This window comes from Triticum dicoccoides, chromosome 3B (assembly GCF_002162155.2).
Source record: "Triticum dicoccoides isolate Atlit2015 ecotype Zavitan chromosome 3B, WEW_v2.0, whole genome shotgun sequence".
In the NCBI taxonomy this organism is placed as follows: Eukaryota; Viridiplantae; Streptophyta; class Magnoliopsida; order Poales; family Poaceae; genus Triticum; species Triticum dicoccoides.
The window spans coordinates 689,274,183-689,334,818 of NC_041385.1; the positions used below are offsets into that span (position 1 = coordinate 689,274,183).

The window sequence follows — 60,636 nt, forward strand, 5'->3', positions numbered from 1 at the left end:
GCGCCGATACGTCGACGTCACGGTTTGTCGTGGGGACGCAGGGTGATCCTCTCGCTCCCACAGTACGCTCTCGTAGACTGTCGTCCTATAGTCGCGCCGCCACCGCTGGCGACGTTCTTGTGGAAGCGCATGACGGTCAGCGCCGCCACCACTGGCGGCGTTTGTGTGGAGACGCACGGCGGTCAGCTTCTCCCACAGTACACGCATTCTAGACTGAGGCCCCGTGCATGTCGGTGTAGCACTGAATGTTAGCTAATAGACGTTGTTAATCTCACTGTTTGCCGAAGTAGTTTACAGTTAATATGCTCTGCTTAAGAAGCTTCCTTGCCCTGTTTTGCACTCAATCTGCTTAGCTAAGATGGCATGCCAAGGCCGATTAGTTTTTAAATATCCAACCATATATTTATTGTGACGTAGATTGCCATGGTCTAGTAGCCAATCTGTTAGGTGAAATAGCTCTACACCGTTTTATACTCGATCTTTGTTGCTGTGATGGCCTTCGATAGTTTGATGGCTGTGTGCTCGGCCTCATTGACTATTGAAACAGCCTGTCATAATTTAGCACTCAAATCTGTTTGCTGAATTAGCTTTACATATATTTTGTTACTTAGATCTGCTCATCCAAATATCTTGCCATAGCTTTAGACATCGACCTAGGTGTTTTTTCCTGGACTTCATAAAAAGCATATATGTTTTTCCTGCAATATCTAGTAGAAGAACTAATTTGTATGTCTAACAAATGGAGAGGGCTTGGATAACTTCTGCTCAAAGATTCTCCGCTGCATATGTCGAGGGGGTTGAAAACTTCATGAACTTTATCAGAACTAAGTACGATGGTCTGAAATCAGATGTGCTCTGCCCGTGTAGCAGTTTTATGAATTCAGTTACAAGAACCCAGTCAACTGTGCAAAATCATCTATACTTGTATGGGATGTCGTTCACATATACTAGGTGGGTTCATCATGGTGAAACTGTGAACGTCAATGTTATTGACTATGTGGAAGCAGCAGATGACCATCTTGATCTGCCTGATGCTCAGGTGGAAGAGGAGGAGGAGGTGGTGGTGGCGGAGCCAGTGAGTTTGACCAACATTGAAACAATGCTACGAAATGCTCGTGCATTCCGTGAACTTTCACCTGCAGAACAAAAATGGTGGGCCCGCATGTTGGAACAATGCAACGTAGCTGTCACCCCATGAAATAAGCTGTCAGTATTCTTAGCTATAGTCACCTTTCTTCAGGTGAAGACATCTGAGCGGATGACCAACAAATCATTCAATGCGATGTTGGTTGCTTTCCGCAAATCTTTCCCAGACGCGTCTGAGCTGCCACACACCTACAGTAAAATGAAGAATTTCCTTCGTGATATTGGAATTGGATATGATATGATACATGTTTGTAAGAATAATTATGTTCTGTTCCGGAAGGATTATGCCAACTTAAGTGAATGCCCGAAATGCAAATCATCAAGATGGAAAGATGGTGATGCTGTGAAGAGGATTCCTCATAATGTTCTGAGACATTTTCCAATTATACCAAGATTGCAGAGGTTGTTCATGATGCTGAAACAAGAGAGGATGTACTGTGGCATTCTAGGAACCAGGAGTACAGAGATCAGAATGTAATGAGCCATCCATCTGTGAGGCTCCCGATTCAATCGTACACTAATCATACACGCAAACGTGTACGATCAAGATCAGAGACTCATGGGAAGATATCACAACACAACTCTACAAATAAAATAAGTCATACAAGCATCATAATACAAGCCAGGGGCCTTGAGGGCTCGAATACAAGTGCTCGATCATGGACGAGTCAGCGGAAGCAACAATATCTGAGTACAGACATAAGTTAAACAAGTTGCCATAAGATGGCTAGCACAAATTGGGATACAGATCGAAAGAGGCACAGGCCTCTTGCCTGGGATCCTCCTAACTACTCCTGGTCGTCGTGTCAGCGGCCTGCACGTAGTAGTAGGCACCTCCAGTGTAGTAGGAGTCGTCGTCGACGGTGGCGTCTGGCTCCTAGGCTCCGACATCTGGTTGCGACAACCAGGTAGAAGAGGGAAAAGGGGGGAAAGAGGGAGCAAAGCAACCGTGAGTACTCATCCAAAGTACTCGCAAGCAAGGAGCTACACTACATATGCATGGGTATATGTGTAAGGAGGCAATATCAGTGGACTGAACTACAGAATGCCAGAATAAGAGGGGGATAGCTAGTCCTATCGAAGACTACGCTTCTGGCAGCCTCCGTCTTGCAGCATGTAGAAGAGAGTAGATTGAAGTCCTCCAAGTAGCATCGCATAGCATAATCCTACCCGGCAAAATCCTCCCCTCGTCGCCCTGTGGAAAAGCGATCACCGGGTTGTCTGTGGAACTTGTCTGGGTGTGTTTTATTAAGTAACGGTTCTAGTTGTCATAAGGTCAAGGTACAACTCCGGGTCGTCCTTTTACCGAGGGACATGGCTATTCGAATAGATAAACTTCCCTGCAAGGGTGCACCACATAACCCAACACGCTCGATCCCATTTGGCCAGACACACTTTCCTGGGTCATGCCCGACCTCGGAAGATCAACACGTCGCAGCCCCACCTAGGCACAACAGGGAGGTCAGCACGCTGGTCTAAATCCTATGCGCGCAGGGGTCTGGGCCCATCGCCCATTGCACACCTGCATGTTGGGAACGCGGTCGGAAGAAGACCTAGCCCCCTTAATACAAGTGTAGGCTTACGGTCCAACCCGGCACGCGCCGCTCAGTCGCTGACGTCAAGAAGGCTTCGGCTGATACCACGACATCGAGTGCCCATATCTTTCCCGCGTAGTTGGTTAGTGCGTATAGGCTAGTGGCCAGACTTAGATCAAATACCAAGATCTCGTTAAGCGTGTTATTTTGAAGTAACCGCGAACACTGACCAAGGCGAGGCACACCTCTCTCCTAGGTGGTCTCAACCTGCCCTGTCGCTCCGCCACATAGTAACAGTCGGGGGCCGTCAGGAACCCAGGCCCACCTCTACCGGGATGGAGCCACCTGTCCTTCCAGCCCCCACATCGGAATCACTTGCGGGTACTCAATGAGCTGACCCGACTTTAGTCATCATCTGTATAGTATATGTATAGTATATACCCGTGATCACCTCCCGAGTGATCACGGCCTAATAGTATAGCATGGCAGACTGACAAGAATGTAGGCCACTAATGGTAAACTAGCATCCTATACTAAGCATTTAGGATTGCAGGTAAGGTATCAACAGATGTAGCAACAATGACAGGCTATGCAACAGAATAGGATTAATCGACACAGTAACATGCTACACTACTCTAATGCAAGCAGTAGAGAGAAGAATAGGCGATATCTGGTGATCAAGGGGGGGTCTTGCCTGGTTGCTCTGGAAAGAAGGAGGGGTCGTCAACACCGTAGTCGAACTGGGCAGCAGCAGCGTCGGTATCGTAGTCTAACAGAGAGAAGAGGGGGAAGAAACAGTAAATACAATGCAAACATAAGCATGACGATGCATGACATGACAATGAGCGGTGTTAGGTGTGCCCTAACGCGGTAGTAGGTGATACCGGCGAAAGGGGAAACATCCGGGGAAGTATCCCCGGTGTTTCGCGTTTTCGGACAAATCAACTGGAGGGGGAAAGTTTCTTGTTTGCTATGCTAGGGATGTGTGGCGGACGAACGAGCTGCGTATCCGGATTCGCCTCATTGTTTTGAGCAACTTTCATGTACAAAGTATTTTCATCCGAGTTACGGTTTATTTTCTATGATTTATCAAAGTTTTATGCATTTTTGAAATTTATTTTATTATATAAATCAAACATTATCCAGAACAGTGAAAGGTGATGTCAACATGACATCACCATGATATCAGCAGGTCAAACCCAGCTGACCAGAGTCAAACCTGGACTGTGGGTCCAGTGGGACCCACCTGTCGTAGACTAACATGTAAATTGGGGCTTAATTAAGCAGGATTAATTAAGTTTAATTAATTGATTAGGTTAACTAAACACAATTAATTAAGTCAATTAATTAATATATGTATTTATTGTTATTTTTAATTCTTTTTTAATCTTCTAGGGGCTGGGCCCCACATGTCAATGGCCCAGGGGGCCTTAACGGGCGCAGGGCTAGCGGATGATGGGCGGGCACAAACGGGTGAACCTGAGCGGGGCGTCGCCCGAACGGACGCGCACAGGGGGCTTGCAGTGGCCGGCGGCGAGGCCAGCAACGGCGCAGGGCAGCAGGCACTAGGTGCGGCCGTGGCCGGAGAGAGCAGTAGCAGGGGAGCTAGGGCGCGGCACGGAGCGAGCGCGCGGGAGCGAGACGGCATGAGGGGCCGAGCAGGGTCACGGCGGCGACGGCGTTCGGCCGGCCGGCCGCGGTAGGCGTAGGTGGGCACCGAAGCTGGGAAGGCCGGCGCGTGCGGTGATGGGCACGGCTTCGAGCAGGGCGAATGCGAGCTCGGTCGCGGGGGTTCGACGGAGCGGTGAGTGCGTGCGTTCGGTGACAGGGGAAAGAGAAGAGGCCGGAGGCCTCACCGAGCAGCATAGGGCATGGGGCAGTGGGGGGTCGAGGAGGAGGATGGGGACGGTGTTCCGGCGACGATTGAGGAGCTCCGGCGAATGGCGCTCGGCGATGGCGGTTCGTGGTGACGTCGAGGTCGATGGACCGCATCAGGGAGGAGGACGACGAAGACGGCGGTGGTGGAGGCACTCCGGGTGGCGCGGTCCTCGTGGGGCGGCGGTGGCCGACGCGGCGAGGGGCGCCGTCGAGTGCCCGATCCAATCTGGATCGAGGGGAAGCAGAGAGCGAGTGAGGGAGGAGTGTGGGGTGGTTGGGCTAGGGTTTCGGGGTAGGGGATATGGGGAGTGCGGGGTGGGCCTCCTGGTGGCCTGGGTGGCCAGTTGAGCTGTTTGGCTGGGCCACTTGGCCTAGTTGGCCAGGGGGGTCTCTCTCCTTATTTTAATTTTTTGTGTTCTTTTCTTTTTATTTTTCAATTTCTTTTCTGTTTATTTAATCTTTCAAAATGTTTTAGTTTTGTAAATCATATTAGCACCAAAATTAGTAATAGTAGTTATACCACTGCCATAATTATTTTTGTAGTTATAAAAATAGGTTTTCAATAATTTAATCATTTAAGAGATGTTTAAATAATTTTTTCAACTACTGTTTTACTTATCTTAGAACATTTAGTTACTTTATAAAAATGTGGTTTCTTCACCAAAATAATGTATGGATTATTTGTCGCAAAGCGAACACTTTAGTTTTCATGTTTTGAAACTTTTGTTGTTTAACTTGATTTCGAATTTGAATTTGAATCTTTTTGAACTAACGCGAGAGTAACAACAGTAATCGAATTGACGTGGCATCATTAGCAGAGGGTTACTGTAGCTTAATTATCCGGGCGTCACAATTCTCCTCCACTACAAGAAATCTCGTCCCGAGATTTAGGAGCGGGAGTAAGGGGAAGGGATTTGGTTACGAAATTCTAACGAATCTTCTCGTTCTTGGTTGCTCTTCTCGAAGAGGTCGATCCATTGCATTGATGTCTTCATTTCTCTGCTTCAGGTCATCATGATGAAGTTATCATTTTCTTCGGGAACTCCAACTTACCTACGAATAGGTAAGGGACAACTCGGCTACGACAGAATGCTTATGAGGGAAACAATCTGGGGTTAACCCATGAATGAGCATAAGATTATCTCTCAAGTTCAACATATAAAATACATCGAGAGTAAGGTACGAAGGTACAATAAGAGGTTCCAAGAGGATAGGTAGTTGCCCGAAGTCTGAACCAGAGTGAGAAAGGGGTTCAGAGCAATGAGAGTAAGTATTGCGTCTGATACCAGAATGGAGCACTATGAAGGTGGCCCGTGAATTAAATACGAAGCCAAGAGCGAGGAATAAGTTTGGAAACAGGGGGTATAGGAGAGTCAGGTTTCGATCCTGTGGAACTTTGGGTTATGGGCCCACCATGTGGGTTAAAAGTAGGAAGGGCGGAGACATCTTGCATGATCATGCAAGCAAGGCATGTCAGAGGGTAGCCTGTCAGTTAGCTCGGCAACAATATCAGTACCAAGGGCGAGGGACGAAGAGAACCATTTTCCTGCTCATTGAACGAGGCGGACCAATAGGCAAAGTTCTCGTCCATCGGTGGCTGTCGGAATGTCATCAACAACAGTAACAGGGTCGTGCTGACAGAATTGTACACTGAGGTCTTTACATAAGCAGGAGAATATTTCTGCTTGGATCATGTAAATCACAAGAAAGGTTAAACCAAACCATGGAAAGGAAATGTGATTATCAGATTAAAGAGAACAATGGAAAGGAAAACTATGTTAAACACATATTTCAGGGATATATCCTCCCCAAGGACAAGCGGAGCATGATATCCATGACAGGATAGAAAGTAGAAAACCACTTAGGTAAGGGGGGGAAGTAATTTCATGACATTACCCATACAACAGTGTTTTGGATATTTGATAAATAAAGGTGGCATTGCTTCAACTGTTCTTATTGAAGATCGGAGTACCACCGACATGCTTCGAGATAGCATTAACATGGTTTTCAATCAAATGTCGGACTTTGGATACACAATGGAAGAATGGATAACCTCGCAGAAAAGGAAACTATAACAATAGGTCCTCCAGTCAGGTGTGCTAGGCATGACATCATCTTACCGGGTCATATAAAGACCAATGTTATAACTCTTGGAAATATGTTCCAACCATCATATCTGTCCGAGATTCAGATCTAATTGGTATCAGGATACCTCAGACTCGGGATGTCTGAGAAGAAAAGGTGCAACACAAACTGACGGGGTGACATTGTAAGATTCTTGGGAAATGAACTATAGATGCGAGTTCCAAAACAAGAGTTCATTAGTAAACCAAGGAGAGGATGAGGAGGTGGCGGATGGACTTGGCGACAACTCATCGGAATTTCCAAAAGATGGATCTCCTCAATAATGTAAACAAGGAGGTAACATTTTTCAGATCAATTGATATAATGATGTATGTTCGAGGAAAACATACACTATTAAACATTGTTTGAAAGGTGCACCCGAAATATGGGTTGGGTTGCACGACCAATGTCAGAATGGTGATTCAATAATCAATAGTCTAAGGGTGAACGGCCGACCATTAACTTCAAGGCAATATGGTTACTAGAAGGGCAGAATCCAAACAGCACTAATCGAATCAACACGAGGACCAAGAAAGAATGGTGATGGTGAGAAGTATCACTATACCAAGGAACTCTTAAGAGGTGGAGCAATTCTCACAACATCCTTGATATAAAAGATGATAATAATCCAAGGTGGAACATAACATAAGCTGGATAGCAAGGAGCTCCATAACATGATCAAGTTTGTGTCGGAGGGGAGGCAATGATGTCGGTGATGATAATACAAATCAACGAGGTGCAAGGATGGTATTTATCAACATGAATTCGATCCATATCCTTGAAGAGCTTAGAATTTTGATGATGATTACGACAAATTTTTGCCGAGAGGTTTCATGAAGATGTAATCGATCAGCGATGACATCAAGCAAAAGCAATGGTGAATCGAAGGGTTATTGGAACCACGGACACGACACAAACTTGGAATCAAGCTTGATGTTCGATATGAAATGATCAGACAAGGAACATCAACGTAAGCTTAGCTCATCGTCGAAAATTGTGCTCCGGGAAGAAGGACCAGGTAGCACAGTTATAATTAGCACGATAATGATGTAGCCGATCAGGCTAGGAATGACGTGATGGAGTATTAAACTTCTCAACAACAAAGTACTGGAAGTACTGAATCACAGTGTTGATTTGATTCACAAATCGGTGTTCTCGGTTGACGACAACCTAGAACCTGTGGAGTGACTATGACGGGGAAAGGTACTACTTCATCAGAAATTCATAAGATGTAGTGTAATGGCTTGATATCCTCGAGATACCGGGGGGTAATACTCGACGAAAGATCAAAGTAAAGGTTGGACTGGTGGATTGATCCATAGAGGACAAGTGCTTAAACTTGCCCGAGAAATGGGATATAAGAAGAACATATGGTCGAAACCACGATTGCAAAGGATCAATTCACTGATACCAAAGGATATTATATCAAGGAAATAGTTATTACTACAAGAAGCTCCATGATAAGTTCCACATCAGGTCCATGGGCATGAACACAAAGTTCAAGGTCGACTCTCACTTCTTCAATGCACAAATTTTCATTCACTTCTCGCTTTCGAGGAAGTTGTAGTGTTGAAATTTTATCTGACAAAAAGTTAGTAGAGTATAACTTGCATAACTTACGAGCTTACACATATTAGGGAAGGCATAGGTCCAACCCATCAGGGCATCTTAGGAACATATAACACAGACTTCAGGAGTAATTTATACCAGCTCGACAATAGAGCATGGTTGATAAAGTAGAGGATATGATTTAGCAAAGGCATTATGTATCCGAGGAAAGGCCCACAAGAATTTTGAATGTGAAAGACACCGTCGGATAATTATCCAACAAGGGGTCTTGTGGTCTACAACGGAGTTGACGTGAGTATCGGTACTCAATCAGAGGAAGAAGAATGCAGAGGCATCAGATTCAAGAATCACCTGATTAGTCTGATGCTTAAATAGAAAGAAATTATGGTTTCCAAAATGAAGGATGACAAGCAGACGCTCTGATCAAGGATACATAAGTTGAAAACACTTAGTTGGGCAACCAATAAAGGTTTGAATTGCCGAGAACCAACTCATGTCCGGAACGACGCCTGAGCCGGAAAGATAATTTTAAAAAGGATAACCTGATGACTGCGTGCGTACGCACACATTGAATCAATAGGCTCAAAATGACTAAGACAAGGGATGTTAACAAGCACTACTAGTCATATGGAATTAACTATAATGCAAGCAGGCAAGAGTTTCAAGAGTAACATGTTGCAGAGGATTTTTGAAAGATCGAAAAGTATTCCGAAGAATTTTGTGAGACACGTGAACAATTGAGAAGAACGGATCCTTGATAAATGTGAGGAAAAAACATTGGGGTTTTCATGCAAAATAAAACTATTAGACAGTAAACTCAAAGGATTCTTTAGACAATGGAGAATATTTTGAGGCATCTTGTAACAACAAGAGCGACGAGGAATGATCATGAGAATGACAAGTGCATGCAAACATCCATAGGGATATATCGATGGCAGTGAATTGCAAAGGCGATGAGCACAAGGGTCTCTGGAAAATATCGAGGGACATCCTCGGAATCTTCTGACGAAGCAGGTGATCTTTTGGAATGAGGGCGATCCGGGAGAAATAGTTACGAGAACCTAGAGTTAGAGTTAGCAAAATCATTTACCCCGAATAGAAGAGAGATCAGAGTCCTAGAGTATAGACGAGGAGTAAAAGATCCTAATACCACCCAATGGCGACGTGGGCCCGTAAGCCACACAGCCAGGTTAGTAAAAGTTTTTCGATGACTAGACTCAACTTCGGCCAAGGAGTTGGAAAGGGGATTCCTACAGGCAGTCGGATCTGATACCAACTTGTGACGCCCACGATTCAATCGTACACTAATCATACACACAAACGTGTACGATCAAGATCAGAGACTCGCGAGAAGATATCACCACATGACTCTACAAATAAAATAAGTCATACAAGCATCATAATACAAGATAGGGGCCTCGAGGGCTCGAATACAAGTGCTCGATCATGGACGAGTCAGCGGAAGCAACAATATTTGAGTACAGAAATAAGTTAAACAAGTTGCCATAAGATGGCTAGCACAAACTGGGATACAGATCGAAAGAGGCACATGCCTCCTGCCTGGGATCCTCCTAACTACTCCTGGTCGTTGTCAGCGGCCTGCACGTAGTAGTAGGCACCTCCAGTGTAGTAGGAGTCGTCGTCGATGATGGTGTCTGGCTCCTGGGCTCCGACATCTGGTTGCGACAACCAGGTAGAAGAGGGAAAAGGGGGAACAGAGGGAGCAAAGTAACCATGAGTACTCATCCAAAGTACTCGCAAGCAAGGAGCTACACTACATATGCATGGGTATATGTGTAAGGAGGCAATATCAGTGGACTGAACTGCAGAATGCCAGAATAAGAGGGGGATAGCTAGTCCTATCGAAGACTACGCTTCTGGCAGCCTCCGTCTTGCAGCATATAGAAGAGAGTAGATTGAAGTCCTCCAAGTAGCATTGCATAGCATAATCCTACCCGGCAATCCTCCCCTCGTCGCCCTGTGGAAAAGCGATCACCGGGTTGTCTGTGGAACTTGTCTGGGTGTGTTTTATTAAGTATCTGGTTCTAGTTGTCATAAGGTCAAGGTACAACTCCGAGTCGTCCTTTTACCGAGGGACACGGCTATTTGAATAGATAAACTTCCATGCAAGGGTGCACCACATAACCAACACGCTCGATCCTATTTGGCTGGACACACTTTCCAGGGTCATGCCCGGCCTCGGAAGATCAACACGTCGCAGCCCCACCTAGGCACAACAGAGAGGTCAACACGCCGGTCTAAATCCTATGCGTGCAGGGGTCTGGGCCCATCGCCCATTGCACACCTGCATGTTGTGAACGTGGCCGGAAGCAGACCTAGCCCCCTTAATACAAGTGCACGCTTATGGTCCAATCCGGCGCGCGCCGCTTAGTCGCTGACGTCAAGAAGGCTTCGGCTGATACGACGACGTCGAGTGCCCATATCTTTCCCGCGCAGTTGGTTAGTGCGTATAGGCCAGTGGCCAGACTCAGATCAAATACCAAGATCTCGTTAAGCGTGTTATTTTGAAGTAACCACGGACGCTGACCAGGGCCAGGCCCACCTCTCTCCTAGGTGGTCTCAACCTGCCCTATCGCTCCGCCACGTAGTAACAGTCGAGGGCCGTCGGGAACCTAGGCCCACCTCTACCGGGATGGAGCCACCTTTCCTTCCAGCCCCCAAATTGGAATCACTTGCGGGTACTCAACGATCTGACACAATTTGAATCATCATCTGTATAGTATATGTATAGTATATACCCGTGATCACCTCCCGAGTGATCACGGCCTGATAGTATAGCATGGCAGACTGACAAGAATGTAGACCACTAATGGTAAACTAGCATCCTATACTAAGCATTTAGGATTGCAGGTAAGGTATCAACAGATGTAGCAACAATGACAGGCTATGCAACAAAATAGGATTAATCGACACAGTAACATGCTACACTACTCTAATGCAAGCAGTAGAGAGAAGAATAGGCCATATCTGGTGATCAAGGGGGGCTTGCCTGGTTGCTCTGGAAAGAAGGAGGGGTCGTCAACACCGTAGTCGAACTGGGCAGCAGCAGCGTCGTTATCATAGTCTACCGGAGAGAAGAGGGGGAAGCAACAGTAAATACAATGCAAACATAAGCATGACGATGCATGACATGAGAATGAGCGGTGTTAGGTGTGCCCTAATGCGGTAGTAGGTGATACCGGCGAAAGGGGAAACAACCAGGAAAGTATCCCCGGTGTTTCGCGTTTTCGGACAAATCAACCGGAGGGGGAAAGTTGCTTGTTTGCTATGCTAGGGATGTGTGGCGGACAAACGAGCTGCGTATCCGGATTCGTCTCATCATTCTGAGCAATTTTCATGTATAAAGTATTTTCATCCGAGTTACGGTTTATTTTCTACGATTTATCAAAGTTTTATGCATTTTTGAAATTTATTTTATTATATAAATCAAACATTATCCAGAACAATGAAGGTGATGTCAGCATGACATCACCATAACATCAGCAGGTCAAACCCAGCTGACCAGAGTCAAACCTGGACTGTGGGTCCAGTGGGACCCACCTGTCATAGACTAACATGTAAATTGGGGCTTAATTAAGCAGGATTAATTAAGTTTAATTAATTGATTAGGTTAACTAAACACAATTAATTAAGTCAATTAATTAATAGATGTATTTATTGTTATTTTTAATTCTTTTTTAATCTTCTAGGGGCTGGGCCCCACATGTCAATGGCCCAGGGGGGCCTTAACAGGCGCAGGGCTAGCGGACGATGGGCGGGCACAAACGGGCGAACCCGAGCGCGGCATCGCTCGAATGGACGCGCAGAGGGGGCTCGCGGTGGCCGGTGGCGAGGCCAGCAACGGCACGGGGCAGCAGGCACTAGGTGAGGCCGTGGCCGGAGAGAGCAGCAGCAGGGGAGCTGGGACGGCGCAAGGGGCTGAGCAGGGTCACGGCGGCGACGGCGTTCGGTCGGCCGGCCACGATAGGCGTATGCGGGCATCGGAGCTGGGAAGGCCGGCGCGTGCGGTGATGGGCACAACTTCGGGCAGGGCGAACGCGAGCTCGATCGCGGGGGTTCAGCGGAGTGGTGAGTGCGCGCGTTCGGTGACGGGGGAAAGAGAAAAGGCCGGGGGCCTCACCGAGGAGCGTAGGGCACAGGGCAGTGGGGGTCGAGGAGGAGGACGGGCAGGCGTTCCGGCGACGACTAAGGAGCTCCGGCGAATGGCGCTCGGTGACGGTTGTTCGTGGCAACGTCGAGGTCGGTGGACCACATCGGGGAGGAGGACGACGAAGACGGCGGTGGTGGAGGCACTCCGGGTGGCGCGGTCCTCATGGGGCGGCAGTGGCCGACGCGGTGAGGGGCGCCGTCGAGTGCCCGATCCAATCTGGATCGGGGGGAAGCAGAGAGCGAGTGGGGGAGGAGTGTGGGATGGTTGGGCTAGGGTTTTGGGGTAGGGGATATGGGGAGTGCGGGGTGGGCCTCCTGGTGGCCTGGGTGGCCAGTTGGGCTGTTCGGCTGAGCCACTTGGCCCAGTTGGCCAGGGGGTCTCTCTCCTTATTTTAATTTTTTCTGTGTTCTTTTCTTTTTATTTTTCAATTTCTTTTCTGTTTATTTAATCTTTCAAATTGTTTTAGTTTTGTAAAGCATATAGTTAGCACCAAAATTAGTAGTAGTAGTTATACCACTGCCACAATTATTTTTGTAGTTATAAAAATAGGTTTTCAATAATTTAATCATTTAAGAGATGATTAAATAATTGTTTCAGCTACTGTTTTACTTATCTTAGAACATTTGGTTACTTTATAAAAATGTGGTTTCTTCACCAAAATAATGTATGGATTATTTGTCGCAAACCGAACATTTTAGTTTTAATGTTTCGAAACTTTTGTTGTTTCACTTGATTTCGAATTTGAATTTGAATCTTTTTGAACTAATGCGAGAGTAACAACAGTAATCGAAGTGACGTGGCATCATTAGCAGAGGGTTACTGTAGCTTAATTATCCAGGCCACCATCTCATGGTAGTTAGTAGAAAAGCTTCAATCATAAACACAAAAAGTTTGCTGCTGACCCGAGAAACATTAGACTTGGCTTAGCTTTAGATGCATTTAACCCATTTGGCCACCAGAGCGCCACATATAGCATGTGGCCAGTGCTTGTTATCCCTTACAACATGCCTCCAGATGTATGCACCAAAGAATCAAACTACATGATGGCCTTGCTCATCCCAGGTCCAAAAAGTCCTGGAAAGGATTTTGATTTGTTCATGGAGTCTCTTGTGGAAGAACTTCAACAGCTATGGAGGGGTGTTATCACTCGAGACCTATATAGCAGCCCACCAGCTGATTTCTTTCTGCATGCTGTTATAATTTGGTGCATCCATGATTATCCGGCTTTGGGCACTATGTCAGGGCGAACGACACATGGTTACAATGCATGTGTTCGTTGTGACAAGAATCCGCTGTCATACGCAATACTTAGCAAGATCTGTTAAATTGGACACCGTTGTTTCCTTGCCAATGACAAGCCGCATCCTAGAAAATACCGAAGACATGTGTTCAATACAAAGATGCGCCAAAGAGGCTCACCGCCGATGAGTGGCAAGTGGAATTAGAGAAGGTCAGGCATATTACACCAGGAAACCATCCTAGTAATGGTAGCGGGAAAAGGAAGCATGGCAGGGCAGAAGAGAGATTATTATTTACCCACAGGTCCACTTTGTGGGACTTGGAGTATTGGAAAGATTTGGATCTGCGGCATAATGTTGATGTGATGCACATCGAGAAAAATATATGTAACAACATTATTGGCACACTTCTTAATATTGAAGGCAAGATGAAAGATACCTTAAAATCTAGGATTGATTTGACACACCTGGGTATCAGACAGGATTTGCAGGTGCAAGATGAAGGTAAACCACGGGATATGGCACCAGTTGTGTACGTCCTGGACAAGGTAAAAAGAAAAGAATTCTGCGAGGTCCTGTCACGTGTGAGATTCCCATATGGATTTGCTTCCAACCCTGAAAGGAGAGTCAGTGCAGACGGAAACAAGGTACAAGGGTTGAAAACTCATGACTGCCACGTCCTACTTCAAAGGGTTTTACTTGTTATCCTTAAAGGATTGGGCCACCCTGACTTATACAGAGCAGTTGCAGAGTTGGGACAATTCTTCAGGGAACTCTGCAGCAGAAATATCAGGATAGATGCTTTGGAGCGTCTTAGAGACAAGATACCAACTATCCTATGCAACCTTGAGAAGATATATCCTCCAGCCTTCTTTGATGTGATGGTGCATTTGGCTGTTCATCTACCTGATGAGGCACTACTTAGAGGTCCAGTACAGTATGGCTGGATGTACCCTATTGAAAGGCGGCTAGGCACTTTCAAGGGCTATGTTAGGAATAGAGCTAGACCCGAGGGTTCCATTGCAGAGGCCTACATTGCTACAGAAGCGTTGACATTCTGCGCAAAATACATTGAAACAACTGATCAGCTTAGCAAAGAGGTGGGTGAAGACAATCCCGGGCTCAATGTTTTCAATTATTCTGTTCGAGTTACAGGGAAGAGTCGACAAGAGGACAAACCTAAAGATTTGGACAAAATGGTTTGGTATGTGTTGAATAACTGTCCTGAGATACTACCTTATATCAAGTAAGTGCTAAGTACTGCAGCTTATACATCGTAATCTACTAAACTTGAAGCACATTCTTATATATTTAGATGTTTGATGCGATCACTATGTTATGCAGCATCTACAAAAAGGAGTTACTGTCGCAAAATCCAAGAAACATTGACAAACTGGTTATGGCAGGATTTGCGAAATGGTTCAAGAGCCATGTAAGCTTTTGAATTGCATTGATAGTTTTTTTAATATATTGAGTACATAAGAAGATCAGCTTGTCTATTTTCTAACCATAGGTTAAGAAGATGCGGGAGGATGGGCAGGCAGTTGATGATGCCCTTTACTCACTAGCAATGGGTCCTGAGACTCGGGTAAGACATTATGAATCTTGCATTGTTGGAGATGTGCGCTACAACACCCTTGCATGAGACGAAGGCAGGAAGACACAAAACAGTGCCATCATGAGCATGGATACGTATGACAAAGAGACAACTGAAATGTATGCTAACATAACAGACATTGTTCAGTTGCAGTATATCTCCAGTTTCGAGGATCATTGGTGTGTGGTTCTGTTGTGCTATCGTTGGTATAACCTGTTTTCCAGGATCGCAAAACCCAAAGCTGATGATTATTTCAAATCCATCAATGGCAAGGCGGCGTACCAGACCAACGAGCCTTTTATTTTGGCAAATCAAGCAACACATATTTTTTTCTTGGAAGACACATTTGCATGTAGCGATGACTGGAGAGTATTGCAAAGGTTTGAGCAGAGGAATTTGTTTAATGAAGTTGCACAACAAGATGATGCTTACACTGCTCCTGATGTACAAGATAACACAGATGTTCGTAATATCTTTGAGAACCATCATGTCAATGACACCGACGAAAAGATTGCCTGTCGTCTATGGACATACAAGAGTTGATCAAGAAGAAGCCAACGTTCGAGGACGTTGAGGACGAAGAAGAAGATGACACCGTGGGGAATTACGATTCAGACTGATACACATGGCGAAGATGTTGACGCTGCTGCTGCGGATGATGATTACATTGCTTTTGTCGTATTTACCTGTCAGAAGACATTTTTTTATCTACTATGTGAAATTGTGTTTGTTGTGACAATTAAAACCTGATGAACATGTTGTTTAGTATTTTGTTGTGAGAACATCACTTGTTATGTATGCTGATTTGTGTTTGGTGATTGTATGACGACTAAAACATGATGACATTGTTGTTTAGTTGTACTCATATTTGGCTATGAAACTTGAATTTGATGACATGTTTCCTGTTGGACTGCAATTTGCTTGACGTCTTCGAATGAGAACAAAGATGACCCGACAGGGCCTCTGCTAATTTATTTATTTATCACCAAAAGGGCCTCTGCTATTTATTTATTTATGAGCAAAAGGGGATACCCACTGATTTATGTTAATAGAAATCATTAGATGTTCACAACACTATGCCCAGCTTGCTACACAGGTTTCATTCATTACTAGTTTCAGCAAACTGCTCATGTCATAGCCATTGAATACATCACAAGTGCTACATACACTACAAATAAAGAGACACTCATCCTACAGAGCACATCGATTTTGCTCATTATCTTCACAAGCTCTTTCATCTCCTCATTGCTGTCAAGGCCGTTCACTAGCTATTGCTTGGCCATGATCAGAGGAACTACATCTTTAACCTTTTGCTCTGCATCTTCCTCTTCTGTTGTTCCTTCAGTTACTTGTCCAACACCCCAACCTGCTGGTATTGGGATTCCTTGGCTAACCAAATAATCAGCATAGTTGCATTCCCCCACATCAGCAACTTCCCAGAAATACAAATCACATGAATCTTCCCTTTTTTGCATGAATCAAATTGGAAGATCATCAACCAAACTATTAAACAAATCAGCAACTGAAAGCAGTAGAACAACACTTAAACATATTATTACCCCATGATTCGGGCATTTGTAGAAGACTTGGCCAGGGTTGAGGATTGTGGTTGAGACGCGATGGATGACTCTGCGTGATTTGCAGCAGTGGCACCACACCAACGGCAGTGGGTTGCGGTGAGCAATCGGCTGCGGTGCGCGTGCCGGCGGGGGTGTGATGAGACCCACAAGCGATGGTACGGGTGGCGACTTGGCGCATATCTGGTTGTTGCATGCTGAAGAGCAGGTGGACGAGCAGCCATCAGACATCGTTGCTGCGGCCAGAGCTTCTGATGCTAGGTAGAGTAAGTAGAGAAGAGGAGAAGCGAACCTTGGATATGTCAGTTTCATTACTTGCAGAGTAGCATAGCACCATATATAGTCATAGTCTAGGTTTGGATTCGAACCAGCTACAGGAGCACGTCTCTCTTTTTTCGAAAACTCAGCAACGTCTCTTTACTGGTACACTAGCTTGTTATGTACGCCTTCTCAAGTCTTTATTTTCTTCCCCTTTCTTTGCAAGGAAGGAAGGAGGACAAAATTGAGACTTCCTGGGACTCGAACCCAACACCTCTCGGTTGAAAACCAAGGGTGCTAGTCACCTATGTGGCGAACGTTCCCTGGGAACGCATTTTCCTTGCAGTTTTAGTTGCGACACAAGATCGAACGGTCGCAGTTTCGGGAATGTTATGAGGCGAACGAGCCCATTTTTTCTTTTCTTCCTATATATAAAAAAGTATGCTACTTGGTGTCGGCTTAGTCAACAAACGATTGTGCCAACCTTGACCGTTGGATTGACATTCAACGTCTGTCGTGTTTCTTCAGTCTCTTCTTCCTCAAGCCGCCAAAGCCAAACCAGCGCCGGCGGGACCGCCTGCTCCCGCCTCCCATGGCTGGTTGTGTTGCCGCGCACGCATCGTGGCCATATCGCACCCTAAAACTCTATGCATCTTCCCCGACTCCTATTCGTTCCCATTCATCGTCCTCTGCCTTGGTTCGCTCGCCGCGGCGCCGCCCTCCGGTGTTGTCAACATGGTCAACAACTGAGAGGAATAAGGAGATGATTGTACATGGTGAGGATGACAGTAGGGACCCAGCAGCGCGCGCGGTAATTTTGTTTTTTCTGGATGGAGAAGGGTATCAACTGGGTTGTGTGGGACATGTGGCCCATCTATCCCAGGCTTTTATTTCATATGTTTAGCACATGACCAACCCAGTTTGTTTTTTTCCTTTCTGAAAATGGCTAGCCAGCTATTTTGTTTTTTGCAGAATAACCAACGTAGGCCTACTTGCTTTTCTACGCCCTGTTGGGCCGGAAATCTTTCAAGACGAGGAGGGATGCATTTTGCCCAGAAAATGGGCTATAAGTAATAATAAATGGGTTGTAAAATGAAAAAATATAGCAAATAGGCAATTAGTTCCAAAATACTTTTTTCTTTCGGATTTTGATATTTTAAATTTCATTGTTTTTGTGCGGGTAAAATTTCATTGAATTTAAATTAAGGTATATTTAGTTTTAAAATTAATTTGAATCTGGCTAGAAATTTCGGGCTGTATGCTGTTTGAGACAGATTTGGAGGCTGACTTGTGGGTCTACTAGGTTGACGTGTACGAAAGGCTTTGTCAACTTAGTCCACAAATGATTCTAGCAGCAATGACCGTTGGATGTTAATCCAACGGCCGTGTTGCTTCTTCAATATCTGATCTTCTTGCTCCAGCCGCCCAAATCAGCGCTGGTGGGGCTGCCTGCTCCCGCCTCCCGTGGTCGGCTGTGCTGCCGCACAGGCCGCACCGCCCCACCCTACTTCATTGTTGGCCAGGCCATTCCTCTACTCACCCACACCTCCTGTTATTTTCCGGCGACGGTAGCCGGACCAGTAAACCCTCATACTCCCCACCGCGTGGGCAACCATTGTCGAGTCTTCCCAGGCTCCGTGTCGTTCCCTTCCTACGCCTCGCCGTCGGCCATCGCCATGGTGCTCTCGGCGCGGCCTGGTCAATGTGGTCAACGAACGACATCCATCAGACGTGCATTGTACGTGGAGAGGCTGACAGCTGGGTCCACGGTCGCACACAAGGAAATGCCTCCTTATTACACACAAAATAACGATTCCTCCACCTGACAGCTGGGACCCACCGGAAGGGCCTCTGTATTTCACGAAAAAAATGTTTCCCTTGCTGACAGGTCGCACCCACCAGCTATATCTTCGCACGCAAGGAAGTGCCTCCTTATTACGCACAAAAAAATGAATACCCCCCTGCTAGCTGGGACCCACCATAGTGGGAGGCTGACTTGTGGGCCAACTAAGTTGCCGGGGACGGAGGGCTTTGTCAACTTAGTCAATATGAACGATTCTAGCTCCAGTGACCGTACGATGTCCATCCAACGGTCGTAGTGCTTCTTCAACCTTTGGTCTTCTTGCTCCAGCCGCCCAAACCAGCGCCGGTTGTGTCGCGTGCTCCTGCCTCCCGTGGCTGGCTGTGATGCCGCGGAGGCCTCACCGCCCCCTACTACTCCCACCGCTGGCCAGGCCATCCCTCTACTCACCCACACCCCCTGTTATTCTGCGGCGACGACAGCCTCACACCGCAGCCGAACCAGTGAACCCTCATACTCCTCTACGCGTGGGCATCCACTGCCGCGTCTTCCCCGGCTCCGCGTCGTCCCCTTCCTAGGCCTCGCCATCGTACACCGCCATGGTTCTCTCGGTGCGGCGTGGTCAATTTGGTCAACGACCGACTTCCATCGGAAGAGTACTATGCGTGGAGAGGCTGACAGCTGGGTCCAGGGCGGCCGCAAGGAAGTGCCTCCTTATTACGCGAAAAATAATGATTCCTCCACCTGACAGCGGGGACCCACCGGATGGGCCACCATATTTCGTGAAAAAAACATTTCCCCCCTGACTGCTGGGACCCACCAGCTACATCTTTGCACGCAAGGAAGTGCGTCCGCGCAAAAAAAAAACTGATTCACCCCCCTGACCGCTGGAGCCACCAGCTACATCTTTACACGCAAGGAAGTGCCTGGCAGCCGGGACCCACCTGGTCAAAGTGTACGTAGCGTTGTCATTCTGGTCGCGAACGTGTACATACATACTGGTCAATATAGAGGCGTGCACGTGTTGTAGTAGAGGTGTGCATGTATCATGTACACGTACGTACAGCAGCCAGTGTGCAAGAAAGAAAAAACGGCCACGTACGTATATACGGGCGGGGTCTCGAACGTCTACTCGCGCATACATACGGCCAAGGCTCGTGTACATGGTTGGGTCGGAACGGAGAAACTGCATTGTCGTCGTGTTCATAGGGAGGCAACGGAATGTGTCGTGTTCATGGGGAGGCAACCGAATGCGTCGTGTTCATCGAGAGGCAATGGAACGCATGGGAGCCAACCGGCTTGGATGGAACAGGCGATGGAAACGAGGCCTGGTGTACCGCAGAACGGAGAAAACGGCCTTGTGTTCGACCGGCCACATTCGAAACGGGATCCTGTTCATCGGGAGGGGTATCGCGTACCACAAAACAGAGGAAACGGATTTGTGTTGGACCTCCTATGATCGAAACGGGGTCCTGTTGATCGGGAGGGGTGTGGCGTACCGCAAAACGGAGGAAACAGACTTGTGTTGGAGCGCTACGGTCGAAACGGGGGTCCTATTCATTGGGAGGGGTGTGGCGTACCGCAAAACGAGACTCCACGGGATACTGTTCATCTCCAACATCGACCTCCTCCAGTATCCACAGGCTACTGTTCATCCACCTTTGACCTCCTCCAGCCTCCACCTGTGATTGTTCATCCACGGACTCCTGTTCATCTAGCCTCCACCGCGCGCTACTCCACCGGCTACTGTTCAACCAGCCCTCTCCACGGGCTCCTGTTCAACCACCCCTCCATGGGTTACTGTTCATCCACCCGTCCACCGTTTACTGTTCATGTAGCCCTCCACGGGGTCGTCCTGTTCATCCAGCCCTCCACAGGGGCCTGTTCATCCAGCCCCAACCGGCTCGATCGATCGGGGTCCTCTCATCCAGAGGCAACACCACGGGTCTTGCTCATCCACCCCCACCAGGAACTGTTCATCCAACCCTCCTCCCCCGCAACACTCATTGTTCATCCAGAGGCAGCATCGATCAGCTTCAGTTAGCAGCAGTAGTGAAGGAATCGCTCGATCGCTCGGGTTCAGTAACGCGTAGCCTACAGTGCAATCGCTCGGGTTCAGTTAGGCGATGCCTCACTCGGGTTCAGTTAGAGCCCAATGCCTCGCACACATGTGCGTACGTATGAGAGAAATGCACATCGCCCGGCCCCCGACCACCTACCGTAACCGGGAACTCCCCGAAATTTTCCTCGCCCTCGCTTCTACCATGGTTTTCTCCGTCATGGACGACCCAAAGAATGTCATGCAACTGCGTCTCCGGCCCGCCCAGGATGAAAAGCCCATTTTCTGTCATGATTTTTTGTCATAGAAGTAGGAGCCCACCACATCTATGATGACACTAGGTTTTGTCACAATTATCGTCATAGAAGTGTCATAAGTATGACGCGAAAAAAATTTGTTCGGCCCAAAATGTCATGGATGTGTCTTTTTTTGTAGTGAAAATCGAAATATCAGAGAAGAAATACGAGGCTATAATCAATCATGCATATAAGAGATCAAAGAAAACTCAAAAACTTTCATGGATAAAAACATAGATCTGATCATAAACTCAAAGTTCATCGGATCCCAACAAACACATCGCAAAAAGACTTACATCATATGGATCTCCAAGAGACCATTATATTGATAATCAAGAGAGAGAGGAAGCCATCTAGCTACTAACTACGGACCCATAGGTCTACAAAGAACTACTCACGCATCATCGGAGAGGCACCAATGGACATGATGAACCCCTCTGTGATGGTGTCTAGATTGGATCTGGTGTTTCTGGAACTTGCGGCGACTGGAATTGATTTTCGTCGACTCCCCTAGGGTTTCTGTAATATTGGGGTATTTATAGAGCAAAGAGGCGATACGGGAGACCAACGAGGAGGGCACAACCCACCGGGGCGCGCCTGGGCTCCCAGGCACGCCCTGGTGGGTTGTGCTCCCCTCGGAGCTCCCCTCAGGTGCGTTCCTGGCCCACTGGATGTCTTCTAGTCCAAAAAAAATCCACAAAAAGTTTCGCTGCATTTGGACCCCGTTTGGTATTGATTTCCTGCGATGTAAAAAACGTGCTGAAAACAGCAACTGGCACTGGGCACTATGTCAATAGGTTAGTACCAAAAAATTAATATAAAATGACTATAAAATGATTGTAAAACATCCAAGGATGGTAAAATAAGAACATGGAACAATCAAAAATTATAGATATGTTGGAGACATATCACAGTTCTATAAGCCCATAATGCATCATCAAGTTTCTTGGACCAATTCTTTCTAGATCTATTAATAGTCTTTTGCAAAATTAATTTAATCTCTCTATTACTCAATTCTACTCGACCACTAGACTGAGGATGATATGGAGATGCAATTCTATGGTTAACATCATACTTAGCAAGCATTTTACGAAAAGCACCATGAATAAAATGTGAACCACCATCAGTCATTAAATATCTAGGGACTCCAAACCTCGGAAAAATAACTTCTTTAAGCATCTTAGTAGAAGTGTTATGATCAGCACTACTAGTTGGAATAGTTTCTACCCACTTGGTAACGTAATCAACAACAACTAAAATATGTATATACCCATTAGAGGAAGGAAAAGGTCCCATATAATCAAAGCCCCAAACACCAAATGGTTCAATAACAAGTGAATAGTTCATAGGCATTTCTTGACGTCAACTAATATTACCAATTCTTTGGCATTCATCACAAGACAAGACAAACTTACGAGCATCCTTGAAGAGAGTAGGCCAATGAAAACCGGATTGCAATACCTTGCGTGCAGTTCTATCTCCGGTGTGGTGTCCTCCGTAAGCCTCGGAGTGACACTTGTGTAGGATCTGTTCCTGTTCATGCTCGGGTACAAAACGTCTAATAACACCATCTACTCCTTTATAAAGGTGTGGGTCATCCCAAAAGTAATGTATTAAATTATAGAAAAACTTCTTCTTTTCATGGTATGTGAAACTAGGTGGTATACATTTAGCAACAATGTAATTAGCATAATCAGCATACCATGAAGTATTCTGAGAAGCATTTATGACAGCTAATTGTTCATCAGGAAAGCTATCATCAAGAACATTTTCTAACCTAGACAAGTTGTCTGCAACGGGGTTCTCAACTCCCTTTCTATCAATGATATGCAAATCAAATTCTTGTAACAGGAGAACCCATCTAATAAGTCTAGGTTTAGCATCTTTCTTTTCCACAAGATATTTAATAGCAGCGTGATCAGTGTGAATAGCTACTTTGGAATCAACAATATAAGATCTGAACTTATCACAAGCAAAAACAACTGCTAAAAATTCTTTTTCAGTAGTAGCATAATTTCTCTGGGCACTGTCTAGAGTTTTACTAACATAATGAATAACATTCAATTTCTTATCAACTCTTTGTCCCAGAACAACACCAACAACATAATCACTAGCATCACACATAATTTCAAAGGGTAAATTCCAATCAGGCGGCTGAACAATAGGTGCAAAAATCAAGGCCTTCTTAAGTATTTCAAATGCTTCTACACAATCATGAACAAAAACAAAATGAACATCTTTTTGCAAGAGATTAGTGAGGGGCCTAGAAATTTTAGAGAAGTCTTTAATAAACCTCCTATAGAAACCAGCATGACCAAGGAAACTTCTTATACCTTTGATATTTTTAGGACACGACATCTTTTCAATAACATCTACTTTAGATTTATCAACTTCAATACCTCTTTCAGAAATTTTATGCCCCAAGACAATACTTTGATTAACCATAAAGTGGCACTTCTCCCAATTCAAGACAAGATTAGTTTCTTCACATCTCTGCAAAACTCGGTCAAGGTTGGTTAAGCAATCATCAAAAGAAGTTCCATAAATGGAGAAATCATCCATGAAAACCTCAACAATCTTTTTAGAAAAGTTAGAGAATATAGCAGTCATACATCTTTGAAAGGTAGCAGGTGCATTGCATAAACCAAAAGGCATACGTCTATAAGCAAGGGTACCAAAAGGGCAAGTAAAAGTGGTCTTTTTCTGATCATCTTTTCACATAGGTATTTGAGAGAAACCAGAATAACAGTATAGAAAGCAAAAATGTGTATGTTTGGATAGTCTTTCTAGCATTTGATCAATAAAAGGTAGAGGGTAATGATCTTTTCTAGTAGCTTTATTTAATTTGCGAAAATCAATTACCATCTTGTAACTTGTAACAATTCTTTGTGGAATCAATTCATTCTTATCACTAGGAACAACAGTAATACCTCCCTTATTAGGGACACAATGAACGGGACTTATCCACTTACTATAAGCAATATGATAGATTATACCTGCCTCCGGAAGCTTTAGTATTTCATTTCTTACCACTTCTTTCATCTTAGGATTTAACCATCATTGATGATCAACAACTGGTTTGGCATCAGGTTCAAATTAATTTTGTGCTGACATAGGGTGGGACAAATGCCCTTAAGATCATCAAGAGTATATCTAATAGCGACATGGTTCTTCTTCAAAGTTTTCAATAATTTATTTTCTTCATGCTCTAAAAGGTTAGCACTAATAATAACAGGATATATCTTCTTTTCATCAAGATACACATATTTAAGAGTATCAGGTAATTGTTTAAGCTTAAACATGGGATCACCCTTGGGTGGAGGAGGATCCCCAAGGATTTCAACAGGCAAATTGTGTTTCAAAATATGTCCTTGATTAAAGAATATTTCATCTATTTCCCTTCTTTCATTCATAAACATATCATTTTCATGGTCTAGCAAGTATTGTTCTAAAGGATCGGCAGGAGGCACGACAATAGAAGCAAGACCAATAATTTCATCCTTATTAGGCAATTCTTTATCATGGGGTTGTCTATGAAATTTAGAGAAATTAAAATCATGAGACATATCCCCTAAGCCAATAGCAACAATACCTTTCTCGCAGTCTATCCTAGCATTAATAGTATTCAAGAAAGGTCTACCAAATATAATGGGCCAAAAATCATCTTGCGGGGAACCAAGAACAAGAAAATTAGTAGGGTGTTTAATTTTCCCACACAAGACTTCAACATCTCTAACAATCACAATTGGTGATATAGTATCTCTATTAGCAAGCTTAATAGTAACATCAATATCTTCTATCTCAGTGGGTGGAATGTCATTCATACTTTCTTGATATAAGGTAAAAGGAATTGCACTCACATTAGCACCCATATCACATAAGCCATGATAGCAATGATCTCCTATTTTAACAGAAACAACAAGCATGCCAACAACAAGTCCATGTTGATCTTTAGTATCGGGTTTAGCAATTTTAGAAGCTTCATCACAGAAATAAATAGCATGCCCATCAACATTATCAACCAAGAGATCTTTAACCATAGCAATACTAGGTTCAACTTTAATTTGCTCAGGGGGTGTAGGTGTTCTAGTATAACTCTTATGAACCACAGTTGAAGCTTTAGCATGATCCTTTATTCTAACAAGAAAAGGTGGTTTCTCAATATAAGTAGTAGGAACAATAGGATAAACACTATAAGTAATAGTTTCTTCTACAACTTTAATAGGTTCTACTACTTTAACTTCAATGGGAGGATGATATTTAAACCACTTCTCCTTAGGGAGATCAACATGAGTAGCAAATGATTCACAGAAGAAGCTACTATCTCAGAGTCAAGTCCATATTTAGTGCTAAAATCACGAAAGGCATTAGTATCCATAAAAGATTTAACGCAATCAAACTTAAGGTTTATACCCGACTCCTTACCTTCTCGAGTTCCCAATCTTTAGAGTTGCGTTTAATTCTTTCCAGTAAGTCCCATCTGAATTCAATATCCTTCTTCATATAAGAATCAATACAAGAAGTACCGAGCATGGATCGATCAATATGAGAAAGCCGAGCATAAAACTTTTGAATAATAATTTCTCTTGAGAGCTCATGATTGGGGCATGAATATAACATTGACTTAAGCCTCCCCAAGCTTGAGCGATACTTTCTCCTTCATGAGGCCAAAAATTATATATATAATTCCGATCACGATGAACCAAATGCATAGGATAAAACTTGTGATGAAATTCCAATTTCAATCGGTTGTAGTTCCATGGTCCAATATCATCACATAGCCTATACCATGTCAATGCCTTTCCCTTCAAAGATAAAGGAAAGACCTTCTTCTTGACTTCATCCTCGGGCAAGCCTGCAAGCTTAAATAATCCACAAACTTCATCCACATAGATTAGATGCATATGAGGATGTAATGTTCCATCTCCTGCATAAGGATGAGCTAGCAGTTTCTCTATCATATCCGAAGGAATATCATAATAAATATTTTCAGTAGGTTCAGTAGGTTGAGGAGCAACTCTTTGCTCTTCTGGTCAAGGTGAAGATACCCCTAACAAGCCCCTCAAAGGATTATTTTCCATAGTAACAGGTGACAGTAAATTTCAGCACACTATATAAATGTTTCCTTACCAAATTCCACTTACCAAAGGCGCTTCACTCCTCGGAAACGGCGCCAGAAAAGAGTCTTGATGACCCACAAGTATATGGGATCTATCATGGTCCTTTTGATAAGTAAGAGTGTCGAACGCAACGAGGAGCAGAAGGAAATGACAAGCGGTTTTCAGCAAGGTATTCTCTGCAAGCACTGAAATTATCGGTGATAGATAGCTTTGTGATAAGATATTTGTAACGGGTAACAAGTAACAAAAGTAACTAAGTTGCAGCAAGGTGGCCCAATCCTTTTTGTAGCAAAGGACAAGCCTGGGCGAACTCTTATATAAAGCAAAGCGCTCCCAAGGACACATGGGAATTAACGTCAAGATGGTTTCCATCATGCTCATGTGATTCGCGTTCGTTACTTTGATAATTTGATATGTGGGTGGACCGGTGCTTGGGTGCTGCCCTTCCTTGGACAAGTCTCCCACTTATGATTAACCCCTCTCGCAAGCATCCGCAACTATGAAAGAAGAATTAAGGTAAACCTGACCATAGCATGAAACATATGGATCCAAATCAGCCCCTTACGAAGCAACTCATAAACTAGGTTTAAGCTTCTGTCACTCTAGCAACCCATCATCTACTTATTACTTCCCAATGCCTTCCCCTAGGCCCAACTCATGGTTAAGTGTCATGTAGTCGATGTTCACATAACACCACTAGAGGAAAGACAACATACATCTCATCAAAATATCGAACGAATACCAAATTCACATGATTACTTATAACAAGACTTCTCCCATGTCCTTTAGAACAAACGTAACTACTCACAAAGCATATTCATGTTCATAATTAGAGCAGTATTAATTGTCATTAAGGATCTAAACATATGATCTTCCATCGAATAAACCAACTAGCATCAACTACAAGGAGTAATCAACACTACTAGCAACCCACAGGTACCAATCTGAGGTTTTGAAACAAAGATCGGATACAAGAGATGAACTAGGGTTTGAAGAGGAGATGGTGCTGGTGAAGATGTTGATGGAGATTGACCCCCTCTTGATGAGAGGATCGATGGTGATGACGATGGCAATGATTTCCCCCTCCCAGAGGGATGTTTCCCCGACAGAACAGCTCCGCCGGAGCCCTAGATTGGTTCTGCCCAAGTTCTGCCTCGAGACGGCGCCGCTTCATCCCGAAAGCTTTCTTCTTATTTTTCTCAGGTCAAAACACACCATATAGCAGAAGATGGGCGTCGGGGCCTGCCAGGGGGCCCACAAGACCTCTGGGCGCGCCTAGGGGGGTAGGGCGCACCCCCCATCATTGTGGATGGCAGGTGGCCCCCCTCTGATGCTTTCTTCGCCCAATATTTTTTATATTTTCTAAAAATATTCTCCGTGAAGTTTCAGGACTTTTGGAGTTGTGCAGAATAGGTCTCTAATATTTGTTCCTTTTCCAGTCCAGAATTCCAGCTGCTGACATTCTCGCTCTTCATGTAAACCTTATAAAATAAGAGAGAAAATGCATAAGTATTGTGATATAACGTGTAATAACAGCCCATAATGCAATAACTATCAATATAAAAGCATGATGCAAAATGGACGCATCACTATGCATGTGTGTTGGATGTTGTTCTTGCTGTTGTTAGGCTATGTGAATGCATGATCAACATAGGACATTGCGTGTGCATGGTAGTAGGACATACCTGAATGCCAAAAATAGTAGTATGACATACATGATCAGAGTAGGACAATGCACGTTCATGTGCATTTGGAATGATATGATAGCAACGACCATTGCTTGCTCTCATCATTGCTTGCCCTGATCATTGTTAGCTTTGATCAATGTTAGCATTGATCACTATTAGCATTGATCAGTGTTAACTCTGATCATTATTAACTTTGATCAGTGTTAGCATCGATCATTGCTAGCACTGAACACTGTTAGCACTGATCAGTGTCAACTTTGATCAATGTGCACTAATGATTGCTAGCTCTGATCATTGACATTTACACTACCAATGATCATCTTTCATTGTTGCTAACTGTTGTCCACCTTGCTGGTAAGATAATCAAGACGAAGTGGGACAAAGCCGGCAGAGGAGTGCAGGTCGTCGCCGACGCAGAGGGTGCGGAGGATCTCATCCCCACAAACCGGTGGCTAAAGAGGGTGGTGCTTCCTGGTAGGGTGGACTACATGAGCATGCCGCTTGGTATTGGCAGGAGGCTAAGGACCGACCACGAGGAGGGTGCACGGGAACCTATCAGGTTGTATGTGCAGATTCATGACCAGGAGGACATCGCCATGCTCGTCATCCCGTTTGCCTTCACGCCGGTGATGAAGCAATGGCTGGTCCTTGACCCTCCCCGCGTCGTCAGCCTCTCCGCCAACAAGTGGTGCGAGTTCTGGGTCCAGGTGCAGATGTTCAAGGGGCACATGGTGCTCGGGCGTGGCTGGGAGTACTTCTGCCGCCGACACAAGATCGTCCCCACCAACCTCCTAGTCTTCAGACTCTCCGGGTTGGGGCTGAAGGTGTAGATCTTCAACACCAACACCTCGAACATCTGTAGGGTCCGGTGCTCGAAGCACAACTGTGCCGGCGACATCACTCAGGCCATGTACCTCTCAAGTTTGAACTGAAGTAGTCTAGGTCTGAACTTTTAAGTTGGAACATCTGTTTTGCTGTGTTCTTGCTGTTTTTTTTGCTGCTATTGATCGTAGCGTGTTATGTGCTGTCGAATGAGTGCTAAGTCCATCACATTTGAAAGGGGTGAGCAGACCAAATCCTGCACACAACTAAAGAGTTGTGCTTTGCATCTTCTCACCTCTAAGCACAAACACAAGCAACCAAACAAACTACACCTAAAGCGCTGGCTCGTCCTGATTCACCAAGGGACTCCGCTAGGCACGCGGACGTAAGATTAGACCGAGAAAGGCGAGCGATGCATTTAAGAAGCGGGACGAGAAGCCTTTTCTGCGGAGCGAGGGAGAGATTTTTCCACCATCGCAACCGCCATCAAGACGAGTGAAAATCACTCTTCTTAATTACCTGCACTTCTAGTATATCTGGCATCTGGGAAGGAAATAAATCCAAACAATTGTTCAAAATTCACTTGCCCCGTCTCAATTACTTCACATTGGGTTTCTATTTCTGGCCTCCTGGCCGAAAACTCATCCGAACATTCCTGCAAGATTCACGCCTTTGTCTTGACCACTCGCATTTCCATATCGGGCCTCTGTACCGGGCCGGAGGGACTACGTGGCTGGCACGAACCAGTTAGCCGAAAACAGGCGCCTGAACCGGCCTGCCTGAAGCAGTAGTAGCTTCCATTGCACGGCGCGAGACGTGCGTGCCGCTGTCCCGATACGATACGACCCTCCCACGACACGGTCGTACGGACAGGATACCCCGTGTCGCCGGATCCGACGGCGGCGGCACGACCGCACGATATTCTCGCGCGGGTTTCTTGCCCCGGCAACCGCGCATTTATTACCAACTCGCATGTTTTACACCACGCCCCCTAGCTTATCCCACAACGAACAGAAACGCCCCCGAGGCAAGCAGCGCGAGAGGCCAAATGGTAATTTATAAACTCCTAGGGGGTGCGGCGGCGAAGCGTGTAGCACTTTTGCTTCGTCGAGCTTTCTCCCCCCTCACAGCAGGTCGCTCGCCCACACACTGTCAAGTTCAACTCCCCGCTCCGCTCCCCCAAAGATTCCAAATTTTCCCAAATCGCTCGCCTCAATCGCCCGCGCCCCCGCCGAATCCCCAGATCCCCACCTCCTCCCGCGCGCCCCGCCCCCCAGCTCCGCCCAATTCTAGGGTTAACCGCCCGTACGCCAGCTCCCCACCGCCAGATTAGGGTTTCCATTTCGCATTCCGCCCTCCCGGAGCTCGCGGTTCCGGGCGATTGGAGCCGGAGGGGAGCGTCCGGCCGCGGCGAGCTGCGGGTTCACTCTCCCTAGGGCCTGGATTTCCGGCGGCAGGGGGGATGTCGTGAACGCCGGAGCTTGCTTGCTCTTCCCCGTCCGTCGGGGAGCTGAGGTGAGCTGAGCTGAGCTCAGGCTAGGCTAGGCTAGGGTTTCGTGCTCCGTTCCGTCTGAGTGCTGCGGAGGGGAGCCGGAGATGTTCTACTCCCAGTTCATCTTGGCCAAGAAGGGCCCGCTCGGGACCATATGGATCGCCGCGCACTTGGAGCGTAAGTTGCGCAAGAACCAGGTCACGGACACGGACATCGGCGTCTCCGTAGGTGGGTGGTTTCCGCTGCCTCACAAGCTCTCTCGGATCTGCCCTGGCTGCCAGGCAGAGTGGCAGAAAAATATGCTCCTTTTGCTAACGCTCATTTCATTGCTGCTGTATCTGTCAACACTTAAAATTTGCCATATTTGGCGTGTTTATGGCGTTGATGTATGCTTATTGCCTAGTTATTGCTTAGTTATTGCTAGTGGATTAGTAAAGATGTTACCTTTTTGCCGTCTGCTAGCCTAACCAGCTCCCAGTCGTCGCCAGCGGACGTCTGATTAGTTGCTGAGCATGCCAACAAGCTGTTTTTTTTTGTATATGCTCGACTGCTGGATTACTGGTATTGTACTAGTACATGGTATTTATCTCCTTGCTACTGCCTGAGTACTATGTAGAAGTTTTGAACACATTTGAGTTGTTAGTTAAGTAGTAATGTTAACGGTCCAGGTGCATTTCTATATAGTCTCGATGGGATCTTGAAAAGAGCCATGCTTTTAGAGCTTTCCTATTGTGGTTCATTGCTCACTAGGAGTGAAAGGAGATGTCACCTTGATCCTCACTAGCCGTTGGGTCACCAAGAGTCGCAAAGGTCTAAGATTTTTGTATCCACGGCTATCTGTGGGCTTTGTTTCGAGAACTAGGTACTGGTGGACTTGTAAAGTCTATCATAGTGGTTACGTAAAGCTTATAGTCCGAGAATGTTAGCAGCTTCCTGATGCCTCGTGTCTCATGTGTACTTGTCTACGGGCTATAGCCTAAGGATAATAGTTCACCTTTCTAGCCATACTACTCCTTGACTAGTTTTTCGTGTTTTGTTGTATCTGTTTCCGGGAAGTGTATTTATGCATTGTGCATGCGATGAATAGCAACATTTCAGAACCCCCACGTGCCGACCATGTTTGAGAAGTACACATATGAGAGTTTTCTTTAACATCGGCTGTTTCAAATTAACCTTCACAAATGGCTATTTGTTTTAGTTTTCTTGATACAGATAATTTGATTCTTTGTTGTACATGTACTACTAAAATGAAGTATAAAGCGAGAGGGTAGACTTCTAGTAAATGTGCACATTAGCTATTGACGCACTTTTGAAATAAAGCCTGCAAATAGGAAGTAAAGGAACTGACCAGCATGTGTATTGCTATGCCTATTGAGTTATTTATTGCTTGAAAGCCGTAAACTTTTTTAACTTTCAAGTGATCTGTGAGTGTATTTGCGGTAGTAATCCACAAGCCTATTATTATTGGAGTTTTGAGTGATGATTGGGCTGTGTCTTCACGATATGTAAGTGTAGCACTTTGTGACGAGAAACCTTGGAGTGAGACAAATAAGGCTTCAAAGTTAACCCAAGAAAGCTTCATCTAGTTGTGCGCTGCGCAGCAAACCTGAGAGATGTATATGGTTATTTTCCTGCTACTTTCAGGTAGTACTAGGCTAGGTTTATAATGATGTCATTTTGAGGTAAGCAAGACCAATAGAAATATTATTCCAATTCCCTGTAACATTTTTTATTGTGCCATCACAGGCATAGCATAATTACATGTTTTACAAGCGGAAATGAAGCCGTAGAATTTCTAACAAGAAATCATGTCTACTTTTCTTTTTTTAACGTAGAAGATTTCTACAGAATTGTTGTTGTCTGGTTTTTGGCATGCACATACATTTTTGTGCCCAGGGGTATTGCCTGTTGCCAGTTATCATTATGGAATTCCCTGTTAACGATTATCATTATGGCAAAAAAATGGTGGGTGTAATTTTCTCTAATGGAAAAAGGAATCTATGTGTGGATAGTTTATCTTTTGTTGACGCCTTGCCGGAAGTAGTCTACTATGTCATGAGTCAAACGGCCGAGTGTCAGGTAGGACGCTTTTGGTCTCATGCCAATGCTACTTTTCTGGCATTATTTGCTGTAGGCTCTTATCATTTTGATCGCCCATCGCACTCCATAAACTGTGTCCTTGACGCATGTAATCAAACTTATTCATGAACAGATGGCACAGGTAATCACAAATCACGGGTAAAGCATCACCTGAGTAAGAGCATCAGCTTAGAAAGTTAATCAGTGAGAAGATTTATCTCGAGTTTCCAGTATATGGAAACAATGATCTCTCACACGGCTTTAATATTTCTAGTTAATCAACAATTTGGTGGGTAATCACAGGAAGGTTTTATCTCACAAAGTAAAAAACCAGCTATTTATGACTGGCGCATACTTACTTTGAAGGAACTAGAGAATGTTGTAAGTTTGTTACTGTACTATGAGTCAGTTGGACAGGGCAACCCATCACACATCTCTGAAACAATCCTATGGGCAATTGATATACTTTTCAATAGAAATGCTGTTTTGTCCTGATATTTCTCATTTCTCTGTGCCATGTTCTCTTTTTTTTAGCTGAGTGCTAATTATGAATATTCGCGCAGATTCAATTATATTCCCTGAGGTTCCAATTGCGCTGCGGTTGTCCAGCCATCTTATGGTAGGCGTGGTCAGAATCTATTCTCGGAAGGTCAACTACTTATTTCATGATTGCAGTGAAGCCTTGCTCAAGATAAAACAAGCATTTAGGTCTGCGGCTGTTGATCTCCCCCCTGAAGAATCAACTGCTCCATATCATTCTATAACACTCCCTGAGACATTCCATCTTGATGATTTTGAGTTACCGGAGGCTGAGTTTCAGGGGTAAGGTCACTACTCTTGGTGATTTAGGTTTGTTTAAAATATGCTCTTTAGTTGTCTAAAGACTTCCCACCATGCTCCAGGGACATTGATCATCATGTAAGCTCAAAAGAACAGATTACCCTGCAAGACAACCCAGAGAGAACAGGATATTCAACATCTGAATTTGGTTTAGATGGTTGGTCCTTTCTGTGTTCACATCTTTTACTTTTCAAATTATGAACTTATCTGTTAATAATTTAAGCATATCTGAATGTGCAGAAAGATTTGGTGATGGCAGTTCTTCACATATGGGTTTCGATTTGGAGGAGGTAATCTTAACTTAATGAACCTTTTTCCATGTGTGTGCTGCAAACATTTGTGGTGCACATTGCACCTTATAGTCTGCCTGCTGTTAAGGCTTAAGATTTTTATAGGATCATTTGGAGGATGACATTGGAGAGTTGGTCAATGGTTCTGAGTGTGCCATGCATTGATTTGTTATTGAAATTATATGCACTTGTCTTCCAGCTGTATTGGATTATTTTTGGTTCCTTACATAATTAATCTGCTAATTCTTTTGAAAAGGGCATTTATATTGGCTTATTTTCCGTTACTTACATAATAAATGTGCCAATTCATTGAAATTAAGGTCGCTTATGCAAGTCAAAGATTGTAAAGTTCTGTGTCTTCTTTACATCATGTGACTGACTTAATTAAACTCTCTTTCAAATGCTGACCTTTTTTATCCCCAGGAATTATTGCTGGCGAAGGATGATCCAATTCAACTCGAATCTGGTGATGGGTAAATTCGCATCTTTTGTCTTTTGAACACTAATCCCATTGGTCCATTGACTTCTCTTGGAATCTGTTATATTGCCCGGTTGCATGGCCTGTATTTGGGCTCTCATTAAAGGGGTTCACTTTCGTAGTTTCCAAGAATGATTTTACGTTTCTCCAGGCTGTTTAGTGTTTACTTTGATTTCAGTGTCAAACTTTATATTGTAAGCCTACTATAAGATCAGTTACTCCCTCCATATGTCCAGATGTCCTTCCATATATGTTACTCCCTCTGTCTCATAATATAAGATGTTATTACAACTAATGTACTGGTTGTAATAACATCTTATATTATGGGATGGAGGGTGTAACTGTGTGCACGCTGAGTTGCAGTTTTCATTGATTTGTCATGCATACCATGAAAACATTTTTCACTACTTAGTTACCTAGGCATTTTTGAAGTGGCAATGCCTTGCATCTTGCCTTTTTGCTCTTATTTTGCTACATTGACATTCCTTGTGTTCTTTTTGTCTCTCCAGTATCCTCATTCAAGGTCAATCATCACTTCATCCTACTGATATGGATGTTGACGATAACCCAAGTAAAGATGAAGAGGCTGAAGCATATAACAAAATGGATGATGAACCTTCTAGTTCCAGCAAGCAAAATCAATCGAATGCAGATGATTTAAGAAACAATATTCCTAACTGGACTGGTTACAATTTGCGTACCCCTGATTTGAATGATATGCTTTTCCACAATGAAGGTGACGCGGGGCCATCTTCTTCATACTACCAGCCTAGTCCCTTCCCTTGTGATGATCCTGCATCTCCTGCCTCTCCTGCCTCTCCTGAGTTTGTAAGCGCTCAAGCCCCGGCTACACCTGGCTTAATGGAAGAAACAGTTCCTTCCAGAGTGCATGAAAGTCCTGTTCTGAGTCCGCAGCGGAAAGCTTCACCATCAAGCAACGAGGAAACTGCAAAGATCGACAATTTTGCTGCTCCGCCCTCAGATTTTCTCCATTCAGCTGCAGCAAATGCTAATGATGCTGGGATGGCTGAATTTGGATTGGCTAAGCCTGTGCAAGTTGAGTCTTCTGGTGCCGCACAGGAGAATCCTGCCGCTCCATCCTCAGATTTTCTCCATTCAGCTACAGCTAATGCTAATGATGCTGTTGGTGCTGAGATTGCTGAGTTTAGCTTGGTTAAGCCTGTGCAAGTTGAGTCTTCCGATGCAGCACAGGAGAATCTTGCCGCTCCATCCTCAGATCTTTTCCATTCAGCTGCAGCAAATGCTAATGATGCTGTTAGTGCTGAGTTTGCTGAATTTGGATTGGCTAAGCCTGTGCAAGTTGAGTCTTCTGGTGCTGTAGCTCCACCCTTGGATTTTCTCCATTCAGCTGCAGTAAATGCTAATGATGCTGTTGGCGCTGAGATGTCTGCATATAGATTGACTAATCCTGTGCAAGTTGAGTCTTCCGGTGCACCCTCAGATTTTCTCCATTCAGCTACAGCTAATGCTAATGATGCTGTTGGTGCTGTACAGGAGAATTTTGCTGCTCCACCCTCAGGTTTTTTCCATCCAGGTGCAGCACATGCTAATGATACTGTTGGTCCTGAGATGACTGAATTTAGATTGGCTAATCCTGTGCAAGTTGAGTCTTCTGGTGCTGTACAGCATAATTTTGCTGTTCCACCCTCAGATTTTCTCCATCCAGGTGCAGCACATGCTAATGACGCTGTTGGTTCTCAGATGGCTGAATTTAGATTGTCTGAGCCTGTGCAAGTTGAGTCTTCTCGTGCTGTACGGGAGATGGATTTTCTGAGGCAACACTCTGCAACTGTGGATATGCCACCAGAACCACAAACATCAAACCTGGTGGCTACTGTTGATAAATTGGTGGTAAATACTGAGGATATAGCTGTATCAGGTCAAACACTGCCTTTTAAAGCAACCATGGGAAGTGTGCCATTTGTTCAGAATACTTCAGAGCCACGCGCTAATGGTTCTACCGAAACATACATGACAGGGAATCCAACACATTTCAATGAGGGGTCAGTAAACAACATGCAAGGTAAAGTTGACTTTATTGTTTTTCTTTTCGAAGTGTCAGAATTCTTGTGGCCATCTGATATTTTACCATGTTTTTGGCAGGGTATAATTTTCTTACTTCTAATGTATCTGTAGAGCCATACCCTAGTGGTTCTACCGAGCCATGGGTGACAGGGCAACAACAACAAAGCTTCTTGTCCCAAGCAAGTTGGGGTAGGCCTAGTGGTCCTACCGAGCCACACGTGACAGGGCATCCAACACATTTTAATGAGGGATCAGTAAATGTGCAAGGTAGAGTTGACTTTATTGTATTATTTTGTCTTTTCAAAGTCGGAATTTTTGTGGCCATCTGATCCTTTAATATGTTTTTTGGCAGGGTATAATCTGCATGCTCCTAATGTGTTTCTCGGACATAACTTACAAGAAATGCCACCAGGAATGACACACAGTAATATATCAACTGCAGCTTTCCAACAGAACACTGGAACAACACCGCAATACATGTCATATAATGATAGACCAAATGACATGTTCAACTCACATTTCCCAGAACGCGAGAGAATGCTCTCAGCTCCATATATTGGATTCCACCAGACAAATGATCTGGGGCAGTTAACTGCAGAGAAAGGAATCACTGAATCTGATGGAAGTAACAAAATAGGTAGCCTTAGTAGCAGAAAACGTCACTTGGAGGATAGCATGCCAGCTCCAGAGAGTAGGACTACTGAAAATTTGTCCAGCAGACCACATGGTCAAAGAACCACCGATGCTATTCCTAACGATGATGATATACTGGCATCCATTTTAGGTATGGATAATTTAATCCACAGAATTTTTGTTGCATCATCTTCCTGTGTTGTCTAATTACATCCTTTTGTATTAGTTGGTAGAAGAACCCCTGGATTGGTGCTTGATTCAACACCATTACCACCTAATGCATCAACTTCAAAACGCCAAAGGTTGACACCGAAGACCGCATTGACACCCAAGACCAGGACACCCAAGAGAAGAGTGAAAATGGATGATGCCATGGTTATACATGCTGAGTACGTATATGCTTCATTGCCTGCCTCTAATGAACTTGTTTGTGGAAACTGTGTGACTATCCTTTCAAAACCTATTGTTGTGTCCTTGTTTTGTTACCGTCACTTCCTTCCTGGTCCAAAATGAATACGATGATCTTTCCTTGGATCCTTGGTTCCTTAACTTAATTCTTGTCTTAATCAGCTGTAGTAGAAACAAAGACCATTGCTAGTAAAACATTAATCATTCCCCTCGGTGCGATATACCTGTTAATTCTTATACCTCTTACCATTTCAAGAAATTCTTTGTATAATTTTTGTTTCTTTCTCCTAAAGAAAACATGCTGCACTTTTCGTTAAGGTTTTCTTATTATGACATTCTTGTCATTGGGTGAGCAGTGGAGGAATTATGGCATGCTTTTGAGTTTGCAAGTCCTGTAAGAAATGTTCTTGCCAAGCTATTGCACCTTCACAAGTGTGCTATTGCTACCTTTCTTTATCAGACTGTCATTATTCAGCGTACAATTCCACTGTAATACACTCATAGAATATACAATCACTGAATAGTACAAACCATTTCGTCCAAGTAATGTTCTACTGTTAGCTCACTTATTGATTCTTCCCTTCTCCAGTATTATACGACAGCAGTTGATTAGTACTGAGGATATAAGGCGCATCCGTAGAAAGGCTCCATGCACCCGTACTGAAATATGGATGATCGAGAAAGGTTCACTTGAAGATGATATATTCCGCGAGCCTATATTTTCCTGTAAGTTCTCTAAATTGTTTTCAATTTTCTGTATCCTCTCTCGTCGCCCCAGAGGAAGCAAATTAAGCAGAAGTTAATTGGTCTATTACTCTTACCATCTTAGTATTATTCTATAGTATTTAGTGGTTGTGTGTAACTGGTGTTAATTCCATGTTTCCACTCTTTACTCATGGATGTTTTGCTTCCCAATTAGGTATGCACAAGGACCTGAACGATTTACACTATCGAACCTATGAGTCTGTTTCTCAATTCACCGTACATAACAGGGAACATCAACGACAAGTAGACATGTCTGAAACTATCCCAGCAGATAACAGCAATGTTGGCATCTCTGGTGCAGAGGAAAGTGCAGCTCTTGATCACCAACTTCATATGGTGCTACCAGATACCAACAACGTTGACATCTCTGGTGCAAAGGACAGTGCAGCTCCTCATGACCAACTGAATATGGGACTACCAGATGGAGCTCACAACGTTGGCATCTCTGGTGCAAATGACACTGCAGCTCATGATCACCAACTAAACATGGGACTACCAGATGGAGCTCACAACGTTGGTATCTCTGGTGCAAATGACAGTGCAGCTCTTGATCTGGGACTACCAGATGGAGCTCACAACGCTGGCATCTCTGGTGCAAATGACAGTGCAGCTCTTGATCACCAACTTCATATGGGACTACCAGATGGTGCTCAATTAGATGCTACACCACAAGAAGCAACTGATACAGTTGACGCTACAGCTTCATTTGGTTTGCAAATGCCATCTGATGAACGTGATAACAACATTGAAAAAGTAACTGAGTTTGGTGCCGGGAAAGAAATCCCACTTGTTGACGAAACAAATGCTGCTGCAAACATTACTGCTCATGTTGATACACTGGATAAGGATTGCCATCAAGATGCTTCAGCAGATATGCAGAGGAATACAAATGCTGATACACCTCTCTTTGTACAAGATGACATAACCCATGATTCTGCTACTATAACAGATGCTCCAGACGTTGCTTTGCATAGTTCTGGTCCAGCTTGTGCGCAAGACTACCGGGAAGGGGAATTGAGTGACATTGTTCGCAGTGATATTAATACTTTTGAGGATAAGGAGATGCCCACCTCTGAGATTACTGGACTAGAATTCACTGAACATGCCTCTGGTTTTCCTCAACCAACAGAGGATGAGAATGCTGTGTCGGCCATGGGAGAAAATTCTGGCTTTCAAGGAAACAATGCAGGATCCTTCACGGACATGAACAACACGGAGCATGACTTCACGGACATGGACAACACTGGGCATGACTTTGCACTGAAGGAATGCAGTGTAAGTCCACCTAGAAGTTTGTACTATTATACACACTTACGGAATGCTGCTTCTGGCACATCCTGCAATGCAACTACATGCACTGTTTTATTTCATAGTCATTAAAGCCAGATCGTAATTGGTATTTGGTTTAAATTACAGGATTTTGGAAGTGCAATTCATGGTGTCGACACAGGTAATTCTTCTGTCCAGATAAGAACCATGAATTTGTACCCTAGTGGATTCATTATGGCTGTATCAGAAAAAGCATATCCCATGTATTTTCATGACACCTTTTCTCCTGTGTCACCGGATTCACAAATGTTGCGGACGAGGATGCCCAGATCCATTTTATTAACTAATACTTCCTCCGTTCCTAAATATTTGTCTTTCTAGAGATTTCAACAAGTGACTACATATGAAGCAAAATGAGTGAATCTACACTTTAAAATATGTCTACATACATCCGTATGTTGTAGACTTGTAGTCCATTTGAAATGTCTGGAAAGACAAATATTTGGGAACGGAGGGAGTATTATAGTACATGAAGTTCATGTGCTTACTATGTCATGAAGTTCTTCCCAATCATGTGCTTACAATGTCGGTCTTATGCTGCGAGAGATTTATTAAGCTTTTAACATAGTTCTTACTGTATATCGTTTCAGATTTTCTACCCTATGATGATGATGGGGACTTTGATGAGGCAATTGATCTTGATGATGATGATGATGAGCCAAATCCTGACGAATTCCAGTCTCATGATGCACTTAGTGGCTGGTCTTCTCGTACCAAGTACGGATGGACTTGATTTTAATTCCTTCAGACTTGCGTTCAGACCTTTCCCAGTTTTTTTCACCGTGTGTTGCTATTTATATATGCAGGGGTGTTGCAAGATATCTCAAGACTCTATTCGATGAAGAGTCTGGTCGGGGGAGAAAGAATGTTGTCATTGATCATCTGGTAAATGGAAAGTCTAGGAAAGAAGCCTCAAGGATGTTCTTCGAGACCTTGGTACGTCATCAATTTTGCTTCATGGTCCTTGTGCCTTATTTTGCCTTTTACCCATTATAGAAAAGGGTGTGTGGAGGCAAGTAGGCCGCATTTCGTAGTTTCATCTCCATTTATCATAGCATTTTACATTGAACATCTTCCATGAACATGCTGCCAGCACCATGCGTTTGAATCGTCCCGGTCTGTAACATCTTTTGAATTAGATCTTGTGCCGAGTGTGGTTGTTTGAACCCCGTGTCGCATGGGATCGTACCACCCATCACAGGCCGCCAGTACTCACATGCTCTCCTCTCCATTGACAGGTCCTGTCGACGAAGGACTACATTCAAGTGGAGCAACCAATTCCCTTTGGTTTAATAAACGTGAAGCCAGTGTCCAAGCTCCTGAAGACAGATTTCTAGACCGAGACCGCCCTAGCAAAAGTGGCATGATATACATACATCTTACAATATCTGTCACAGCAACGTCAACAACATACAGATTGCCTTCATCTTCATCGCCGTCGTCATGACTTGCCCCCCGTTTTTCGTTGTTTGTTGTTAAATTTATCCCCCTCCGTAGTAGTATGGTGTCCCCCCGCACTAATCTGTGCCTAGCAGAGCTGAAGTAGTAGGGCTGTGTTGTTGTGCTCCATCCATCCATGTCAGTGTACATATATGATTAGCCCGTGTAAAGTTAAGTTTCATATGTCGTGTAATGTGGTAGTGTCGTTGGCTCAGAAGTTATTGACTGCCTGTCGTTTCCTTGAACAGTCCTTGGGAACTGTATGCATCTGGATCTGTTGGACTGCTTGTATTTGGAAGTTTTCCTCAAGTTTCAGTACTGATGAATTTTACTGTCTTGATACAATTTGGCAAGAACTTTCTCTGTTTGTTCTTTCTTTCTGCCTGTTTGTTTTCTGAACATATTTTGTTGTTTTTCGGTGGGCTCTGAATTATAACTGTATGAACATGATGATGTATTATTGATCCATGAATGAATAAGTTTGCAACCGTACTGCCGTTCCATTTGATGAGGTAGGGATTGCAAAGCGGCCTGCGAACTGTAGGAAGCGTCACCCTTTTTCTAAACGGTGACAGAAAAAGTGTCTCGCTCTCACTCGCTGAAAGCCGAAAATGAGAAGAAAACAAGAGGAATGATGATAAAAAACGAGCCAACTGATTGATCAAAATCGGTGGGATGGAGGATATGCAGGCAACAGTACGTGCCATGCCGCCTGATATTGTTCCTCCTGATGGATGGATGGAGCAGGAAGCACGACGGAAGAAAGCAACAAAAATCCTCTCATCTCAAGAGAAAAAGCAAGGGAAACGAACGGGGCGCAGCCAAAGTCGCTGCGGAAACTATGTTATCGGTTCGCTACTTTGTGCTCGAGCATTTCTGGAAGCGTTTCCGTGCCTCGTGTCCCCCACTGGTTGGTGGTCTGGTGACCGGGCATTGGTGTACGGAAGCCGCCGTGGTTATAAGTAGATTGTCATAGACCGACGGACTAACGAAAACACATTAAACTTCGGGGGATCAAGGCAAGTGCTTCGTTGTGTGAGGCGCACAAGGCAACCACCTCTGCTCCGGAAAGGTCGAGGACAATCGCCTTGAAGGTTATGAGGTAGCCGATCTGGAGCTAGTGAGCAATGGCGAAGCCGCTTCGGCTCACCCATGATCCATGGTTAGTCTCTCGTTGATCTCCCGAGCTTGACCTTCTAGGTGAAGTCGGTGTTCTTCGTGAGTTTGATCTCCCTTGGGAAGGCGCCCATGTGTTTACCAAGCCATTGGAGATCGGCAGTAGAATCACCTTGCAGAAGTGAGTTGGACTCACGAAAATGGTTGGCTCCAATCATCGTGCGGGAAGAAATCTGATAAAGATAGGGGTTGGATACTAACCTTAGGTAGAGGCCCTTTCCAAGGCCGGATCGCCGTCGCCGCCGTCCTCCGGTGAATGATCCGGCGAACAACCTCCATCCTGTCCTCAGAACACAGCCCGATCCGTGCCGGATCCTCGGCCGGCACAATCTCGTCGACCAACGCAACCACCTCTTCCTCCGAATAACCAGGGGCGAAGGCCTCGTAAATCACGTCGGATGGCGTCGGTGAGTAGTCGACCGGTGATGTGCCGGCTGGATCCTCCTCGTCATCCGAACCTGCGAGGACCCAGAAATGCCCCCCCTACATGCCTTGTGGAAGGGATTGCAGGCCCCGGTGGCCGATTCGCGGTGGTCGCCGCGGGCGCCGCCCGAGTCGCCTCAGTCATCTACCAGTTGGTGTCATACTCCACACCTCTAGAACCCTTACACCTTCCTACTGTGGGAGCGTCTTCTCTCGACGGATCGGCACCCTTCGTGGTAGGGCGAGAGGGTTGGGAGCCCCCTTTGGAGTTAGACGGAGAATCGCCGCCACTTCCGAGATGGTCGTCGTGCTCGAACCAGCTCCGAACTTACAGACGTGGTAGGGCGAGAGGCCAGGGAGCCCCCCTTTTCAAAAAAAAAACCCGAAAATGGTTGGCTTTGGTTGGCCTCCCCCGATGCCTCTGCGAACACTGCGATGCACTGCCCTTACCAACCTCTTTGCCTTGGGGCTCTCGTCCCACTAATCAAATTGAACAAGATCAAGGCATGTAACAAAATATCATGGACTAATCATGAAAAATATGTGCATCTACTACAACAACAAGAACATCACACATACCAATTCGAGCCCTATAAGAGCATGGTTAATAATATAGCCAGTTGCTGGCTATATGATGTTGTCATGTCACATATAGTCAAGCTTATAGCCAACAAGTATAATAGCTAGATATAAATATGTACTACTTTGTTGATACATGGGCCACCCCACTCTCTCACAAAGTACCTAGGAGCACGTGCTGCAGCCGGCTGTTAACTAGTAGCCCGCTTCTCTTCTCTCTCTTCTTCTCTCTCTTCCAAGCAAGCAAGAATATAATATTTAATGTCTTACCGCCCGCCTACATCATCTTATCGTATTTGCTCTAAAACCGTTATTCGAGTGTCCCATATCCACACCCAAATCAGATCCCATATCCACACCCTAATCGAGGTGTATGAAATCCTAAATATGATTCTAAACCCAAATGGTCACCCAAATCGAGGCATCCAAATCTAAATCGATGCCTATATAGATCCTCAAATCTGCCAGGTAAGGGCTTACCACCATTGACAAAAGGGTGATGAGGCCGGTGGTCGCCGTTTAGATCTTCGACCCGCCGATGCCCACCGCCGCCAGTGAGAGAGGGGAGAGTGAGCGGTGACATATGAATGAGGGAATTTATGGCGAACAACAACGTGGTGTCTCTAGTCGGTCCGCGCGTGTTCAGCCGCCTGCCGTCCTTGCGCTCGATCGGGCCAGACTAGCTGGAACGATTTATTCAGCCGTTTCTCCAGGGTTAGACCCTGAGTTGCTTTGAATATCATGCTATTACGGGTACAGATACACACACGGGTAACCAAATGACTCAAAATTAGATCTCCAAAGCCCGGCTGAGTGTCATGCAGGCAACAAAACAGACCCCCAAATGCCTTCGGTTAGAGCATCTCCAACCGCGCCCCTAACAGGCCCCCCAAGGCCCCTTTTTAGCACCAGTGCTGAAAAAACGGCCCAGTCGCGCCTCCAGGAATCCAATTTTCACCGGTTAGGCCCTAAACTCGCGCCGGCGGACCTAGGCCAAACCCGACGCGTTGGGGGGTGCCCGAGGAATCTTTTTGGCGCGAAAGAACGGCGGGCCCGCTGAGTCAGCGACCACGGCGCAACGTCATCCTCATCGCCTCGATTCCCGCGAGGAATCAATGCCAAAGCTGTCGCGCTGGTCAGCCTCCATTGATGCCTCACGGGCGGCACAGTGAAGGCGCGGCAACGCGCGTCCCGCCCGATCCCGCCACGCATACACACGTCGGCCGCCAACCCACCGCCCAAGCTCGGCTATAAAAAGCTCCCTCGTCGGGGAGCACACACACACTCTCGAGCGAGCTCCTCCTCTCGCTGCCGACACCCCTCTCGACCGAGCATGGCCGAGCTTTACCCAAGCGATGATGCGACGGCTAATGGCTTCGGTCGTCGCCACCTGTATGAGGACGAGGCACGGCTCCTTTATGAGGCCGACTACCTGGCACCGCCGGACATGCATCGAGCGTCGTTCCAGGCAAAGACACTGTTTCGGCGGCCGCGCACGTGGAAGCTGAGCGCCGGCGGAGTCCCGGTGCCACCGGCGCTGCCCGACGCGCCGAGATCGCGCGCATGCGGTCCTCGCTGACAGAGGAGGTGTGCAACCAGCCGAGGTACGCCCCCGATAGCAACACGCTATGGACGTCGTACTTCGTACGCTGCCACGTCGAGCAGCTCGCCTCCTCGAACGGCGTCGAGCCCCGTGATGGGGTCATGTACCTAGGGTAGGGTCACAGACCTGATCTAAGTGCCCTGCCCAAGGACACCCTTAGAAGAGATCACCTTCCAGTTGACCTACGAGGGACTCACTCGACTGACTTGAAGGACTCGACCACGAAGACTCACTCGACCACAAGAAAGTCAAGAGGCACTTTGCACTGCAACGGCCTGTAATTAAGTAGACTTTATGATAGTAAAGACACTTTATGTGGGGCGTTACCAGTAACGCCCCGGACTTAACTCACCTTAAACCCTCTCCTACGTGGGCTGGCTGGGGTCCTGGCGCACTCTATATAAGCCACCCCCCTCCACAGGTAGAGGGGTTCGGTACCTTGTAACTCATATACACATAATCCACTCGACCGCCTCTGGGCTCCGAGACGTAGGGCTTTTACTTCTTCCGAGAAGGGCCTGAACTCGTACATCCCTTGTGTTTACAACTTCTCCATAGCTAGGACCTTGCCTCTCCATACCTACCCCCCACTCTACTGTCAGGCTTAGAACCACGACAGTTGGCGCCCACCTTGGGGCAGGTGTTTTAGCGATTTTGTGGAGAAGTTGCGATTCTTCCGAGTACTTTCATCATGGTGGCTGCTGGAGTTTTGGTCGAGGGCCGAGAGATCCGTCTCGGTGCTCTCACCTTCGTCGCCGACGACTCCGCCTGGCTCCAGGAGGCTCCACTCGACGTCGATGCGCTCCCCGTCCGCGGTGCGACGCATTTTCGCGCATGTGTCCGCGGCGTTCTGCTGCGGCAACCGTCGACCCCGTATCGGTCGACTCCCCCATCGGCCACCCTCCCGGTCTCCCACCAGCGCAAGCGCTCGGGCCGGTCGAGGCTTCAGCGGTGGGTGAGGCACGCGGTGGCTCGCCAGACGGCCACCACCCAATTTGCGGCAATCGAGCCCGACGAATCTCTCTACGGCTTGTTCGATCTGTCGACTGGCTCCGTAGAGACCGCATCCGAGTGCGATAGCAGTGATCCTGCGGCGGAAATCCTAATGGTCGACGGGCCCCGCAGTCCCCCTGGCTTCGCCCGTGATGGTGGAGCAGGCGACGGAGGCGACCCCGCACGAGACCATGAAGAGTACCAGCCCGAGCCACTCGACTCTCTGCAAAGAGAGGAACTTCACCGCAGGAACATGGATGCCCTGCGTACTCCCATCGCAGGAGAAACCCCTGAGGCTCGCGCCTTGGAGGAGGCACGTTTGGCCAATTTGGCCGAACGCACTCGACTGGAGAATCTTCAGCGAGCACTCGACGAGCGCGCGCGGCAACGAGTTCCCGACGCCAGTCAACGTCAACTCTTCCCGCCGACTCAGGTATATCGAACCCCAATCCAGAATTTAGCAGCTGCGACCCGTATAGCAGAGTCCATCCAGCCTTCTCAGTCGGAAGCTGGCAGAGGCTTGATGCAGATCAGGGATCTGCTTCGGGCAGCAGGAGATCAGAATTCGGCCGTGTCGCAGTCGCGCAACAGAATTCACAGTTGATCCGTCGCTGCGAATACGGTTCAGTCGGCTCACAGCCCCAGATCGCCTCCGCGGCGTGAAGGGCGCGAGAATCGGCGAGACCAATATGGTGACCGACTAGACCGAGATGATAGGCGTCGAGTGCCCAATTCCCCTCCGAGGGGTGGGTCTTACGCTCCTCGGCAGCAAGATGACAGGCGTCAGTTCAGTACGGGGCGAAGAGTTCCAGTCGACCCCAGAGAACCAGGCTTCGACGCGCGATCCATTATCGTGCAAGGTTTGGTCGACCGGAACAGAGCCCATCGAGGCGGACTCGACAGAGATGCGCCCACAAGCAGTCGAGTGCATGTTTCTGGTCCTGAATGTTTCAGCAGAGCTATCAGAGCCGCAATTATCCCTCCCAATTTCAGGTTGGCAACAGGAGTCAGCAAGTTCACTGGTGAGTCTAAGCCTGAAACTTGGCTTGAGGACTACCGAGTGGCGGTTCAGATTGGTGGTGGGAACGACGAGGTGGCTATGAAGCATTTGCCCCTCATGCTGGAAGGTTCTGCCAGGGCATGGTTGACTCAATTACCTCCTAGCAGCATTTACACTTGGGAAGATCTGTCCCGAGTGTTCATCAGAACGTTTGAAGGAACTTGCAAGCGACCAGCTGGATTGACAGAGTTGCAAGTCTGCGTGCAGAAAACCAATGAGACTCTCAGAGAGTATATTCAGAGATGGATCACTTTGCACCATACTGTGGAGAATGTGTCTGATCATCAGGCAGTCTGCGCCTTTAAAGATGGCGTCAAGAACAGAGAATTGAGCTTGAAGTTTGGTCGAACCGGTGACATGACCTTGAGTCGGATGATGGAGATCGCTACCAAGTACGCCAACGGCGAAGAAGAAGACCGACTCCGAAGCGGCAAGCACAAGCCGAGCCAGTCGGAAAAGGGAAACACCAGTCGGAAACAGAAGCGGAAGGCTGAACCGGCAGCTCCTGGAGAGGCTCTGGCCGTGACTCAAGGAAAGTTTAAAGGGAAACCAAAAGGATCCTGGAACCCTAAGAAGGTGAAGGATAAAGAAGGGAACGACGTGATGGATATGCCGTGTCACATCCACACGAAGAAAGACGAAGAGGGGAATATCATCTACCCGAAGCATACCACTCGCCAATGTCGACTCCTGATCCAGCAGTTTCAGGGAAAACAGTCTAAGGACAAGGAGAAGGAGTCGGACAAGGCCGAAGACAAGGAGGACAGTGAAGAAGGATATCCGCATATCAACTCCACTCTGATGATCTTTGCAGATGTGGAAAGCAAGAGTCGATTGAAAGTCATTAACCGAGAGGTGAACATGGTTGCCCCGGCAAAAGCAAATTATCTGAAATGGTCCCAAATACCCATCACATTCGACCAATCTGATCACCCGACTCATATTGCCACCCCTGGGAGGCAAGCTTTGGTGGTCGATCCAGTTGTCGAAGGCACTCGACTGACAAAAGTGCTGATGGACGGTGGAAGCGGGCTGAATTTGTTGTATGCAGACACACTGAAAGGAATGGGCATTCCGATGTCCCGACTGAGCACCAGTAACATGAGCTTTCATGGAGTTATACCAGGGAAGAAAGCCGAGTCACTCGGCCAAATAGCTCTGGACGTGGTGTTTGGTGATTCGAAACATTTTCGCAAAGAAAAGTTGACGTTTGAGGTCGTGGATTTTCAGAGTGCATATCATGCCATTTTGGGGAGACCAGCTTACGCATGATTCATGGCTCGACCATGTTACGTGTACCTCAAATTGAAGATGCCCGGCCCCAAAGGAGTGATCACTGTCACCGGTGATCGGAAAAAGGCAGAAGAGTGCTTTCAGAAGGGCTCAAAGATTGCCAATTCCCAGGTGACAGCGGTCGAATTCGAAGAATACAAGCAAAATGCAGATCCGAGTGATTTGCTGCGATCCAAGAAACCCGCCACAGAGTCTGCATTTCAGTCGTCCGGTGCGACGAAGCCTGTTCACATTCACCCGACCGACCCCGATGCAGCTCCGACCCACATCTCCACAACACTGGACCCGAAATAGGAAGAAGCGCTCATCCAGTTCCTCCGTGAGAACTGGGACATTTTTGCATGGAAGCCCGCTGACATGCCAGGTGTTCCCAGGGGACTGGCTGAGCATCGCCTAAGAGTCGACTCATCTGCAAAATCGGTCAAAGAGCATCTTCGGCGGTCCGCCATCCAGAAGAGACAAGCTATTGGTGAGGAAGTGGCTCGACTGTTGGCGGCAAGATTTATCCGAGAGATATACCACTCCGAGTGGCTCGCTAATGTCGTCATGGTTCCTAAGAAAGACAAATCGCTCCAAATGTGCATTGATTTCAAGCACATCAACCGGGCCTGCCCGAAAGATCATTTTCCTCTCCCTCGCATAGATCAAATTGTTGACTCGACCGCGGGATGCGAGAGACTGTCTTTTCTAGACGCCTACTCCGGGTACCACCAGATCCGTCTGTACGGACCCGACGAGATAAAAACAGCTTTCATCACTCCATTCGGGTGCTTTTGCTATATCACCATGCCATTCGGCCTCAAGAATGCCGGAGCCACATTTATGCGAATGATTCAGAAGTGTCTACTCACTCAAATCAGTCGGAATGTGGAAGCGTATATGGATGATATCGTCGTCAAGTCACGAAAAGGTTCCGACCTGCTCGCTGATCTCGCCGAAACATTTGCCAACCTCAGAAGGTATGATATGCAGCTCAATCCATCAAAGTGCACATTTGGAGTTCCTGGTGGCAAGTTACTCGGTTTTCTCGTTTCCGAACAAGGAATCGACGCTAATCCAGAGAAGATCGGCACTATTCTCCGAATGAAACGCCCTGTGCGAGTGCACGATGTCCAGAAGCTTACTGGATGCTTGGCCGCATTAAGTCGATTCATCTCACGACTCGGTGAAAAGGCATTGCCTCTTTACCGACTGATGAAGAAGACAGACAAGTTCGAGTGGACTCCAGAAGCTGATGCAGCGTTTGCCGAGCTAAAAGCTCTGCTCTCCACCCAGCCGGTGCTTGCTGCTCCAATCAGCAAAGAGCCTCTTTTGCTCTATATCGCAGCCACAGGACAAGTCGTCAGTACTGTGCTTATGGTCGAGCGGGAAGAAGAAGGAAAAGCTCTCAAAGTTCAGCGCCCAGTGTATTATTTGTCTGAAGCCTTGACTCCATCCAAGCAGAGATATCCTCATTATCAGAAGCTTGTGTATGGAATATACATGACCACAAAGAAGGTTGCTCATTATTTCTCTGATCATTCCATCACAGTCGTCAGCGACGCTCCACTATCAGAGATTTTGCACAACAGAGATGCAACTGGTCGAGTGGCTAAATGGGCGATTGAACTTCTTCCCCTTGATATCAAGTTTGAGGCAAAGAAAGCCATTAAGTCCCAGGCAATAGCAGATTTCCTCGCCGAGTGGATTGAACAGCAGCAGCCGACTGAAGTTCACTCGGAGCATTGGACCATGTTCTTTGATGGCTCTAAGATGTTGAATGGTTCCGGTGCTGGGGTTGTCCTGGTTTCCCCCAGAGGAGATAAGCTCAGATATGTGCTCCAGATTCACTTTGATTCCTCCAACAATGAGGCAGAATATGAGGCCCTCTTATATGGGTTGCGCATGGCCATTTCACTCGGCGTCCGTCGCCTGATGGTCTATGGCGACTCGGATTTGGTGGTCAACCAAGTGATGAAGGAGTGGGACGTGAGAAGCCCAGCCATGACTGGATACTGCAGTGCAGTGAGGAAGCTGGAAAAGAAGTTCGAGGGGTTGGAGCTCCATCATATACCCCGACTGAAAAATCAAGCAGCTGATGATCTAGCAAAGATAGGTTCCAAGAGAGAAGCCATTCCGAGTGGTGTGTTCTTGGAGCATATACACACTCCGTCAGTCAAAGAAGATCCTTTCACCGAAGAAGCTCCACAGCCCAAGAGTGCCACAGATCCGACTGAGGTTGAAGTCCCAGCAGTGGTCGACTTGGTCATGGAGATCTTGGTGGTCGTTCCCGACTGGACGGTTCCATATATCGCGTATATCCTGAGAAAAGAGCTTCCGGAGGATGAGGAAGAGGCTCGACAGATCGTCCGTCGATCTAAGGCCTTTACCGTAATCAAAGGACAATTATACAGAGAAAGCGCGACTGGAGTTGGTCAGAAGTGCATAACACCAGAAGAAGGTCGACTCATCCTCAATGATATCCACTCGGGAACCTGTGGTCATCATGCGTCCTCTCGGACCATCGTGGCCAAAGCATACCGAGCCGGATTTTACTGGCCAAAGGCGAATGAGATGGCAAAGGAGATAGTGGATAAGTGCAAGGGATGTCAGTTCTACTCGAATATGTCGCACAAGCCTGCATCGGTTCTGAAGACCATCCCACTCGTCTGGCCTTTCGCGGTATGGGGGTTGGACATGGTCGGTCCTTTGAGAACAGGGCGGAGCGGCTTCACGCATGTACTGGTGGCAGTCGACAAGTTCACCAAGTGGATTGAGGCTAAACCAATCAAGAACCTTGACACCGGTACTGCTGTTAGCTTCATCAGGGAACTAATATTCAGATATGGAGTCCCGCACAGCATCATTACGGATAATGGGTCGAACTTTGACTCGGAGGAATTCAGAGATTTCTGTAACTCTCAAGGCACACGGGTCGACTACGCTTCAGTCGCCCATCCGCAGTCGAATGGACAGGCGGAGCGAGCCAATGGCCTGATTCTCAAGGGATTGAAACCCCGACTGATGCGTGATCTCAAGCATGCAGCTGGAGCTTGGGTCGACGAACTTCCCTTAGTGCTTTGGGGACTGCGGACCACACCTAATCGGTCGACCGGAAGAACTCCATTCTTCTTGGTCTACGGAGCTGAAGCAGTCTTGCCGAGCGATCTTCTCCACAATGCTCCTCGAGTTGAAATCTACAACGAAGCAGAAGCTGAACAAGCACGGCAGGACGCAGTCGACCTTTTAGAGGAAGAAAGGGAGATGGCTCTGATCCGGTCGACCATCTACCAACAAGATTTGCGTCGTTTCCACGCCAGAAATGTGAGAGGTCGAGCCTTCCAGGAAGGAGATTTGGTTCTCCGAGTGGATCAGCACAAACCACACAAGCTTGCTCCTTCTTGGGAAGGTTCCTTTATCGTCACCAAGGTTCTCCACAACGGGGCGTACCGTCTTTACAACGTCGAGCATAATATCGACGAGCCCCGAGCTTGGAACGCGGAACTACTCCGCCCATTTTACACTTAAGTTTTATCACTCGGATGAGTTGCAATAAAGTACTTCTGTAGTTCATGGACCTCAAAATAATAGTGTCATAGTTCCTCCATAATTTTTGTCACTTTTCATTTTGTCTAATAAAATTTCCCCCCAGTGGGCGACTTAGCCGCGAATCCGTTCCGCCTAAGTTTGTAAAAAATCCTACCGAGTGGTGAGCCAGACTCCCACTCGGAGGCTTAGCTGCGAATCCGTTTCGCCTAAGTTATAAAAATCCTACCGAGTGAAGAGCAAACCTCTCACTCGGGGGCTTAGCTGCAGCCCATTGCTCGCCTAAGATATAAAAATCCTACCGAGTGGTAAGCCAGACTTCCACTCGGAGGCTTAGCTGCAGCTCAGTGCTCGCCTAAGTTATCGAAATCCTACCGAGTGAAGAGCAAACCTCTCACTCGGGGGCTTAGCTGCAGCCCAGTGCTCGCCTAAGATATAAAAATGTTGGAAATATGCCCTAGAGGCAATAATAAAAGTGTTATTATTATATTTCCTTGTTCATGATAATTGTCTTTTATTCATGCTATAACTGTATTATCCGGAAATCGTAATACACGTGTGAATACATAGACCACAATATGTCCCTAGTGAGCCTCTAGTTGACTAGCTCGTTGTGATCAACAGATAGTCATGGTTTCCTGGCTATGGACATTGGATGTCGTTGATAACGGGATCACATCATTAGGAGAATGATGTGATGGACAAGACCCAATCCTGAGCATAGCACAAAGATCGTGTAGTTCGTTTGCTAGAGCTTTGCCAATGTCAAGTATCTCTTCCTTTGACCATGAGAGCGTGTAACTCCTGGATACCGTAGGAGTGCTTTGGGTGTATCAAACGTCACAACGTAACTGGGTGACTATAAAGGTGCACTACAGGTATCTCCGAAAGTATCTATTGTTTTATGCGGATCGAGACTGGGATTTGTCACTCCGTGTAAACGGAGAGGTATCTCTGGGCCCACTCGGTAGGACATCATCATATGCGCAATGTGACCAAGGAGTTGATCACGGGATGATGTGTTACGGAACGAGTAAAGTGACTTGCCGGTAACGAGATTGAACAAGGTATTGGATACCGACGATCGAGTCTCGGGCAAGTAACATACCGATAGACAAAGGGAATTGAATACGGGATTGATTAAGTCCTTGACATCGTGGTTCATACGATGAGATCATCGTGGAGCATGTGGGAGCCATCATGGGTATCCAGATCCCGCTGTTGGTTATTGACCAGAGAACGTCTCGGTCATGTCTACATGTCTCCCGAACCCGTAGGGTCTACACACTTAAGGTTCGATGACGCTAGGGTTATAAAGGAAGTTTGTATGTGGTTACCGAATGTTGTTCGGAGTCCCGGATGAGATCCCGGACGTCACGAGGAGTTCCGGAATGGTTCGGAGGTAAAGATTTATATATGGGAAGTCCTATTTTGGCCACCAGAAAATGTTCGGGATTTTTCGGTATTGTACCGGGAAGGTTCTAGAAGGTTCCGGAGTGGGGCCCACCTGCATGGGGGGGCCCATATGGATGTGGGTAGTGGGGGCAAGGCCCCACACCCCTGGTCAAGGCGCACCAAGATCCCCCCTTAGAAGGAATAAGATCATATCCCGAAGGGATAAGATCAAGATCCCTAAAAAGGGGGGATAACAATCGGTGGGGAAGGAAATGATGGGATTTCTTTCCTCCCACCTTGGCCAACGCCCCAATGGACTTGGAGGGCAAGAAACCAGCCCCCTCCACCCCTATATATAGTGGGGAGGCGCATGGGAGCTTCACCCTTGCCCCTGGCGCAGCCCTCCCTCTCCCAAGTGCTCCTCCTCTCTCGCGGTGCTTGGCGAAGCCCTGCAGGATTGCCACGCTCCTCCACCACCACCACGCCGTTGTGCTGCTGCTTGACGGAGTCTTCCTCAACCTCTCCCTCTCTCCTTGCTGGATCAAGGCATGGGAGACGTCACCGGGCTGTACGTGTGTTGAACGCGGAGGTGCCGTCCGTTCGGCACTAGGATCTCCGGTGATTTGGATCACGACGAGTACGACTCCTTCAACCCCGTTCTCTTGAACGCTTCCGCTTAGCGATCTACAAGGGTATGTAGATGCACTCTCTTTCTACTCGTTGCTGGTATCTCCATAGATAGATCTTGGTGACACGTAGGAAAATTTTGAATTTCTGCTACGTTCCCCAACAGTGGCATCATGAGCTAGGTCTATTGCGTAGATTCTTTGCACGAGTAGAACACAAAGTAGTTGTGGGCGTTGATTTTGTTCAGTATGCTTACCGTTACTAGTCCAATCTTGTTTCGACGGTATTGTGGGATGAAGCGGCCCGGACCGACCTTACACGTACTCTTACGTGAGACAGGTTCCACCGATTGACATGCACTTGGTGCATAAGGTGGCTAGCGGGTGCCAGTCTCTCCCACTTTAGTCGGAACGGATTCGATGAAAAGGGTCCTTATGAAGGGTAAATAGCAATTGGCATATCACGTTGTGGTGTTGCGTAGGTAAGAAACGTTCTTGCTAGAAACCCATAGCAGCCACGTAAAACATGCAACAACAATTAGAGGACGTCTAACTTGTTTTTGCAGGGTATGCTATGTGATGTGATATGGCCAAGAAGAATGTGATGAATGATATGTGATGTATGAGATTGATCATGTTCTTGTAATAGGATTCACGACTTGCATGTCGATGAGTATGACAACCGGCAGGAGCCATAGGAGTTGTCTTTATTTATTGTATGACCTGCGTGTCATTGAAGAACGCCATGTAAACTACTTTACTTTATTGCTAAACGCGTTAGTCATAGAAGTAGAAGTAGTCGTTGGCGTGACAACTTCATGAAGACACGATGATGGAGATCATGATGATGGAGATCATGGTGTCGTGCCGGTGACGATGATGATCATGGAGCACCGAAGATGAAGATCAAAAGGAGCAAAATGATATTGGCCATATCATGTCACTATTTGATTGCATGTGATGTTTATCATGTTTATGCATCTTGTTTGCTTAGGACGACGGTAGTAAATAAGATGATCCCTTACAAAATTTCAAGAAGTGTTCTCCCCTAACTGTGCACCGTTGCTACAGTTCGTCGCTTCTAAGCACCACGTGATGATCGGGTGTGATGGATTCTTACGTTCACATACAACGGGTGTAAGACAGTTTTACACAGCGAAAACACTTAGGGTTAACTTGACGAGCCTAGCATGTGCAGACATGGCCTCGGAACACGGAGACCGAAAGGTCGAGCATGAGTCGTATGGTAGATACGATCAACATGAAGATGTTCACCGATGATGACTAGTCCGTCTCACGTGATGATCGGACACGGCCTACTTGACTCGGATCATGTGATCACTTAGATGACCAGAGGGATGTCTATCTAAGTGGGAGTTCATAAGATGAACTTAATTATCCTGAACATAGTCAAAAGACCTTTTGCAAATTATGTCGTAAGCTCGCGCTTTAGTTCCACTGTTTAGATATGTTCCTAGAGAAAATATAGTTGAAAGTTGATAGTAGCGATTATGCGATCAGTAGAAAGCTTATGTCCTTAATGCACCGCTCAGTGTGCTGAACCCCAACGTCGTTTGTCGATGTTGCGAACATCGGACATACACGTTTTGATAACTACGTGATAGTTCAATTAAATGGTTTAAGTAGAGGCACCAAAGACGTTTTCGAAACGTCGCGGAACATATGAGATGTTTCGAGGGCTGAAATTGGGATTTCAGGCTCGTGCCCACGTCAAGAGGTATAAGACCTCCGACGATTTTCTTAGCCTGCAGACTAAGGAGAAAAGCTCAATTGTTGTGCTTGTGATCAGATTGTCTGAGTACAACAATCGCTTGAATCGAGTGGGAGTTGATCTTCCAGATGAAATAGTGATGGTTCTCCGAAGTCATTACCACCAAGCTGCTAGAGCTTCGTGATGAACTATGATATATCAGGGACATATATGATGATCCTTGAGATATTCGCGATGTTTGACGCCACGAAAGTAGAAATCAAGAAGGAGCATCAATTGTTGATGGTTGGTGAACCACTAGTTTCAAGAAGGGCAAGGGCAAGAAGGGATACTTCATGAAACGGCAATTCAACTGCTGCTCTAGTGAAGAAACCCAAGGTTGAACCCAAACCCGAGACTAAGTGCTTCTGTAATAAGGGGAACAACCACTGGAGCAGAATTACCCTAGATACTTGGTAGATGAGAAGGCTGGCAAAGTCGATATAAGTATATTGGATATACATTATGTTAATGTGTACTTTACTAGTACTCCTAGTAGCACCAGGGTATTAAGATACCGGTTCGGTTGCTAAGTGTTAGTAACTCGAAATAAAGAGCTACGGAATAAACGGAGACTAGCTAAAGGTGAGCTGACGATATGTGTTGGAAGTGTTTCCAAGTTTGATATGATCAAACATCGCACGCTCCCTCTACCATCAAGATTAGTATTAAACCTGAATGGTTTATTGAATCTCGATCATAGTGATACACATTTTCATGCCAAAAGATATAAGATAGTAATGATAGTACCACTTACTTGTGGCACTGCCATGTAAGTCATAATGGTATAAAACGCATGAAGAAGCTCCATGTTGATGGATCTTTGGACTCACTCGTTTTGAAAAGTTTGAGACATGCGAACCATGTCTATTGGTGTATATGCATGAAGAAACTCCATGCAAATGGACCGTTTGGACTCACTTGATTTTGAATCACTTGAGATATGCAAATCATACCACATGGGCAAGATGACTGAAAAGCCTCGTTTTCAGTAAGATGGAACAAGATAGCAACTTGTTGGAAGTAACACATTTTGATGTGTCCAATCCAATGAGTGCTAAGGCATGCAGTGAATATCGTTATGTTCTTACTTCACAGATGATTCGAGTAGATGTTGAGAATATTTACTTGATGAAACACAAGTCTGAATTATTGAATGGTTCAAGTAATTTCAGAGTGAAGTAGAAGATCATTGTGACAAGAGGATAAAATGTCTATGATACGATCATAGAGATGAATATCTGAGTTACGAGTTTTGGCACACAATTAAGACATTGTGGAAATTGTTTCACAATTAATACCGCCTGGAACACCATAGTGTGATGGTGTGTCCGAACATCATAGTTGCACCCTATTGGATATGGTGCGTACCATGATGTCTCTTATCGAATTACCACTATTGTCCATGGGTTAGGCATTAGAGACAACCACATTCACTTTAAATAGGGCACCACGTAATTCCGTTGAGATGACACCGTATGAATTATGGTTTAGAGAAACCTAAGTTGTCGTTTCTTAAAAGTTTGGGGCTGCGACGCTTATGTGAAAAAGTTTCAGGTTGATAAGCTCGAACCCAAAGCGGATAAAATGCATCTTCATAGGACACCCAAAACAGTTGGGTATACCTCCTAATTCAGATCCGAAAGCAATAGGGATTGTCTCTTGAATCGGGTCCTTTCTCGAGGAAAAGTTTCTCTCGAAAGAATTGAGTGGGAGGATGGTGGAAACTTGATGAGGTTATTGAACCGTCTCTTCAACTAGTGTGTGGCAGGGCACAGGAAGTTGTTCCTGTGGCACCTACACCAATTGAAGTGGAAGCTTATGATATTGATCATGAAACTTCGGATCAAGTCACTACCAAACCTCGTGGGATGACAAGGATGCGTACTACTTCAGAGTGGTACGTAATCCTGTCTTGAAGGTCATGTTGCTAGACAACAATGAACCTACGAGCTATGGAGAAGCGATGGTGGGCCCGAATTCCAACAAATGGTTAGAAGCCATGAAATCCGAGATAGTATCCATATATCAGAACAAAGCATGGACTTTGATGGACTTGCCCGATGATCGGCAATCCATTGAGATAAATGGATCTTTTAAGAAGAAGACGGACGTGGATGGTAATGTCACCATCTATGAAGCTCGACTTGTGGCGAAGTGTTTTCCGACAAGTTCAAGGAGTTGACTATGATGAGATTTTCTCACTCGTAGCGATGCTTAAAGTCCGTTGGAATCATGTTAGCATTAGCTGCATTTATGAAATCTGGCAGATGGATGTCAAGACAAGTTTCCTTACCAGTTTTCGTAAGGAAAGGTTGTATGCAATACAATCAGAAAAGTTTTGTCGATCCTAAGGATGCTAAAAGGTATGCTAGCTCCAGGGATCCTTCTAAGGACTGGAGTAAGCATCTCGGAGTTGGAATGTACGCTTTGATGAGATGATCAAAGATTTTGGATTTATACAAAGTTTATGAGAAACTTGTATTTCCAAAGAAGTGAGCGGGAGCACTATAGAATTTCTGATGAGTATATGTTGTTGACATATTGATGATCAGAGATGATGTAGAATTTCTAGAAAGCATATAGGGTTATTTGAAAGGTGTTTTTTAATAGAAAACCTAGATTAAGCTACTTGAACATTGAGCATCAAGATCTATAAGGATAGATCAAAATGCTTAATAATACTTTCAAATGAGCACATACCTTGACATGATCTTGAAGGTGTTCAAGATAGATCAGTCAAAGAAGAAGTTCTTGCCTGAGTTGTAAGGTACGAAGTTAAGACTTAAAGCTCGACCTTGGCAGAATAGAGAGAAAGGACGAAGGTTGTCCCCTATGCTTAAGACATAGGCTCTACAGTATGCTATGCTGTGTACCGCACCGAAAGTGTGCCTTGCCATGAGTCAGTCAAGGGGTACAAGAGTGATCCATGAATGGATCATAGGACAGCGGTCAAAGTTATCCTTAGTAACTAGTGGACTAAGGAATTTTCTCGATTATGGAGGTGGTAAAAGAGTTCGTCGTAAAGGTTACGACGATGCAAGCTTAACACCTATCCGGATAGCTCTAAGTAGAGATACCGGATACGTACAATGGGGCAACAATTTAGAATAGCTCCAAGTAGAACAGTTATTTGGAATAGCTCCAAATAGAGCGTGGTAGCTGCATCTAGGAGATGACATAGAGATTTGTAAAGCACACACGGATCTGAAAGGTTCAGACCCGTTGACTAAAACCTCTCTCACAAGCAACATGATCAAACATAAAACTCATTGAGTGTTGATCACATAGTGATGTGAACTAGACTACTGATTCTAGTAAACTCTTGGGTGTTGGTCACATGGCGATGTGACCTGTGAGTGTTAATCACATGGCGATGTGAACTAGATTATTGACTCTAGTGCAAGTGGGAGACTGTTGGAAATATGCCCTAGAGGCAATAATAAAAGTGTTATTATTATATTTCCTTGTTCATGATAATTGTCTTTTATTCATGCTATAATTGTATTATCCGGAAATCATAACACACGTGTGAATACATAGACCACAATATGTCCCTAGTGAGCCTCTAGTTGACTAGCTCGTTGTGATCAACGGATAGTCATGGTTTCCTGGCTATGGACATTGGATGTCGTTGATAACGGGATCACATCATTAGGAGAATGATGTGATGGACAAGACCCAATCCTGAGCATAGCACAAAGATCGTGTAGTTCGTTTGCTAGAGCTTTGCCAATGTCAAGTATCTCTTCCTTTGACCATGAGAGCATGTAACTCCTGGATATCGTAGGAGTGCTTTGGGTGTATCAAACGTCACAACGTAACTGGGTGACTATAAAGGTGCACTACAGGTATCTCCGAAAGTATCTATTGTTTTATGCGGATCGAGACTGGGATTTGTCACTCCGTGTAAACGGAGAGGTATCTCTGGGCCCACTCGGTAGGACATCATCATATGCGCAATGTGACCAAGGAGTTGATCACGGGATGATGTGTTACGGAACGAGTAAAGTGACTTGCCGGTAACGAGATTGAACAAGGTATTGGATACCGACGATCGAGTCTCGGGCAAGTAACATACCGATAGACAAAGGGAATTGAATACGGGATTGATTAAGTCCTTGACATCGTGGTTCATCCGATGAGATCATCGTGGAGCATGTGGGAGCCATCATGGGTATCCAGATCCCGCTGTTGGTTATTGACCAGAGAACGTCTCGGTCATGTCTACATGTCTCCCGAACCCGTAGGGTCTACACACTTAAGGTTCGATGACGCTAGGGTTATAAAGGAAGTTTGTATGTGGTTACCGAATGTTGTTCGGAGTCCCGGATGAGATCCCGGACGTCACGAGGAGTTCCGGAATGGTCCGGAGGTAAAGATTTATATATGGGAAGTCCTATTTTGGCCACCGGAAAATGTTCGGGATTTTTCGGTATTGTACCAGGAAGGTTCTAGAAGGTTCCGGAGTGGGGCCCACCTGCATGGGGGGGCCCACATGGATGTGGGTAGTGGGGGCAAGGCCCCACACCCCTGGTCAAGGCGCACCAAGATCCCCCCTTAGAAGGAATAAGATCATATCCCGAAGGGATAAGATCAAGATCCCTAAAAAGGGGGGATAACAATCGGTGGGGAAGGAAATGATGGGATTTCTTTCCTCCCACCTTGGCCAACGCCCCAATGGACTTGGAGGGCAAGAAACCAGCCCCCTCCACCCCTATATATAGTGGGGAGGCGCATGGGAGCTTCACCCTTGCCCCTGGCGCAGCCCTCCCTCTCCCAAGTGCTCCTCCTCTCTCGCGGTGCTTGGCGAAGCCCTGCAGGATTGCCACGCTCCTCCACCACCACCACGCCATTGTGCTGCTGCTGGACGGAGTCTTCCTCAACCTCTCCCTCTCTCCTTGCTGGATCAAGGCATGGGAGACGTCACCGGGCTGTACGTGTGTTGAACGCGGAGGTGCCGTCCGTTCGGCACTAGGATCTCCGGTGATTTGGATCACGACGAGTACGACTCCTTCAACCCCGTTCTCTTGAACGCTTCCGCTTAGCGATCTACAAGGGTATGTAGATGCACTCTCTTTCTACTCGTTGCTGGTCTCTCCATAGATAGATCTTGGTGACACGTAGGAAAATTTTGAATTTCTGCTACGTTCCCCAACAAAAAATCCTACCGAGTGGTAAGCCAGACTTCCACTCGGAGGCTTAGCTGCAGCTCAGTGCTCGCCTAAGTTATCAAAATCCTACCGAGTGAAGAGCAAACCTCTCACTCGGGGGCTTAGCTGCAGCCCAGTGCTCGCCTAAGATATAAAAATCCTACCGAGTGGTAAGCCAGACTTCCACTCGGAGGCTTAGCTGCAGCTCAGTGCTCGCCTAAGTTATCGAAATCCTACCGAGTGAAGAGCAAACCTCTCACTCGGGGGCTTAGCTACAGCCCAGTGCTCGCCTAAGATATAAAAATCCTGCCGAGTGGTAAGCCAGACTTCCACTCGGAGGCTTAGCTGCAGCTCAGTGCT

General features: G+C 46.1%; 1 protein-coding gene across 3 annotated transcripts; it reads left to right on the forward strand.

The window, feature by feature from the left end:
• Positions 1–30,023: 30,023 nt before the first annotated feature.
• Positions 30,024–41,035, forward strand: LOC119277871. 3 transcript variants are annotated; one of them, XM_037559209.1, is made up of 16 exons: positions 30,024–30,599; positions 33,014–33,272; positions 33,353–33,447; positions 33,531–33,580; positions 34,004–34,053; positions 34,568–35,495; positions 35,574–36,102; positions 36,183–36,371; positions 36,457–36,888; positions 36,964–37,126; positions 37,735–37,871; positions 38,065–39,185; positions 39,327–39,360; positions 39,830–39,956; positions 40,046–40,175; positions 40,478–41,035. In XM_037559209.1, exons 1-16 carry the CDS (start codon positions 30,476–30,478, stop codon positions 40,574–40,576), a joined length of 4,467 nt encoding a protein of 1,488 aa, XP_037415106.1. In that variant the 5' UTR covers positions 30,024–30,475; the 3' UTR covers positions 40,577–41,035. The 3 variants fall into 3 exon arrangements, with proteins under 3 accessions (XP_037415106.1, XP_037415104.1, XP_037415105.1); XM_037559207.1 differs by having other exon boundaries at positions 34,568–36,102; XM_037559208.1 differs by having other exon boundaries at positions 34,568–36,102; positions 36,216–36,371.
• Positions 41,036–60,636: the final 19,601 nt, after the last annotated feature.

Bases quoted from the DNA above. Each gene is read 5' to 3' on its own strand.
- LOC119277871 (XM_037559207.1), top strand. From the start codon at position 30,476: ATGTTCTACTCCCAGTTCATCTTGGCCAAGAAGGGCCCGCTCGGGACC. The intron at 30,600-33,013 runs GTGGGTGGTTTC...ATATTCGCGCAG, and splicing joins GGACATCGGCGTCTCCGTAG to ATTCAATTATATTCCCTGAG. The intron at 37,872-38,064 runs GTAAGTTCTCTA...CTTCCCAATTAG, and splicing joins CCGCGAGCCTATATTTTCCT to GTATGCACAAGGACCTGAAC.